General features: G+C 41.3%; 1 protein-coding gene and 1 long non-coding RNA gene across 3 annotated transcripts; both read right to left on the bottom strand.

The window, feature by feature from the left end:
• Positions 1 to 26,759: 26,759 nt before the first annotated feature.
• Positions 26,760 to 32,485, bottom strand: LOC132534636 (uncharacterized). The gene is made up of 2 exons (XR_009546363.1): positions 28,492 to 32,485; positions 26,760 to 28,191 (listed from the first exon to the last, which is right to left on the bottom strand). It is a non-coding gene; the product is annotated as an uncharacterized LOC132534636 (long non-coding RNA).
• A 189-nt stretch (positions 32,486 to 32,674) lies between these two features.
• ENTPD4 (ectonucleoside triphosphate diphosphohydrolase 4) lies at positions 32,675 to 66,276 on the bottom strand. 2 transcript variants are annotated; one of them, XM_060178865.1, is made up of 13 exons: positions 66,088 to 66,276; positions 59,034 to 59,132; positions 57,354 to 57,551; positions 55,849 to 56,054; positions 51,731 to 51,881; positions 51,152 to 51,255; positions 48,753 to 48,812; positions 48,377 to 48,531; positions 46,090 to 46,256; positions 43,578 to 43,902; positions 36,983 to 37,068; positions 35,622 to 35,783; positions 32,675 to 34,301 (listed from the first exon to the last, which is right to left on the bottom strand). In XM_060178865.1, the coding sequence occupies exons 2-13, from the start codon at positions 59,039 to 59,041 to the stop codon at positions 34,073 to 34,075; spliced, it is 1,851 nt and encodes a 616-aa protein (XP_060034848.1). In that variant the 5' UTR covers positions 59,042 to 59,132; positions 66,088 to 66,276; the 3' UTR covers positions 32,675 to 34,072. The 2 variants fall into 2 exon arrangements, with proteins under 2 accessions (XP_060034848.1, XP_060034849.1); XM_060178866.1 differs by having other exon boundaries at positions 48,401 to 48,531.
• Between the last annotated feature and the right edge of the window lie 5,813 nt (positions 66,277 to 72,089).

The raw sequence follows: 72,089 nt of genomic DNA, 5'->3' as shown, positions 1-72,089 counted from the left end.
CCTGGTGACTGAAAAGAGAGTTAACATACAAAGCCAAACAAATTGTTGAGCAATCATGGACCCAAAGCTTGGAAAAGTGGAGAGGAAGTATTAGGGAGGTACTCACTGCAAACTCTAGTGTACTTCTGCTTTCTTACTTTGGTGCCATACTCCAAACTCAGTCAATTTCTGCTTTGCGTTTCTACTTCTTTTTTTTTTTTTTTTTACATGCATAACATTCCCCAGATTCCCATTTAACAAAACAACCCCCACTATTTCATTCATCATTTTTCATGGACCTGTATTCTCCCCACCCACCCACCCACCCCAGAGTCTTTTACTTTGGTGTAATACTCCAATTCCATTTCAGGTTCGACTTGTGTTTTCTTTTCTAATCTTGTTTTTCAACTTCGGCCTGAGAATGAGATCATCCCGTATTCATCCTTCTGTTTCTGACTTATTTCACTCAACATGATTTTTTCAAGGTCCATCCAAGATCGGCTGAAAACGGTGAAGTCACCATTTTTTACAGCTGAGTAGTATTCCATTGTGTATATATACCACAACTTGCTCAGCCACTCATCTGTTGTTGGACACCTGGGTTGCTTCCAGGTTTTGGCTATTACAAATTGTGCTGCCAAGAACATATGTGTACACAGATCTTTTTGGATGGATGTGTTGGGTTCCTTAGGATATATCCCCAGGAGGTGAATTGCAGGGTCATAGGGTAGGTCCATTTCTAGCCTTCTGAGAGTTCTCCAGACTGTTCTCCACAGAGGTTGGACCAATTTACATTCCCACCAGCACTGCAGGAGGGTTCCTTTGACCCCAAACCCTCTCCAGCATTTGCTGCTGTTACCTTTTCTGATGTATGACATTCTCACAGGAGTGAAGTGATATCTCATTGTGTCTTGATTTGCATTTCTCTGACAATCAGAGACTTGGAGCATTTTTTCATGTGTTTCTCAGCCTTTTGGATCTCTTCTGTGGTGAATATTCTGTCCAAGTCCTCTCCCCATTTTTGGATGGGGTTATTTGTTGTCTTGTTGTTGAGTCTGGCAAGCTCTTTATATATGTTGGTAATTAAACTCTTGTCTGATGTATGGCATGTAAAGATCTTCTCCCATTCTGTGAGGGGTCTCTTGATTTGGGTAGTGGTTTCTTTTGCTGTGAAGAAGCTTTTTAATTTGATGTAGTCCCATAGGTTTATACTTGCCTTAGTCTTCCTTGTAATTGGATTCGTTTCATTGAAAATATCTTTAAAATTTATGCGGAAAAAAGTTCTGCCAATATTTTCCTCTAAGTATCTGATAGTTTCTGGTCTAACATCCAAGTCCTTGATCCACTTGGAATTTACTTTTGTATTTGGTGAAATACAGTGATTCAGTTTCATTCTTCTGCATGTTTCAACCCATTGTTTCCAACACCATTTGTTGAAGAGACTCTGCTTTCCCCATGTAATAGTCTGAGCCCCTTTGTCAAAGATTAGATGTCCATACGTGTGGGGCCTCATTTCTGGGCTCTCAATTCTATTCCACTGGTCAGTGTGTCTGTTCATGTTCCAGTACCAAGCAGTTTTGATGACAATGGCCCTATAATACAGTTTGAGATCTGGCAGTGTGATGCCTCCGGTTCTGTTCTTTTTTCTCAAGATTGTTTTGGCAATTCTAGGTCTTTTCTGGTTCCAGATGAACATTTGTAGCATTTGTTCTATTCTCCTAAAAAATGTGCTTGGGATCTTGATGGGGATAGCATTAAATTTGTAGATGGCTCTGGGTAATATATTCATTTTGATGATGTTAATTCTTCCAACCCATGAACATGGAATATCTTTCCACTTCTTTGTGTCTTTTTCAATTTCTTTGAGTAGTGACTCATAATTTTCAGTATACAAGTCTTTCACTTCTTTGGTTAGGTTTACTCCTAGATATTTTATTGTTTTTGTTGCTATAGAAAAAGGAACTGATTTCTGGATTTCAATTTCTTCTAACTTAGTGTTTGCATAGAGGAATGCCACTGACTTTTGAATGTTAATTTTATAGCCTGACACATTACTGTATTGCCTGATGATTTCCAAAAGCTTCTTGCTGGATTCCTTAGGTTTTTCCATGTATACTATCATGTCATCTGCAAATAAGGAGAGTTTGACTTCTTCTCCTCTAATCTGTATGCCTTTAATTCCTTGCTCCTGCCTGATTGCTATGGCAAGAACTTCCAACACTATGTTGAATAGTAATGGTGATAGTGGGCAGCCCTGTCTAGTACCTGATCTGAGGGGAAATGCTTCCAGTTTTTCACCATTGAGTATGATGTTGGCTATAGGTTTGCTATATATAGACTCCACTATCTTCAGGAATTTTCCATCTATTCCTATTTTTTGTAGTGTTTTGATCATAAAGGGATGTTGTATTTTGTCAAAGGCTTTCTCTGCATCTATTGATATGACCATGTGGTTTTTGGTCTTGCTTTTGTTGATGTGGTGGATCACATTGATTGATTTACGTATATTAAACCAACCTTGCATGCCTGGGATAAACCCCACTTGGTCATGATGAACAGTTTTTTTGATATACTGCTGTATCCGGTTGGCTAGAATTTTTTTCAATATTTTCGCATCTATGTTCATCAGAGATATTGGTCTTTAGTTTTCTTTTTTGGTTGTGTCCCTGTCTGCTTTTGGTATCAGGGTGATGTTGGCTTCATAGAAGCTGGCAGGGAGTATTCCAGTGTCTTCAATCTTCTGGAAGACTTTTACAAGTAGAGGTATTAGTTCTTCTTTGAAGGTTTTGTAGAATTCATTTGTAAAACCATCTGGTCCAGGACTTTTATTTTTGGGAAGATTTTTGATGACTGTTTCAATTTCATTAGCTGTGATGGGCCTGTTCATGTTATCCACTTCCTCTTTACTTAGTTTTGGAAGTTGGTAGGTATCTAGGAAATCATTCATTTCTTCCAGGTTCTCTAGCTTGGTGGCATATAGTTGTTCATAGAAGCCTCGTATGATATGTTGAATTTCTGCAGTGTCTGTTGTGATTTCTCCTCTTTCATTTACTATCCGATTTATTTGGGTCTTCTCCCTTTTTTGTTTTGTGAGTCTGGCTAAAGGTTTGTTGATTTTATTTACTCTTTCGAAGAACCAACATTTACTTTCATTGATCTTTTGTATGGTTTTCCTATTCTCAATGTTATTTATTTCTGCCCTAACTTTAGTAATTTCTGTCCTTCTGGTTGCTTTAGGATTCCTTTGTTGTTCTTCTTCTAGGTCTTTAAGATGTGCAATCAGGCTGTTTATTTGTGCCTTTTCTTGTTTCCTAATGTGTGCTTGTATAGCTATGAACTTCCCTCTTAGGACTGCTTTAGTTGTGTCCCAAATATTTTGATAGCTTGTGTCTTCATTTTCATTGAACTCTCGAAACATTTTGATTTCTTCCTTGATTTCCTCTTTGACCCAGAAGTTGTTAAGAAGTGTACTGTTGAGCTTCCACATTTTGGCACTGTTACTAATCTTTTGTTGATTGTTAAGTGTTAGTTTAATTCCACTGTGGTCTGAGAAGATGCTTGGGATGATTTCAGTGCTCTTGAATAGGCTGATGCTGTCTTTGTGGCCTAACATATGATCTATCCTTGAGAATGATCCATGTGGATTTGAGTAAAATGTGTATTCCAGTTTTTTGGGATGAATGACTCTGAAAATGTCCAATAGTTCTAGTTTATCTATCTCTTCATTTAGCTCCCTTATGTCTTTACTGATTTTCTTCCTGGATGATCTGTCAAGTTGAGATAGTGGGGTGCTGAAGTCCCCTACTATGATTGTGTTACTGTTAATATATTGCTGTAGCTCTTTCAGTAGAAGTTTGTTGTATTTAGATGGCTTCTCATTGGGTGCATAGATATTAATAATTGTTAATTCCTCTTGATTGACTGATCCTCTGAGCATTAAGTAGTGTCCATTCCTATCTTTTTTAATCTTATCTATTTTAAAGTCTATCATGTCAGATATGAGAATAGCTGTTCCTGCCCTTTTTTTGTGGGTCATTGGCTTGAAAGTTTTCCATCCTTTCACTTTAAGTCTGTGTTTGTCTTGTTGAGTTAGGTGAGTTTCCTGTAGACAACATATTGTTGGGTTGTGTTTTCTGATCCATCTTCCTACTCTGTGTCTTTTAATAGGTGAATTCAGGCCATTGACATTTATTGATATCAAAGATTGAAGATATTTTAACGCCATTATTGTAGAGTTTTAGAGTGTTTTGATATATGTCCTATTTGTGGTGGTCTGACTATTTATAGGAGACCTTTCAGAACTTCTTTCAGGGCAGGCGTGGTGATGGTTGCTTCCTTCAAGTGTTGCTTGTCTGAGAAGGTTTTGATGCTTCCATCTAATCTGAATGACAATCTAGCAGGATATAATATTCTTGGCTGAAAGCCTTTCTCATTGAGCACTCGATAGATATCTTGCCATTCTCTTCTGGCCTGTAGTGTTTGTATGGAGAAGTCTGCTGCTAATCTTATGGGTTTTCCTTTGTAGGTGACTCTTTGTTTTTCTCTTGCAGCCTTGAGGATCCTTTCGTTATCCTTATTCCTTTCCAATCTAAGTATGACATGTCTTGGTGTCTTTAGGTCTGGGTTAATTCTGTTTGGGAACCTCTGGGCTTCTTGAATCTTTATGTCTTTGGTGTTGTCTAGACTAGAGAAATTTTCAGCTATTATGGCCTGGAGAATGCTTTCTTCCTCCCCTTCTCTTTCTTCCTCTGGTAAGCCAATAATGCGTATATTGTTTCTTTTGAAGTCATCCCATAGGACTCTGTTGTTGTTTTCAGCATCTCTTAATCTCTTTTTGAGATCTCTTACTTCTTTTTTAGTTGTCTCTAATTCATCCTCAATCTTGCTAATTCTGTCTTCAGCCTCATAGATTCTATTCTCTCTGCCCTCTACTGCTTTCTGGAGTTCATCTATTTTGTTGCCCTGCTCTGATACTGTTTTAGCTTGTTCAGCTAGTTGCCTTCTTAGCTCAGCGATTTCAGCTTTCAGCTCTCTAATAACCATGAGATTATTAGAATTTTCTTCCATATTCTCATTTGTTGTTCCTGCATTTCTGATTACAATTTTTTCAAATTCTTTACTCACTCCTGTTATTATTTCCTTGGCTAATGTTTGGATGTTGAACTCGTTGTTTTGTGCTTCACCCTCTGGAGGACTTTTAGCTGGACTCTTGTCCTGGTTCGAGTCTCCAATATTTTTTCTTGTTGTTTTAACCATTTTATATAAGTTAACAGTTTTTTCAATCCCTGAGTTGGAGTTCAGTGGTGTAAAAGCCTTTTTTTCCCCCCCTGTAGGCTATGGGAGCCTGAGGGCTTTTAAACTATCAATAGGCTTCTTAGCTTAATCACTGACTCCTGACCAAGAGATAAAGCTGGGTGTGGCAGAGATAATCCAGTGGTTATGCAAAGAGACTTTCACAGCCCCTCAGCTATGCCACAGAGGTATAGGTCTTCTCCTGAGTTTCCCGGTTAGATCTCTGTCCCCTGGTGTCCCTCCCTGTTGCTGCTCCAGATTCTGAGGGTAGTAGCAATGGCGACTCAGAGTTGCACTTGGTGAGTCTCTGGGGAGTCCTTTCCTCCCTTCAGCTGTCCCCTTGTTGTGGAGCAGACTGGAGGTGGTGTCTCCACTGATAAACTGTTGAACTGTTAGCAGTCACTTAATCTCTCCTTAGGCTCCTCTCTCCTGTCACCAGCCACGCGTGTTTGTACTCACGGGTGATTTACTGGGTTCCTGTGGTCATTCTAATCCTGTCTTGTTTCGGTCTGGGTGGTCTCCTTTGGTATTCCTAGTTGATCCAGGAGAGGAGAGGAGAGGAGAGGAGAGGAGAGGAGAGGAGAGGAAAGGAGAGGAGAGGAGAGAAAGCGATCTGCTGCTCGTAGCTCCGCCTCCGGAGGTCGAATTCCCAAACCCACCCTTCAGCTTCATTACTCGGGTGAGACCTTTCCTTTTATAGTACACTCTAATTTCATCTCAGGTGGTTCACTTTCTAACAAAGTCCCATAACCTAGATATACACCAGTTTCTGTGAGAGAGAGCTTATGTTCACACGTATCCATAAACTACTGCAAAATATATACCTGAAAGCAGAAGTACACTAGAGTTTGCAGTGAGTACCTCCCTAACACTTCCTCTCCACTATTCCAAGCTTTGGGTCCATGATTGCTCAACAATTTGTTTGGCTTCATATGTTAACTCTCTTTTCAATCACCAGGTTCCAGATGCCATCAGGATGCTGGCCAGGCTTCCCTGGATTGAAGACCCCACCAATGTGTCCTGGAGCTCAGCTTCCCAGAGACCCACCCTACTAGGGAAAGAGAGAGGCAGACTGGGAGTATGGACCGACCAGTCAACGCCCATGTTCAGCGGGGAAACAATTACAGAAGCCAGACCTTCTACCTTCTGCAACCCTCAATGACCCTGGGTCCATGCTCCCAGAGGGATAGAGAATGGGAAAGCTATCAGGGGAGGGGTTGGGTTATGGAGATTGGGTGGTGGGAATTGTGTGGAGTTGTACCCCTCCAACCCTATGGTTTTGTTAATTAATCCTTTCTTAAATAAAAAAAAAATTAAAAAAAAAAAAGACAGCACACAGTGGTCTTTGTTCACAGACTTCCCAGTAATAGCTCACTGTTGCCATCATAGCCATCCTGGGAATTGCTCTCTGCTCCCTTGCCTCTTCATACACTGACCTGCTCACTGAGCCCCCACTGACTTCCCAACAGAGGCATCTGCTTCTTAAATTAAGACTTCTTTAGAGATGTGTGAACAGTATTTTGACAATCCTTTTCCTCAGCCATTGCTCTGACTCTCCCCAACCAAGAGACAGTCACCACCACCCCTAAGCTCTAAGTCTTTAAACCAGCAGCACTTCTCAGTGTGTGACTTTAGACCACTGGCATCTATCAAGGCTCTTTCAGGGAGTCCATTTTTCATAGTAAAACTATGATCTTATTTTCCTTTTTTATTCTCATTTTCTGATCTTGTGATCTTCCAGGAGCTGTTATTCCTTCACCCAATGCACAGGTGTGGTGGAATCCTCCAGCAAGGTCAGGCAACTTGGACTCCCGGACCGGGTTTCTTCTCAGAAAATGAGGGTTGAATTAGACAATAAATGTCTCTCTTAACTAGAAAAATGGCCTTTTGTCTTTCATTCTTGATGCTCTTTCTTGCACATTGAGAGATAATTGTGTCTTTCTTATCTACCTCACAGAACTGTTGAAGAAGTGAAAGAGATTTGGAGTGGTTGTGCTCCATAGACGGAAGTTCTCTACAGCTGTGAGTACATTTAAATGTGATTATGAAGGGAGAAAAAAGACCAGGGAGATACCATAATTGTTATGCAAAGAGAAAACTTGATTTTTATAAAAGAGTTTATTGATTATATATGAGAGAGAATTTTACATAAAACAGAAAGGAAAGAGAAGACAGAGCACACTCTAGCACAGGTGGTGTTGGGGTTTGAACCAGGAACCTCATGCATGCAAGCCCAGCACACTGCCAGTTGAGCCATTTCTCCAGTTTTGGCTGGCAGAAAACAAAATAAAACAAAACAACCAAATTGTCTTGCTTGAGGTTTTGAGGTTGCAGTTTCAATCATGAGCACCACCATAAGACAAAGCTGAGCAGTGAGTGCTCTTGTTTAAAATGAGAGATTAGGTAGCTAGAAAGGTAGCTAGATAGATTAGATAGATAGATAGATAGATAGATAGATAGATAGATAGATATGATAAATAGATGAGACATAAACAATGATGCATGAAAAATGAGCTGTAGTTGGAGTGTAGTCAGAGTTTCCCCCTATCCTCCTTGGTTGCTAGGAGACCACAGCAAGTCTGGGCACCTCTAACCTCCAACCCCACAAAGCCTTTGAGTTGGGAATTGAAATCCATTTCCATTAAAGAATTCCTAGAGCTCTTGGACTAAGGCATTAAAAAAATGCAGCTACCTGTGCCTCACTAATAAATATAATCATGCTTGAGAGAGTCTAACACTTTATCCACCACACCACCACAGATCTGAAATCTGTTCTTCCTCCTTCCACAAAATGTTCCCTTTCTCTACAGGGAAATACCCTCCCTACTTGTCCCACCTAGGTCTCTAAAAGCCCTCAGGCTCCTGGTTTCACCTGTGTTTGTCCTCCCTCCTGTACATAGCCAAGATAACTCAGTTGATCCTTTCTCTTCTATATTTACCTTCCCTCACTTCTGCCCTAGGACTCCCCATGGGCCTAGGAATGCCTTTAAAGCAAATCACATCTTATCATTCCTCTCATGTTCCCCAGCAGTGGCTTCCCATCATACCAATGGCCCCACAATAACCATACGTGCAAAAGCCTGAGTTGTCACAACAGCACTCATACACCTTCTGCCCACAACTCTCTGGCCTCTCTCTCCACTTGAAATCTCCACGCCCAGTCCCTATGTCCTCCCTGCTGTTCTCCATGCCTTGGGCCTACTCCTGCCCCAGGGCTTCCCTGTGTAGAAAAATCTTTCTTTGAGCTTCTCCTCTGTCCCCTTCAAGCCTCTGCTCCAATGGGATCCTCTCTGGAATCCCCCCCAGCCTGCCCTAATCCAGACACTATAAGGTCCTCAGGCTCACATGATTTCACATTCCTGGTTTGCTTTTCATTTACATTTTAGACACACAGAGAGATGCCACAACACCTCTCATGGGGTGCCAAGGTTCAAACCTGGGTTGCATGTGTGGTAAAACATGCACATACTACCTACCCAGTGAGCTTTCTCTCTAGCCATGAAAGAACTTTCTTGAAATAACTTTAGCTCTCAACTTTCATCCCTCTGACATTTTATTTATTGCTATTTTATGTTTTAATTTTAACTTAAATATTTACATTTTATTTTTTTATTTATTACTTTATTAGAGCACTGTTCAACCTTGGCTTGTGGTGGTGCTGGGGGTGAAAGCTATCTCCCCAGCCTACCTTCTGGTATTTTAAGCCTTCTAGAGCATGTCTTATTCATTTACTTCCCCACTGAAAAGTTGAGAGTGAAAGGCTTGACATTACTCTCTCCATCACTTTGTACAGTTCACATGAATGTAGACTTTAATGCTTTTCTATCAGGATGAGCTGCAAAGGAAACCTTGCTTCTAAAAGGCAGTTCAGGTTCCAATGCGAGAGTGTGACTGTACATAAACAAGCAGCCTGTAGGTGGTGACATTTCCTTTTATAACTGATAGCAGGCTGACTCCAGCCTTAAATCAGGACAGGCCCAAGAAGAGGGCAGGGGGTCAGCTTCTGAGGGAAAATGACACAGACTGACTGGGGCTGTAATTGAAAATTAATGGGTAAGAAAAATGCAGGCCCTTTTACTTACTTGGAGACTAACTAGACTTCTCAAACTATGGAACTGGGTGATTTGAGAGAAATCATCAAGAATGACCCCCAGCTTCCTGAACTCAGGCATACAGTAGACAGACAAACTGAGAGTAAGTATGGAAAGAGAAGAGTGGGGGGCAGATGGTGGCACACTTGGTTAAGTGCTCAGTTATAATCTGCAAGGATTCAGCTTCAAGTCTGCTGGGAAATTGTGCAGATGCAGTCACATCTGCCATGTTGTCCCCTCAGGCTACTGCTAGTTCCTTGAGATTTTGGACATTCTCGGAGTGCCTGTTTCGCCATGTTGTGTCCTCAGGGCATTGTCTATTCCCCCCACCCCCACCCCGCGATATTTGGAGTGCTTTGGTTACTCCTCCCCCCTCCCATTCTCATGAGAGTTATTATCCTATCCTGGAGTGCTATGGTTACTCCTCCCCCTTCCCATTCTAGCGAAAGCTGCTCCTATAAAAGCCCTTCTTCCGCACCTCGCTCTCTTGCCAGTGCTTTGCTTTGGTGTTCAGACGCAGGAAAGGTTACTGCATGAGGCGGCCATTTTCGCTACCTCCACATGGCCCAACCCGCTTCTCTAGCACCCAACTCTGAGGTGCCAGCGCAAATAAAGATTTGTGTTCCCTCTTCACTCCAGACCTCCTCTCTCTCTTCTCCGCAGCCCGCACAACAACACAAGTCTGTGGTCCTCAGGTGCAGGAGAAAAAGCTTCATTAGTGGTGAAGCAGGGCTGCAGGTCTTTCTGTTTTCTCCTTTGCTATCTCCCTCTGTTCTCAATTTACTTGTTTTTATCCAATAATAAATTTTAAATGTATTTTAAAAAGAAAGAAAAGTTAATATTAGAGATTGAGTGTCAGCATCCTATGAGAGAGGAAACAATAGAACACACCTGGATAGTGACCCTGCTTTGTCCTGTATTCAGGCCAGGTTTGAGCCTGGCCCCCCCTGCACTGGAGGTAACTTAGGTACTTGGATAAGAATGCAGAGTCTGGAACTTTCTAGAAGGAGACAAAGGCAAAGGACAGTGTTTTGGAGGCAGGTTATCCTTCCCTAGTATCTGGTCATTATCATAGGGCTAAGTAGTAGCTGGCAAACTGCAGTCCAGATAGAACTGACTTGCTACTTGCTAGTTTTCTTTCTTTTGGGGGGAGTGGGGTTGGTGCTGGGGGCTTTGCATGTGCACAATTTTATTATTCCCAGGCTGACCTTTTCTTTACTTCCTTTTTCTTTTCTTTTTTCTTTAATTTTATTTATAAAAAGGAAACACTGACAATGATAAGACCATATGATAAGAGGGGTATAACTGCACACAATTCCCACTACCACATGCCCTCCCTTGATAGCTTTCCTATTCCTCAACCCTCTGGGACTATGGACCCAAGGTCATTGAGGGATGCAGAAGATGGGATGTCTGGCTTCTGTAATTGCTTCCCTGTTGAACATGGGCATTGAGGTCAATCCATACTCCCAGCCTGTCTCTTTCTTTCCCTAGTGGGGCAAGGTTCTGGGGAATCGGAGCTCCAGGACACATTGGTGGGGTTGTCTGTCCAGGGAAGTCTGGCATCATGCCAACATCTGGAACCTGGTGGCTGAAAAGAGAGTTAACATACAGAACCAAACAAATTGTTGATCCAACATGAACCTAAAGGCTGGAATAGTGCAGATGAAGAGTTGGGGTGGGTCTTTGTTTTGTAGATAGCTAGTAGGCATATTTTAGTTTTAGTCCAAAGGGCCTGTAGCTATACTAGATTTTTTTTCTTTTTTTCCCCCTGAGCCTGAAATCTGATACACAGGTGTATCCAAGTTATTGTCTGGGGTGATGATGTCATGGCTGTAAAAAGGACCAGAAAGCTGGATCAGGGAAATGAGTAGCTCCCAAATATGGGAAAGGTATATAAATATTGCTAACTGTAAGCCCCATCGATTTGATCTGATCTGAGATCCATATTCAGCATAGGAGCCTATGTGACCTTTGCATCCCTGTAGATCCTAGCTCACATTCTGTGATCATCAGTAGGAACATTCCAAGCTGCCCCAATATCAGGATCCATCTTCCTCAGATGTAGCTTAGAGTATGTTGTCTAGCCTCCATTTGGAAGATGGAACATTCTCTACCGTAGTTGATCTAAGTTGAGGGCAAGGTCCTATGGGGGTCCACAAAGGGGTCTATTTTGTTGTTCCTAATAGAGATGACCGGTAACAATGGAGAAAGGAATTTATTCGAGGTCTAGGCCTGAAGGGGTCCTTCGTGGACCCTCTCCTCGGTCAGACCTGGTTGGCTAACCCACTCTGTTGTGGGGCCAGAGGTGGGGCCAAAGAGGTATAGACCAAGGGCAGCAGGAGAGAGTGCACTGGGGTCTCTTTCTGGAGACTGTAGCAAATGACAGAATCAGAAATCACCTAGGGTACCATTGCTGGAATAATACATTTATTGTGTAGCAGAGCAGAGTTTTTTTAAGGGTGGTAGGGGGGAGCAGCAGAGGGGAGAGGTCAGTTAAGGGATACCGTATATGATTAAGACAGCAGGGGATAGAGAAATGGTGAGGGTCTTTCCAGTAACTGTTGGGTAAGTGGTCAAGCTAGTTTGGGGAATGAGGAAGTGAAACCACAAGCTAGCACAGAGGAGATGTGGGTTCCTGCATGAGAGAGACTCATAGGGGGGGCTTGGACTCATTTGGCAGGTTCCTTCTTGCTCAACCCACAGAGATGAAAAACCCCTGGGGAGACTGACAGAAGGTCTTTACCTCCCAGGCATCCAGGCCCCCCCCACCCCCGGATGGCCCACACCATGCTCGACCTTGGCTTATGCAAGGCCCCATATAGGCCCATCATGTCTGTTTGGGAATCTCAGGACTCCCCGATTAGGGCCCCAGCAGATAGGATGGCCTGATAGTGACCAAAGAGTCATTGTTAAAGTATGCCAGTCTCAACAACCAGTGGCACCGCTATATAAGATACTAGGTACTATGCAGCAAACCCTAAAAAAGACTTTTCAAAGTTAACCCAATTACCAAATAATGTGATGATAACATTAACTATCCATTGTCTTTATGAACCCTAAGACAGCAGGAACCTCACATCTCCACTATAGAGCCTATATTTCCCCCAGTCCTGGAACCTTAGGATAGGGCCCACTTTCCCACATGCCTCTCCCAATCCATATCAAATAATATTGCATCTGCCAATCGCAACCTAATCAACGTAATGATTGCCACCTCAACATGCTTCAGCTCAGACTGTGTCCAGAGACTTCAGGTGTGGAATGACAACCCTTCAGCTTCATTACTTGGGTGAGACTTTTCCTTTCATAGTATTCTCTAATTCCATCCCAGGTGGTTCACTTTCTAACAAAGTCCCAAAACCTAGATATAGACCAGGTTCTGTGAGAGAGAGCATATGTTCATATGTATCCATAAACTACTGCAAAATATATACCTGAAAGCAGAAGTACACTAGAGTTTGCAACACTTCCTCTCCACTATTCCAACCTTTGGGTCCATGATTGCTCAACAATTTGTTTGGCTTTGTATGTTAACTCTCTTTTCAGCCACCAGGTTCCAGATGTCATCAGGACACCGTTCAGGGTTCCCTGGACTGAAGACCCCACCAATGTATCCTGGAGCTCTGCTTCCCCAGTGTTGCCAAAATTAGCAGGACTGATCCAATTTTCTTGGCGAATTTTAACAAGAAATGGCGCCCACGTGGACCTGACCTGCGCATCTCTCAGATAAGTAAAGACAATTTGGCTACCTATGCACTATGGCCTTCTCTTCTGCTTGTGAAGAGATCTCCAAAGGCCTCTGCTCTTTCTTCACGAGACTGTTTTGCTGTTTCTGGAACATTTATCTCTGGACCACTCTGTGGTTTCCACTCGCTCGGGTGAACTCAGAACAGCCAGCGGGAATAGCCAGCGGGTGGGAGGCGAGGTCCGGAGCTGCTGTTTCCACCTGGTTAAACACCCAGCCAGCCAGCTGCACCCAGACAACCCCGCGTACCGTGCCCGCAGCCCCACAGCCCCGCAGCCCGCAGGAGGCCGACGCCAGCACACAAGAGCCCCAAGAGCCCGACGCCAGCATGCAGGAGGCTGACGCCAGCACACAGGAGCCCGATGCCAGCATGCAGGAGCCCGATGCCAGCACGCTGGAGCCCAATGCCAACACGCTGGAGCCCGATGCCAACATGCTGGAGCCCGATTCCACCACGCAGGAGCCTGATGCCAGCACGCAGGCCAGCCCACAGGAGCCAGCTCTCCACCGCGTGGCACAGGGCACTGGACGCGTGATCCCTCCATGCTGCTCGGCCACTGCGAACAGAGCAGCAGACATGGCAGGGCCATGGGGCAGTGCCGCGGTGGCCTATCATGGCCGCCACCCCTGGGCACCTAGGCCCACGCCTTTTACAATGCTGGCCTGCCTGCCCTCTTGCTATGAATTCTGGAATGATCCCAGACCTCCCGGACCCCCGGGCTCCCTGCCGAAACTGGGCACACGAGATCTCCAGCTGCCGGTCCCGTCTGAAGGCAGACAAGCTGGAGTACACAGAGATTTGTGCAGAGATCGCAACCTGCAATTCCTAGAAGTGAAGCTGCCCAAGAGACCACCACTGGACAACGCACCCCACTAACAACTAAGATAGTACATATCTAAATTCGTGTTTAAAATGACATGTCTTCGTAACAAAGGTTTCTCTCCTTGTGTATTAATGACCATGTTTATGTGTATGTTTAAAGTTTGGTAAACAGTAACTTTAAGGCTAAATTCTTACAAGTCAAAGTTAAATGAAAAAGGTTTTCAATGTAATTCTCATAAAGATAAAATTAACTTACATTTAAAGTCTGAGGTAAAAATTAGTTAACAATCAATATATTTTAACTAAGTTGGTCTAAACAAAAGGTTAAATAGACTTGTTGATGTGTAAAACTCTCCATTACCTTCTCTGTTAGAAATGGTAGATCGCACAATCACTATGCTAATTATTCTCATGCCTGAGGTTTCCTTTCCTACACACAACTAGGGTGTGACTCCATCTTGAATGGGTGTAACAAAAGGTTAAAAGACCTTGTTGATATGTAAAAGTCTCAAATTCCTTCTCTATTAGAAATATGCTAATAACAAGTTTTGTTTCATAGTAAGTAAATTGCAGCCAGCTGCCTTTGGGTCTCTAGGCTGTTCCCCGCCCCCATGCAAATGTCTGTCGAGAAAGTACGCCCCCCAGAGGCAAGAAATGTTTTTTTTGTTAAGCTGATAAAGTTTTGCCCACAGAGAAAAAAAATGGCCGGCCCCCTCAGGCCTTCCCTTGGCAACACACTGGTTCTTGTTACTTGCTTACATGTTTCTCCATGTTTGTGCCAGTTTCTTTTTTAAAAAATGCCTGTATGATATATGTTTCTGTTCACCCCACACCCTTGATACTGTAGTCATTTAGTTAAAAAGAAAAGGGGGAATTGTTGTATGCTTTACATTGGGTTGTTCTAGATCTCCCCCGCCAAGAAAATTGGATCAGTCATGCTAATTTCACGGGCCCCGCTTGGCCCCGCCCCTAGGAACCCCGCCAGAGTTCGAGAGTTCGAGAGTTGGAGAGAGTTGCAGAGTATGAGAGAGTGCTCGCGCCACCGCAAAGAGACAGCAGAGTTCTGTTTGGTGATTAGTTTGGTTTAGTTTATGAATCGTTCCTGAATAAAGAAATACAGCTTCCCTGCCCAGCCATTGTCTCCGTGTCTCTGTTACCCACCCGTGAAGCTAGTCTGGCCAGCAAGAGCCTTCTGAAAATTTTTAACAACACCCCAGCGACCCACCCTACTAGGGAAAGAGAGAGGCAGACTGGGAGTATGGATCGACCAGTCAACACCCATGTTCAGCGGGGAAGCAATTACAGAAGCCAGACCTTCCACCTTCTGCAACCCACAACAACCCTGGGTCCATGCTCCCAGAGGGACAGAGAATGGGAAAGCTATCAGGGGATGGGATGGGATATGGAGATTGGGTGGTGGGAATTGTGTGTTGTACCCCTTCTACCCTATGGTTTTGTTAATTTTTCCTTTCTTAAATAAAAAATAAATTTTAAAAAAAGTATGCCAGTCTCTTGCCCTTATTCAACTTTTGCAGTCTGCCAGGCTAGCTACGTGGGAGAGAGAGAGATGATTCAGGAACCAAGCTCATGTCAGTAGCAATACAAATCTTTATTCAGGTGGATGCTCCAGAGTCGGGCATGAGCACAGTGGGTTAAGTCACGTGGCGCCAAACCGCAATGGCAGCCTCCTGCTCTGCACACCAGCCCTTCTCCAGGTCAGGATGTGGGAGAGAAAAGAGAGAGAAACTAGGAACAGAAGTGGGTTTTATGGGATAAAACCAGAAGTGGCAAGTCAGGAACAGAGATGACTAGGAAAGGGGGTAGAGAAAAGAAAAAGGCACTCTGGGAACTTCCTTAGCTACTATTGCTATGGTTTTAGCTGGCGGGAATCAGCAATACCCTGAGGGGATAACGTGGTGGGGAGGTGACCTTTAGTGATTTATAAGACAAAGCAGAAGATTGTTATGTAGATAAAGGGACTGGCCATACTAGCATAGGGTGGTTTGTGGGCCCTGCCTAACTCAACCACATCTGCACAATTTCCCAAAAGCAGTCCTTGCTTTGATAAGGTTAGCTTTGGAGTAAGGGAAGTGTAATAGGAAGTAGGTGAGGAGGATATCCAAGTCTAAGTAGACACTATTTCATTATGAACTTTATACAGACTCACTGCAGACTATTGTGTACTTTTGCTTTCAGGTATATATTTTTACCTAATTTATGAATACATGTGAACCTATGCTCTATCTCAGGGGACCTGGTCTATATCTAGGTTTTGGGACTTTGTTAGGAAGTGAACCACCTGGGATGCAATTAAAGAATCCTATGAAAGGAAAGGTCTTACTGGAGTAATGAGGGTTAAGAGTTGACATTCCACATTCTCTAGACACAGTCTGAAATAAAGCATGCTGAGGTGGTACTTGTTGCATTGATTAGGTTGGGACCAGTGGATGCAATAACATTTTGTATGGATTGAGAGAATGCAAACATGCAGGAACTTGAGTCCCACCATAGAGGTTCCAGGACTGGGGGAAATATAGGCTCTATAGAGGAAATGGGAGGTTCCTGCTGTCTTGAGGTTTAATAAGACAATAAATAGTCATTGCTATAATAACATTATTTGGCAATTGGGCTAACTTTGAAAAATCCTTTTGTTAGGATTTGCTGTACCATACACAACATCATCATAATGTATGTCCTTTGATATTATTTGTATGTAGTTGTGCCACCAGTTGCTTCTGTTCTCCATGGTCTAAGCTTTTAAGAGAGTCAACATATCAAAAACTCAGCCTATGGTCTGAACATTAAAAAGTTTGAGACATTCAATCAATTTTTCCCCTTTCACATTAATTAGTAATTTATATGACTACAATAAATAGAAGTGTGCATAAACACCATTCCCACCACCAAAAGACTGCATTCCACCCCATCCTCCTCCAGCCAGAGCCTCTGCTTCATGAAGCAAAACATCCACCCTCACCCTCAAACCAGGGTTTTTACTTTGGTGCCCAACTCCAAATTCAGTCAAATCCTACTTTGAGTTTCCCTTTCTGTTCTTCTTCTCAGCTTCTGTTTATGAGTGCGATCATCCCATACTCATCTTTATCTTTCTGACATAGGTCACATATCATAATTCCTTCTAGCTCCATCCAAGATGGGTCAGAGAAGGTGGGTTCATTGGTTTTTTAAAATATTTATTTATTCCCTTTTGTTGCTCTTCTTTTATTGTTGTAGTTATTATTGATGTCATTGTTGTTGGATGGACAGAGAGAAATGGAGAGAGGAGGGGAAGATAGAAAGGGGGAGAGAAAGATAGACACCTGAAGACCTGCTTCACCGCCTGTGAAGAGATGCCCCTGCAGATGGGGAGCCAGGAGCTTGAACCGGGATCTATACACTGGTCCTTCCACTTTGCACCACCTGTGCTTAACCTGCTGCACTACCGCCCAAATCCTGGGTTCATTGTTCTTAATAGCTGCATAGTATTCTGTTGTATATATATACCACAGCTTTCTCAGTCATTCATCTGTTGCTGGGCACTTGGTTTGCTTCCAGGTGTTAGCTATTATGAATTGTACTGCTATGAACATAGGTGTATACATATCTTTTTGGTTGGGTGCTATGGAGTCCTTGGAGTATATCCCTAGGAGAGGAATTTCTGAGTCATATAGAAGGTCCATGTCTAGCCTTGCGAGAGTTCTCCAGACTGCTCTCCATAGAGGCTGGACCAATTTACATTCACACCAGTAATGCAGAAGGGTTCTTCTGTCCCCACAGCCTCTCCAGTGTTTGTTGCTGCTGTCCTTTTTGATGTATGCCATTCTCACAGGGGTGAGGTGTTATCTCAAATTTGTCTTTATTTGCATTTCTGTGAAAATCAGAGACCTGGAGCAGTTTTTCATGTGTTTGTTAGCTATTTGAATCTCCGTAGTGAATGTTCTGTTCATATCCTCTGCCCTTTTTTGGATGGGGCCTTTTTTTTTTTTTTCTAAGTTTGCTGAGCTCTTTATTTTGGTCATTAGTCTCTTGTCTGATGAATGGCATGTGAAGATCTTCTCCCATTCTGTGAGGGGTCTCTTTGTTTGTGTGTGTTTTCCTCTAAGTATTTGATAGTTTCCGGTCTAACATCTAAGTCCTTGATCCATTTGGAGTTGACTTTTTTTTCTGGTGACATAAAGTGATTCAGTTTCATTATACTGCATGTTTCAGCCCAGTTTTCCCAGCACCATTTATTGAGAAAAAAGAACAGAACCGGAGGCACCACACTCCCAGATCTCAAATTGTATGTATTATAGAGCCATTGTCATCAAAACTGCTTGATACTGGAACATGAATAGACACACTGACCAATGGAATATAACTGAGAACCCAGAAGTGAGCTCCCACACCTATGGACATCTATTATTTGACAAAGGGGCCCAGACTATTAAATGGGGAAAGCAGTCTCTTCAGCAAATGGTGTTGGAAACAATGGGTTGAAACATGCAGAAGAATGAAACTGAATCACTGTATTTCACCAAATACAAAAGTAAATTCCAAGTGGATCAAGGACTTGGATGTTAGACCACAAACTATCAAATACTTAGAGGAAAATATTGTCAGAACTCTTTTCCACATAAATTTTAAAGACATCTTCAATGAAATGAGTCCAATTACAAAGAAGACTAATGCAAATATAAACCTATGGGACTACATCAAATTAAAAAGCTTCTTCACAGCAAAAGAAACTACTACCCAAACCAAGAGACCCCTCCCAGAACGGGAGAAGATCTTTAAATGCCATACATCAGACAAGAGTTTAATAACCAACATATATAAAGAGCTTGCCAAACTCAACAACAAGAAACAAATAACATCATCCAAAAATGTAGGGAGGACATGGAGAGAATATTTACCACAGAAGAGATCCAAAAGGCTGAGAAACACATGAAAAAATGCTCCAAGTCTCTGATTGTCAGAGAAATGCAAATAAAGACAACAATGATCTAGATACCACTTCATTCCTGTGAGAATGTCATACATCAGAAAAGGTAACAGCAGCAAATGCTGGAGAGGGTGTGGGGTCAAAGGAGCCCTCCTACACTGCTGGTGGGAATGTCAATTGGCCCAACCTCTGTGGAGAACAGTCTGGAGAACTCTCAGAAGGCTAGAAATGGACCTACCCTATGATCCTGCAATTCCTCTCCTGGGGATATATCCTAAGGAACCCAACACATCTATCCAAAAAGATTTGTGTACACATATGTTCTTGGCAGCACAATTTGTATGCCAAAACCTAGAAGCAATCCAGGTGTCCAACAACAGATGAGTGGCTGAGCAATCTGTGGTATATATATAGAATGGAATACTACTCAGCTATAAAAAATGATGACTTCACCATTTTCAGCCGATCTTGGATGGACCTTGAAAAATTCATGTTAAGTGAAATAAGTCAGAAACAGAAGGATAAATATGGGATGATCTCACTCTCAGGCAGAAGTTGAAAAACAAGATCAGAAAAAAAAAAAAAAAAAAACACAAGTAGAACCTGAACTGGAATTGACATATTGCATCAAAGTAAAAGACTCTGGGGTAGGGAAGGGTGGGTGGGAAGAGTACAGGTCCAAGAAGGATGACAGAGGACCTAGTGGGGGTTGTATTGTTATATGGGAAACTGGGGGACATTATGCATGTACAAACTATTGTATTTACTGTTGAATGTAAAACATTAATTCCCCAATAAAGAAATTAAAAATAAAGAAATTACAACAATAGTGACTGAAGCAAGGATTGATGCAGTTCAGCCAATAGCAGTTAACCAAACCACACCTCCAGTCCAAGAAAAAATAGTAACCAAAAAACAAAAGAAAAAGGAAAAGGAAAAAAGGGAAAGAAAAACTAGACAGATATGCAAATCTACTGTCCACTATAAATTCTAAGGATAGCAAGAGAAGAAAGGGAAGTAGAAAAGAGAGAGACACACACACACAGAGTCCACTCTGAGTCATATTTCTTCTCCAGAATAATTTACAAAGGAGTATCAGTGAATTCAGAAAGCAACAGAAGCAAGAAGGAAGAAAAGAAGAATAAGAATAAGAATAAGAATAAGAATAAGAATAAGGAGAAGGAGAAGAAGGAGGAGGAGGAGGAGGGGAGGAGGAGGAGGAAGGGGAAGAGGGAGAGGAAGGAGAAGAAGAAGAAAAAGGGCAATGAAAGGAAGGAGTTTTTTGGGTTTTTTTCACTTAGCTAGGAGGAGGGGAAAAGGAGAGTGGAGGGATGCGGGAGAGAGAAACAAGTTCCTCTCACAATAGGTAGGGTTCCCAGTCACCTATCAATGGAAAAAACAACAGCTAATTTTGGTCAACCTGACGAAGGAGGAAGTAAAAGGGACACCCATATACAATAATAGTAATAATAAAGTAAAAAACCCTAACAGTCAGTCAGTCTGCTTGGACTGCTCCGGATTGGCTGCAGGCAGCCAGAGCAAAGACAGCCAATTGTAAGAAGTACCCAAAAAAGAAAAAGAAAGAAAACCCTCCAGGTAGTCTTTCCCAAGCAAGGCTGTGGCTCTGATTAGTCAGGTATTTTGTCACTCAAATAGAGCTCCAGCCACCTAAAAAAAAGGAGGAAAACAAACAAAAAGGCTTGGAATGACACCCCTGGTGAGCCAGGAATCTTGGTAAAGAAAATAGCTCAGTGGGAAGCCTGCTAGCAATGGCTGTCCAGCCCTCGGGGGCTGGTTCTGGGGTTGGGAGGGTGAGTTCAGAAATAATCAAAAGATTTTCCTTTCTTTGTCCCCCTGGCCTCCTTTTGGCAGCCCAAGAGTGGGTTATAGGACTCCTCCTTGGTGTCACCCTGACCACCCCTTGTTCACCTTCCTACTGATGACCCAGTATCCTATCCTATCCAGAGAATCCCATGTCACAAGTTGCTTCCTTTTTGGAGCTCTTGCCAGCTGCTGCTTCTTTTTACTTCCTTACAAAAAATTTCTTTTTAAATTTTTTCTTATCATTTTTTTATTTATTGGATAGAGTCTGTCAGAAATCCAGAGGGAAGGGGGAGATAGAGAGGAAGAGAGACAGAGAGATACCTGCAGACCTGCATCACCACTTGAAAAGCTTTCCCTCTGCAAGTGGGGTCTAGGGACTTGAACCTGAGTCCTTGTGCATTGTAATATGTGTGCTCAACCAGGTGCTTCACAATCTGGCCTCTCCTTTCTTTTTCAGGTAGGTAGAAAGAGGCAGAGAGAGACCAGCCCTGCAATTCAGCACATATGTTGGGTTTTAGTGATACCAATGCTGCTGGTCCAGTACCATACTCTGAGAAGCTAGACTCCAGCACAGCCCTGTTCCGTAGAAATAGTGTCTGAACACACACAGCATTTAGAGTTTACTGGCATCCACACTAAAAAATATAAAAAGAGGACCACGAGATAGCCCATCTTTAGAACACAAATCTTCAGCATGTGTGAGGCCCTGAGTTTGAGCCCTGGCACCAAGTGGGAACACTGTGGACAACACTGGGGGAGCTTCATGGACGGTGAAGTAGTTCTGAAGTCTCTCTCCTCCTGTGTGTGTGTGTGTGTGTGTGTGTGTGTGTGTGTGTGTGTGTGTGTAATGGAACATTGAACCCAGTAAGTCACTTAGCAATGTCACACATATTTAAAATGATGATTTCATTCCCTGGTTCTTCAGGAAAATAATTTAATTTAAAAATTAAAAGTGTGACATTAAGCTAATCTTAGATTTTAAGTCAACAGAGACAAAACAATATTTTTTTTATGTCACCACTATGAACAAATTGAGACATTTCACTTACTTGTCTTTTTGTATTAAGTCTTTGAAATCTGGAGTGTGTTTTTCTCTGTTAGACTGTTTCAGTTGGAACTGGGCTGCCACACTGGATTGCACAGCGCTAGGGCCTTGCTCTGGCCTGGCTACCAGATTCCAAATCCCAGCCTCACTTTCCTGTAGTGGCTGCAGACAAATTATATAACATCCCCAGGCCTGTCAGGCCTGTCCTTTCCACCTTTACAAGGGGAATAATAAAACATCTCCTCGTGATGCAGTCTTCCAGGGTTGTGTGAATCAGTAAACTACTTGGAACTGTCCCCTCTGGAAATTCTTAGGTTATTATTGTTTCAGTAGGAGGATTCTGCAGGGGAAGCACTTTTGTTCTCTTCACTAAAGGAAAGCCTTTGAACCCTGCTTCTTTCCCTCATGTTCCAGAGACTGAAAGTGGGGAGAAGCATATTTTTCATCAGCATCCCTTCTGCAAAAGCACTTTGGTTTTTTGATCATTATAAATTTTATTCAGTAAAATGAAAACACATGTATAGAGGTGAGAGGGCCATTTGGGCAAAATGGCAAATCATTGATGAAGCTAGAACCCTTTTATTCTGACCTGTCTACCTGGAATTGACTTCTCATTGGTCTATTTAAATGATCTGACTCTTCTCTTGGTCCTGTCCTCCAGGTGAGACTTTCCTTAAAAGTTCTTTCCTTAAAAGTTCTTTTCTTATGAGCCCTAAGTATTATGAAGCCTTTATTGTGTACGATGCCCAGGGACAAGACACTGTAGACAACACAAATGCACAGGAATTCCTGTCCTTGTGGATTGTGTTCCAGTAGAGAGCCTCCTGAGGAATCTGGTTACTACAGAGGGCACAGTAAATCACAAAAGGCCACAAGGCCAGCCATAAGGCCTAGCCAGAGCAGAGTGAGTCAGGGAGAGAAATTAGAAGGTGTGAGTAGAGATTGTGGAGTAGGGGAGAGATTCTGTGCAGGGCTCCTGAGGTCCTTTCAAATGCCTTGGTTCTTTAAGCAAAGCACAGGGCTAGTTTCATCAGCTCTGCAAAACAAGTGTCCTGACTTGAAGCTTCAAGCCTCCAGTCCCTACCTGTGGGGGAAATCTTCACAAATGGTGAAAGAGTGCTATAGGTGTCTTTTTCTCTTCCTTGCCTATCTCCCTCTCCCACCTCTGTTTCTTTGTTAAATGAGTAAATAAAATTAAATTTAAAAGTAAAGTATTCCAGAATACCCACTGTCAGCACCCCAAAAAGAATTTTTCTCCATATTCCCAAAGGGGGAGAAATGATAGGAGAAGATGACCAGAGGGCTCAGAACCCCATTTCCATCAGGACTCAAAGAGAGAAGAGGAAAAAAGGGAAGACACTTGGAAGTAGTAATAGGTATAGATGTGACTTAGAAAGGAAGAGAAGGCAAAACCACAGAAAAGAATGGGGAAAATATAGATAGATCGATATAGAAATAACAGTCAACCCATAGCTCCCTACTCCCTCTTGATTCTGTCTTTATCAGTAAGATATATATGTATATCTATCTCAAAAATTATATCAATCCCAAATTGATATAATTGCAGCAAAATATTGGGTGTGGCAAGGATTCAAGAGGACTTCTGGTACAGTACCTTGAGTTTAGCTTAGCTTGGTATAGATTGCGCTGCGTCCTGCATGAATAAAGAGATACTGCCTACAACCCAGCCATGAGTCCCTGGTCGTCTGTTTCCCGCCCGTGAAGCCAGCCCGGCGAAAACAACATAACCCGCACAAAACAACACACACCGAGGTGAAAAAAAAAACTTTAAATTTTTTCTAGTTGTAATTTCTCAAAAAAAAAAAAAAAAAAAAGAGGACTTCTATCGATTAAGGTGCAAAAATATTTAATGGGAATCCCACAGTGATATTTTCAGTGGCCTTAGCCAAACGGGCAATGGCAGCCATGACTCTAAAGGGGTGTATCCACTTACATAGCACCCTATGGGGGCGACAGTGATTCCTGTTTTTGAGTGTGGGTTCTAAAAGCAGTCCCTGTTTGTGGACATAAAGTTAAATAGGCGTATACACACATACACACACACACATACACACACACACACACACACACACACACGCACATATATTTAAAGGTTTCTTGAAATTTTAAAGAAAAACAAAAAAAGAAAATTCAAACTGAAAAATGGGCTGTGAATATTTAGTAGGTGATTTGAAGGGCAAATCTGAAAGTTTAAAAAGAAAGGGCCAGAAGATTGGTGTACCTGGTTGAGTGCAAAGACTCAGGTTCAAGACCCTGGTCCCTTCCTATGGGGGGAAACTTCACAAGTGGTGCAGCAGTGCTGCAGGTATGTCTTTCTTTCCCAGTTCCCTCTTGATGTCTCTCTCTCTCCCTATATATACATATATATAATTTAAGTAAATAAAATTTTTTATTAGTGAGTATGCTTAGTGAAGTAAGGAAGTGAAGAAACAACTATCAGATGGTTTCATTCATATGTGGAATAAAGAAAAATAAAATTCATGAACTTGAAAAAAAATAGCTAAACAAATCGTCTCTAAGACTTTGTGAGAATTACAGTATTTATTGGGGTGTAGAGGGTGAGATGGGGTGGGGTCCGAAGGAACTGGTGTGACATAGAACTTGGTGGTGGGTGAGAAACTATGTCTTTATAAGTTTATAATCTTATAAGCCACTATTAAGTCACTAACAAAAAAATTTAAGTCACAAAAATAAGTGATACAGAAACTACCAACCACAAACCTATGAGAACAGTAGTGAAAAAGAACACCCCACACTAGGAATTTTATCTTTTTTTTTTAAGGAAAAAAAATAAAGCCTTTTCTCTCCATTTTGTTGTGTATTTAAATAACAAACCTGCCTTTTGTGCTGACAGCATTATGTTCTGTGAGGCGCTTTTAATCTTTTTCTTAGGGTAGAAATCTTGCTTGAACCTTGTTTTTCTTGCTTGGGTCTTGGACCCACAACAGACTGTTGATTTAAGTGGCTGTGAAATCTGAAGCCCAGATGTAGTTCACCTGCCAAGCAGGATCAAGGCTAAAGGACACAGACAGAAAGAGCTTCCCCTCTGGCAGGTCTCAGTCAGCCTTAATAGACACATTAATAGAAAGAGACCACTTTACTGCCCCCTCTCCAGGGGGAACTAAACTTGCAGGAAAACAAAATGAAAAAGCACCAACAGCTGAAGTTTTTTGAAAGGTGGAGTCACAGGCTGAGGCCATCAGGCTCACAGACAAGAGTGTGCTGGGGAGGAATCTTCTACAGGCTTCCTGTGTCAGCCTGATGTTTCCAGGCAAATCACCCAATCTGCAATTTGGGTTTGGGAGCTGAAAGGGCCTCCTTTGACTTATGGTGAACTTTCCAGGAAAACAGAAGAAGGTGGTGTGACATCTACTTCTCTGTTCCCAGACCCGTGTGAATACCACAAATCATTAGCACTTCTGGATTAAAAATAACCATCACTGGAGCTTAATAGAGCAAATGGGAATACAGGAAAAACAAAAGGACCCAGACCACCGCCATTCAGCTCTGTCTACAAGGTGTTAGCCATTGGATATGGCACTCACTTCTCTTCAAGCAAATGGAGTGTAATTTACACATTTTTTCGATGTCTTAGGCTGTTTTAGGTATCTTAATGGCACAAAGTCCTGTATTTGTCACACTACCCCAACAATCACTTGAGTAACCTCTATTTTAATGTTGTTATCCCATCCCCCTACTGCCAGTATGGTAGGTCCTTTCCTTACTTTGCTCTCTTGTTCTGCCTTTCTCTCATCCTCTCTTTCCTCCTTTTTAATTTTTTTTTTTTATTGCCACCAGTGTTATCATTGGGGCTGTGGCTTGTTTCATGATGCATCCACTCCTCCTGATGGTCATTTTTTTTTTCTTCTGATACGACAGAGAGAAATTGAGGGAGGAGGGGAAGACAGACACCTGCAGCACTGCTTCACCACTCGTGAAGATCCCTCCACAGGTAGAGACTGGGGGCTTGAACCCAGGTCGTTGCACATGGTAATGTGTGCATTTAACCTGGTGCACCACCGCCCCATTCATTACCTACTTCTTACTTTTTAAATCTCTGTTCTTCACACCTGGACCACTACCCTTTCTACCTACCTTTAGCGTCAGTCTTTTGTGAAGCTCAGCCCCATGTCCTCTGGCATGAAAGTCCACATTTATGCACTCTGCAAAAGGTGAGAAAGAGGCATAGCTCTCCAGAAGCTATGAGTGACACTAGTAAAAGAGTCGTACTTCTCTAGAAATAGGCCAAGTTTAGTTCTAAATGGTGTAACATAAAGCCAGCATTTTATGTTTTTATAATAATGAACATGCATAAACACTGGTTAATTGTTTAGACAGGTCATAAAGAGGCACTTTGAAAGGATGACAGGGGCCTGGCTGTACCGCAGTGGGTTAAGCACACATGGCACAAAGTACAAGGACCCACACAAGGATCCTGGTTCAAGACCCCCACCTGCAGGAGAGGTAAATTCACAAGCGGTGAAGCAGGTCTGCAGGTGTTTTTCTCTCCCCCTCTCTGTCCTATCCAGCAACAATGACAGCAATAATAACAATAACAACAATAAACAACTAGGGCAACAAATGGGAAAAAATAGCCTCCAGGAGCAGTGGCTTGGTAGTGCAATGCAGGCACCAAGGCCCAGCAACAAGCCTAGAGACACAAAAAAAAAAAAAAAAGAAAAGAAAAGAAAAGGAAAGAAAGAAAGAAAGAAAGAAAGAACGACAGTTGTTCTGTAACAGCCTGCCTTTATTGAGGGATGGCTTTACGTTACACTTTGGTAACTACTTCCCCTTATCTAACTGTATGGCACAGGCTCTTCTCCCCAAAGTGTACACAGTAGGGCTTCATACATGAACATCAAGTACAGCAAATGTGGTGTAAGGAATCAGACTCAGACAACTTATTTTTACTTAATCTATACTGTTCAATCAAGCATTCTGATAACAAGACTCAAATGTTGGTGCAGAACTCATTTCAATCATAAGAAAGCAAGCTCACAGAGTGGGGGGGTGGATCAGCTAGTAAATTAATTTTATTGATTCTCAACCCGTGTCCAACTGTGACAACTTGGGGTGGCCAAGCATAGGAAGTGAAATGACAGCACATCAACTCCCCCAAAGGTAATGGGTTTTATCTCAGAGAGAAAACATAATATAAATAAATTAAAAAAAAAATTTACATGTGCTCCCACAGTTTGTCATTTCTAACTGTAAAATATAATCTTAGCTACAGAACACTCTCCTTGGTTAGTCACACCACTTATAACCGAAAGGAAAAAATCAACACTGCAAAACAGAAAACACTAAAAGAGAAATAGGTAGCAAAATAATTTATAGGCAGGTTTTACTTCATTACACATCATCACATCTAAAGCTGAATTTTGAAGTTTGGAAAACACATTTTCCTTTTATAAAGTTTCTAAGTGAAGCGTTCTTCTTACCAGAAAAACAGCTCTGTGTAGGCCTGAGTTTAAATATCCATTAATCAAGAGCATGGCGGTCTGAGTGCACATGTGTGAACAATAGGTAGTGGTCAGTTTCCTTAGTTTACCCACAAGTTGGAAAGTGTTGCCTAAAGCAATTTAGGGATGAAGATGTGTAGAAGCGAAACAACCAAACACTGGTAGAAATCAGTTATTTGCAATTTATATTAACGTGTCCTTAAATGGATCGTAAAGTCAGGGAATGTCCCTTGGCGAGGGAGCAGCAGCATTACCGTAGCAGAGCATCTACCAAGATTTAATAAAGTCTTTGTCCTGGATGGCTTTTAGCTGGCTCCCAACAGTCCAATTTCTCTTGTTTTGTATTACCAGTATTCAGAGATGACTGCCTTTTTGGCCAGTGCTTATCTGATACAGGTTCTTTTCCTGAATCATCACTACTACTCAGAAGACTGCTTACCCCTTGCTGCTTCTCAGCCAGCCTGCCTTCATCCCAGAGAGGGGGGACACCTGAGCAGAGCTGTGAGCCCCTAACCAAGACCTCATGACTATAGCCTGACAACAGTGAAACTCCTGCACAGCACTGGTGGGTGCGGGGAGGGGAGTGGGAGGGGACCAATAGAGATAGCTTAATGGTTATTCAGAAAGACTCATTCCTGAGGCTCTAAATCCCAGGTTCAATTCCCCAGCATTCCCCAGCATTCTCAGTTCAGGCAGAACTGAGAAATATTCTGCTGTCTCTCCCTTTCTCTCTCTCTGTATATCTTTCTTCCTCTTACCTTTCTCATTAAAGTAAAACAAAAAATATTTTAAAGGGGGTAATTTTTTCCATATTTATTAGAAAGCTGATCTTGAAAAGATAAAAAGTGAAATTCTGCTACATAAATATCACATATTTTTTTAAGTTTGAAGTCATTTTCCTTACCTATTTTGTATCTATCAATAACAACTCCTTCAATTCAGAAGATGATACTTCCTCTACACAGGCATATCTTGTATTTTTGCACTTTGAAAAAATATTTCATTTTCTTTTTTTTTAATTTTATTTATTTATTCCCTTTTGTTGCCCTTGTTGTTTTATTGTTGTAGTTATTATTGTTGTTGTCGTTGTTGGATAGGACAGAGAGAAATGGAGAGAGGAGGGGAAGACAGAGAGGAGGAGAGAAAGATAGACACCTGCAGACCTGCTTCACCGCCTGTGAAGCGACTCCCCTGCAGGTGGGCAGCCGGGGTTCGAACCGGGATCCTTATGCCAGTCCTTGTGCTTTGCGCCACCTGCACTTAGCCCGCTGCACTACAGCCCGACTCCCGAAAATATTTCATTTTCTACATAGGGAAGGCTTGTGGCAACTCTGCTTTGAACAAGTTTATTGCTCTTTTCTCAAAAGCATGTGGTCACTTCCTGTTATCTGTAATAATCTTTTTTTTTAAAGATACACTGTAATTGCACTTAAAAGACTATAGTAGTTACAGTATAATGCAAACATAACTTTTATGTGCAGTGGGAAACAACTAATGGTGTGATTCATTTTACTGTGCCAGTATCTTTATCTTGGTCTGAAACTAAACCTCATTATACATCTCCGAGGTACCCCTACATCCTTTCTAGAATAAAACTGCTCCCACAGGAGTTAGTAAACATCTTTGGAAAGGTGCTTTTAGGTAAAATATTCTAGTTTTTTAAATTTTACTTCTTTTAAATTTTTATTTATAAAATGGAAATACTGACAAGACTATAGGATAAGAGAGGTACAATTCCACACAATTCCTACCACCAGAACTCCATATCCAATGCAGTTCCTTAATAACTTCCCTATACTTTATCCCTCTAGGAGCATGGACCCAGGATCATTATGGGGTGCAGAAGGTGGAAGGTTCTGTAATTGCTTCCCCACTGAATATGGGCATTGGCAGGTCGATCCATATTCCCAGCTTGTCTCTCTCTTTCCCTAGTGAGGCAGGGATCTGGGGAGGTGGGGCTCCAGGACACATGGTGGGGTCATCTGCCCAGGGAAGTCAGGTTGGCATCATGGGATCATCTAGAACCTGGTGGCTGAAAAAGAGTTAAGATATAAAGCAGAGCAAATTGTTGACTAATTATGAACCTAAAGGCAACAATATTGCAGATAAAGCTTTGGGGTCTCCATTTTAGAAAAAGCTAGTAGGTCTATTTTAGGTATATTCTAAGGAGCCCATGACTTTACTAGTTTTTGTCTGAGCCAGAAGGCTAATATGCTAGTGGATCCCAGGTTATTGTCTGGGGAAATGGTGTCATAGTTGGAAAAAGGACTAGAAAGCTGGATCAGGGAAGAGAGTAGGAAAGTATATAAATATTGTTAACTGTAAACCCCATTGATCTGACCTGCACAGGAGCCTATGTAACCTCTGCATCTCTGTAGGTCTGAGCTTGTATTCTGTGGTCATGGCTAGGAAAATACCAGGCTGCACTAATTTCCAGACCCATCTTCCTCGGGTAGTAGGTAGAGTATGTTGTCCAGCCTCCCTTCGGAGAATGGAACATTCCCTACCATTGTTGACCCACACAGAAGGCAAGGTACTATAGGGGCCCACAAAGGGGCCCATTATGTTGTTCCTGATGAAGATGACTAGTGACAGTGGCGAGAGGGATCTGTTAGAGATCTAGGCCCATCATGTCTGTGTGAGAATCTCGGGACTCCCTGACTAGGGCCCCAGGTGATAGGGTGCCGATAGTGACTAAAGAGTCATCTTTAAAGTATGATGGTCTCTTGCCCTTATTCAGCTTTTGTAGTCCTTACTTTGTTTAACAAGGTTAGCTTTGGAGTGATTGAGGGATCTCTAATAGGAGGTAGGTGAGAAGGGTATCTAGGTCTAAGGAGAAACTGTTTCATTAGGAACTTTAAGGTGTCATTTTAAGTCTTTCTACTTGTTTGCTGTATTTTTTGACTCACGGCAAACTACTGTGCACTTAAAAAATTTTTTTAAAAATATTTGTTTATTCCTTTGTTGCTCTTGTTGCTTTACTGTTGTAGTTATTATTGTTGTTGTTGGATAGGACAGAGAGAAATGGAGAGAGGAGGGGAAGACAGAGAGGGGGAGAGAAAGACAGACACCTACAGACCTGCTTCACCGCTTGTGAAGTGACTCCCCTGCGGGGGTGGGGAGCCGGGGGCTCGAACCAGGATCCTTCCTTAGGTCCTTGCACTTTGTGCCACGTGCACTTAACCCACTGTGCTACTGCCCAACTCTCACTATTGTGCACTTTTGCTTTATAAGGTATATATTTTTCCCCAGCTTACAGATACATGTACATATGCCCTATCTCATGGGCCCTGGCCTATAGCTAGGTTTTGAGGTTTTGTTAAGAAGTGCACCACCTGAAATGAAATTAAGGAGTCCTATTAGATAGGAAAGGTCTCACCAGAGTAATGAAGCTGAAGGGCTGACATTTCACTCCTGATGTCATACTGAAGTCGTGCTGGTTGCATTGATTAGGTTGGGATCAGCAGATGCAGTATCAGTTGGTATGAATTGAGAGAAGCATGCAGAAAAGTGAGCCCCACCCTAGGTCCAGGCCTGGGAGAAATATGGGCTTTATAAGAAAGGGGAAGGTTCCTGCTGTCTAATGGTTTAAGAATGCAGTAGATAGTTATTGCTATAACCACATTATCTAGCAATTGGGTTAACTTTGAAAATCCCTTAGTTAGCATTTGCTGTATCATACAAGACCTCACCATAATTTATGTCCTTTTATGCTATTTACATATAGCTGCATTTTATAAAGTGACATCATCAGTTGTTTCTGTTCGCCCTTGTCTAAGCCTTTAGAAGATGTAATATTTCAAAGAACATGTCATTAGAAATGTATTAGCAATTTGAGCCCGCTGTTAAAATTCAATCTGATTATCAATTTGAAGTTTTAAGTGCTTAGACTGAAGGAACATATACTTAAGAGCTATGATCTGGGGGCCGGGTGGTGGTGCACCTGGTTAAGCACACGTATTACAATGCGCAAGGTTCGAGCCCCCGATCCGCAGAGGGAAAGCTTCATGAGTGGTGAAGCAGGGTTGCAGGTGTCTCTCTGTCTCTCTTCCTCTCTATCACCCCCTTCCCTCTTGATTTCTGGCTGTCTCTATCCAATATATAAAGATAATAAAAAAAGTTTTAAAAAGAGCTATGGTCTGTGCATCAAAAGGTTTGAGACATTTGAACCATTTCACCCCTCTAATATTAATTAAAGTGATTTGTGAGACTATAAGGTAATAGGAGTGTGTATTAACACCATCCTTACTACCAAAGGTCTGTGCTGTTGTCGTTATCCTCCCCCCAACCCCACCAGTGAAGCTGAACATCTATCCTCACCCTCCACCCAGAGATTTTTACTTTGGTGCCCTGCTCAAATATTCTAGTTTCTTAAGGCCATATAGTTTCTGTTGCATATCATTCACTTAAAAAAAAAAAAAACCAAATAATTTAGAAATCAAAAATTATTCTCAGCTCAAAGGTACTCTAGATTCTACAAGGGGAACAGGATCACTCAACTGCATGAAGTATGAGGTTGTTTGTACCTTGGAATTCTAATCTGGGTTTCTTTTAGAGTGAGGTAGGTCCTTGCCAAGGGATCCTGGTGTCTCTACTCCTACAACAATGCAGACCTGAACCAAATAGGCATTCTTTATTTAAAAAGTGGCTATTTACAGTAGGAAGTCTTAATGAGGGCCCACTTAGATAAATCTATGACTATGCTAGTCTACCTTTGCCTTGATTTTAAGAGCTAAATCACATACTCTAGGCATTTTAAAGTTTTCTTTTACATGGTAGGGCCTCACTCTCCTAACTGATTGTTGGTGGTAGGAAAGCTGAAGCATAAACTTCCTTTACCACTAATGCCAAACGTAATCTACAGGGATCTTAGATCCCATCTAAGAATTCAAGGAGAATCACACTGCATCTACAAGTCTGTTTGTAGCTCAGTCTTGATAAGGAACCATGTTTACTAGGAAACAAGGATTTAAATAGCAGGAGACAAGCATTTCAGAAGCTGGAACCTTTATCCCTGATTCTCTCTGAGATGCTCCACACATCAGATGTTCTAACACTCTCAACTCCTCTAGCCTCCTGGACATCTGAGAGAGACCAACATTTCCCCCAATAATTTTTCCATTACTAGATTACTCATTCTGAAGAGCAGGGTAACACAACATGCATTTCTTTTTTGAAATCATTTCAGCTGCCAACATATATAGTATGCCATGTTTTTTAAGTAATTAATGAGATAAAGCCCAACAGTCTCTAAGGTATATAAAAAGTTGCACAATCTAAATTCTCAATATATCTGCAACCAACCAGATGAACTTAACTATTCTGGGCTAAGAGATAGTGCACATGTTCACATGCACATAGAATTTCACCTACGAACTATGTATGAGAACTTCTAAAGCTTCTGAATTAGATGAATAGGTGCGCCAACCCAACTGTACTTTTCGAAATTCTTGTTTAAAATGCTGATCTTGACATTTTCAAAATGTGAGTTTATTTCTTCGAATCAAATTCACACTCTTCTCTTCATCTGGATCTACAGTGGCTATGCCAACACAACTTCTACTACAACAGTGATAGAGAAACTGGCAGGCTGAGTACGGGGTCTCTAACATCAGACCATTTCGGCAATTTTTAATCACAGGAGGGAATACTGATGACTTGGAAGAAACTGGAACACAACTAAACAAGTAAAAATAAGGCATACTGTAGTGCCAGCATTAATTTCTAGTTCAAATAGCATCAAAAGCCAATGAATTCTTATGAATTTCCCAACTTTTTCAAAAACAAGACACTCTAATGCCACTAAAAGAACAAAGAAAGTAAATCACCTATAGTCAAGAAAAGGTCGGGAGCCAGGCGGTGGTGCAGTGGGTTAAGTGCAGGTGGCACAAAGCGCAAAGACTGGCGTAAGGATCCCGGTTCGAGCCCCCGGCTCCCTACCTGCAGGGGATCCCTTTACAGGTGGTGAAGCAGGTCTGCAGGTGTCTATCTTTCTCTTCCCCTCTCTGTCTTCCCTGCCTCTCTCCATTTCTCTCTGTTCTACCCAACAACAACGACGATAAACAACAAGGGCAACAAAAGGAAAATTACTTAATAAAAATTTTTTTTAAAAAAAGAAAAGGTAATGGTAATAAAAAAATACGAAATGAAATCAAACAATAGATTCTGAAGTGGTGTTTTTTTAAAAGGACACTATGTTCCTTCATTCTTTCATTAACACTTGCCATACATACACATAGCTCAAGTTAATATTTCACATTTTTCAGGTCTCTTTCTTATCAATTTAAAAAAATAGTTGCTTCCTGGTGCCTATATTCCTCTATTTTGTATATAAACTGCCCTTTTATTCACTTGCAAAGAAAATAGAAATATACCTGAACAGTAAATTAGGATAAAATAAAAACCTCTCTTCAGGTTAGAGATTTCAAAATAGAGGGAAAAGAGGGTTATAAATTTTAACCATTTTTTTATTCTACGAAAAGTATCAGTTTTATTCTCCACTGATAAAAAAAACAACCTTTGCATTTCTCTATGATATCAAAGTGCAATCTGTTTAAAACTTTAACATAACTGGAAGAAAATCCAAACAAAATCTTAGTCATTTGGAGTAGATAACCCTACACAACAAAAATCAAGTAGTTTTTCCCTTTCCCCTACCCAAGTTAAAGCTGTAGACAAAGTAACTAGATACAGTACTTCTAGGGCAGCACAGGTCACAAACAATGAATTCTGTAATTGCTTCAAAGACATAGGGAAAACAAAAACAAAACCAAAAGAGAATGGAGAGGAGAAACCCTGAGGCAAAAATAAAAAAAAAAAAAATGGCTTTTCCTTTAGAAAGTCTCCCTGGAGCTCTGGGATGAGGTTCATAAGGTGCCAGCCATCTTCTGGGGTGGGAGGCCCTCCTCCAGCCAGAGGGCAGCGGATGAGCCATTGCGGAGCATCCGCCTGTGAATGCGGCGCAGCCGCAGAAGGTAGAGGAGGATGGAGAGCAGGACCACCAGGACGCAGCCCCAGAACAGGTAGTGATTGTAGACGAAGGAGAAGCGGCGCCAGTGGGCGTGACTGGTCCGGAAGGTCTCCTGCTGGATGTCCCTGCCATGTGGAAATAAAAGCCCAACACAAACTCTTGAGAGAAAGGACCAGAGACTTGACCAGACTAGGAACATGGCAGAACAGTGCATAACAGGGGTCAGAGGACTTGGTTAAGAACAACTTTGAAGACAATAGCTCTAACACTGGTCTTCGGACTCAGTTTCCTTATCTTGAGGAAGTGGTAATACACAACCTGACAGGGCAGTTCCACGTACAATGAAAATAACACATGAAAGTGTACCTGTTAAGTGTTTGCAGTTACAATCATCACAATCTAAGTGACACAAATGAGAGACATTTAGGTTTCGCCAATTCATGGAGGCCAATATAGAATCAAAGCTTATTTGTGATCAGTGATACTCATGGCTCACAATTTTTGCTTTTCAACTTCTAAAACAGTATGCTGGGAAGATGCTCAATCAAATAAATTTTTAAAAAGCCCCCAAGGCCAACACTTCATTTATCAGTAAGCGAGGACTCTTACATGGGGGCAACTGATTATGGACATGAACGGGGAAATGCACATCTTCATTTTGTCTCTGAAATGTAAAATTGCCTTTGAACATGAATATGGCCAACAAACTACTGTGGTAGAATAGGACCTCTGACTTTGTTCCTAGGGAAATGTACCATCGTTTATATAACATGGTGTTTTACAGATATCTCAAAATAACGTCAATATGAAATATTACACTGGGATTACAGAAATCCCTAGTTCTGTTCCCAGATCCTGTTAATGTGCTTTAATACTACACCACAATTTTGTTCTAATCTTAGGGCAAGCCTACTTCAATACAACGGCTTCCTCTATAATTCTATGTATCCATATTATGCACTGAGAACAAATTTTTTGAAAAGTAGAATAAGGTCATATATAGGTTAAGATTACGGCAATTAACAGGGGTGAGAAAAATAAAATTCATGGCTGCATGTGATGGGATGGAAAGGCAGAAATGGGAGGCTGTGTCATGTAGTACATATGTGATTGAGCCCACATTATACAATGTATAAGGACCTGTGTTTGAGCCCCTGGTCCCCACCTGCAGGGGAAAAGCTTCACAGGGCTACAGGTGTCTCTTTCTTTTTCCCTCTCTATCTCCCCCTACCCTCTCAATTTCTGGCTCAATCCAATAAATAAAAATTTTTAAAAAAAGAGATAAATCATTGTAAGTAGTGAGGGAGGTGGGATGACAAAGTCAAACTTAGTAAGATTCTGCCCATAGCTAGCACTTATAGCAGCCAAACACCCAGTCCTCATAATGCTTCCTAAGTGCAAAAGAGCACCTTTTGTTTGATTCTTTTACAAGTTCACAGCCATACCTTAAGGGCAAAAAGCGGGTCCTGTAAAGGATTGCTCCAAGTGTCCACTGAACCTCCTTGTCATACACTTGCAAGGCTGTCTTCAAATTTTTATAGTTGGCAGGAAATGAAAAGCCCTTGTGAAACACTTCATACATCCAAGCAGACTTGAAGCACTGATACCTACAAATATAAGTAGCAGTGATTTTCAAAATTATAGACACAGATAGCCTTTCCCACAAAGGCTTCATTATATAGCACTCTGAGCAGTTAAACCAATGTGTCCATTTCAAGTTGATCCCTTGGAATATTGCTGGGCACTGAGACCACAGCAAGCTGCTCTTATTTATACCTCAGAAAAGAGCATCGGGACACTCTGCAGTAAGACCAGATGTTTACTAGACAGTATAGGAGGGGGAGGGAGAGGGGTATTAGTGACGGCAGCCTCCAGCACATTTCTGAATAGTTTAGAGAGGGCAGGCCTGGGGAGAGAAAGAGTCTGTTCCAAAGTGTGGAGACTCTTGGGTTTTGAACTCTCTAATTTGACTGGACTCAGCTCAGGTGATGTTGAACAAGCTGCTTGCAACAGGCCCCGGGTTTCCCAGGTAACTGTCACTCCAATTGCGTGCCCTGCTCTCAGCTCCACTGCTGTTTCTCCATCTTGGGACTGCTTTTACTACTACCTACTATTCCCTACTGTAGCAGGTTTATGTCCCTTGACCCACAATACAAAACAGTTTACTTGAAAAACAAAACAAAAACAATTAGCTCATAAAGCTTGATCTTAGTATAGTTTAATATGTTGCTGTGGTATTTTTTTCTTTTTGCAGGCATCCCATACTTTAGTGACTGAATAAATACTGAGGAAGCTCAAACTTCTTTGAACGTAAGGCAGGAGAGGTTGTTTTCATGAACTCTGATATCCTAAGATTAAAACTATCTGTCAGAGGCCTACCTTCTGCAAAGCAGTGGTAAGCAAATAAGATAGTCACTGGATTTCACTGACTTGAGGAAATAAAAAAATTAAAGCAATAGGATATGACAGAACAGAATACAGATGTCACTGAAGAAGAAGAATGAGAGAGAGACAGATAGACAGACAGACAGACAGATATGGATGGACCCTAGTTCAGTGGACAGAGAAAGACTGAAGAAAACAACATCTACCTGAATGTAGTTTCTGGGCAGGACCTTAATAAGCAACACATGAATATGGGAATTCCAGGTAGAAGGAAGAGCAAAACAAACAAAGCTAGAGAGTATGCTCGGACACAAGCATTTGTTGATTTGGAAGGTGCCTAGGTACATGAAAGAACAGCAGATGAGAAGGGACAGCGGCGGATGGGACAGAAAGGCAGGTTGGAGTCTGGATACAGACTTACTTTAGTCTATGAAGGTCAGCATGTGAGGTGTAAAGTCCTCGGTCAAATCGTTCCCGCAGGATTGACCACTTTGTAGCACAGTAATCCTGAAGGAAATTGCATCCCAAAAATCATTAGTACGGGATTAAAAAGTTTGTTTAATTTTAAAAAGTTTGCCAAACTCATAACAGACATATCCAACCTACTAGAAACACCAGCTAGTAACTTATTTGTCCTTTTAAGACAAGACACACAGAGACAAATTTAATGCAATACCCATCAAAGTTCCACCAAGCTTCTTTAAGAGAATAGAACAAACACTACAATCATTTATCTGGAACCTGAAAACACCTAGAATTGCCAACACCATCTTGAGGAAAAGAAACAGAAATGGAGGCATCACACGCCCAGACCTTAAACTATATTATAAAGCCATCATCATCAAAACAGCATGGTACTGGAACAAAAATAGGCACTCAGACCAGTGGAACAGAATTGAAAGCCCAGAAATAAATCCCAACACCTATGGGCATCTAATCTTTGATAAGGGAGGCCAAAGGATTAAGTGGGAAAAGGAGGCTCTCTTCAATAAATGGTGCTGGGAAAACTGGGTAGTAACATGCAGAAGAATGAAATTGAACCACTTTATCTCACCAGAAACAAAAATCAACTCCAAATGGATCAAAGACCTAGATGTCAGACCAGAAACAATCAAATATTTAGAGGAAAACATTGGTAAAACACTTTCCCACCTACACCTCAAGGACATCTTTGATGAATCAAACCCAATTGCAAGGAAGACTAAAGCAGAAACAAACCAATGGGACTACATCAAATTGCTGCACATCCAAAGAAACTATTAAACAAACAGAGAGACCCCTCACAGAATGGGAGAAGATCTTCACATGCCAGACATCAGACAAGAAACTAATCACCAAAATATATAAAGAGCTCAGCAAACTTAGCACCAAAAAAGCAAATGACCCCATCCAAAAAAGCAAATGACCCCATCCAAAAATGACCCCATCCAAAAAAGCAAATGACCCCATCCAGAGGATATGAACAGAACATTCACTACAGAGGAGATCCAAAAGGCTAACAAACATATGAAAAACTGCTCTAGGTCACTGATTGTCAGAGAAATACAAATTAAGACAACACTAAGATACCACCTCACTCCTGTAAGAATGGCATACATCAAAAAGGACAGCAGCAACAAATGCTGGAGAGGATGTAGGGACAGAGGAACCCTTTTACATTGCTGGTGGGAATGTAAATTGGTACAGCCTCTGTGGAGAGCAGTCTGGAAAACTCTCAGAAGGCTAGACATGGACCTTCCATATGATCCAGTAATTCCACTCCTGGGCTTATACGCCAAGGACTCCATAACACCCAACCAAAAAGAGGTGTGTACCTCTATCTTCATAGCAGCACAATTCATAATAGCTAAAACCTGGAAGCAACCCAGGTGCCCAACAACAGATGAGTGGCTGAGAAAGCTGTGGTATATATACACAATGGAATACTATGCAGCTATCAAGAACAATGAACCCACCTTCTCTGACCCATCTTGGACAGAGCTAGAAGGAATTATGTTATGTGAGCTAAGTCAGAAAGATAAAGATGAGTATGGGATGATCCCACTCATCAACAGAAGTTGAGTAAGAAGATCTGAAAGGGAAACTAAAAGCAGGACCTGATCAAATTGTAAGTAGGGCACCAAAGTAAAAACCCTGTGGTGAGGGGTAGACATGCAGCTTCCTGGGCCAGTGGGGGGTGGGAGTGGGTGGGAGGGATGGGTCACAGTCTTTTGGTGGTGGGAATGGTGTTTATGTACACTCCTAGCAAAATGTAGACATATAAATCAGTAGTTGATTAATATGAGAGGGGGAAAATCAATTGTATGTCTCAAAGTTTTTCAAAACACAAACTGAATCTTTTTAATATATAAACTGTGTATTTGATATGCGGACTCTCTCAAAAGCCTAGACCAAGTAGATTAGAAGCATCCAATAGCACAGCTATATACAAGATACTGGATACTGTACAGCAAACCATAACAAAAGGACTTTTCAAAGTTAACCCAATTACCAAATAATGTGATGATAACATTAACTATCGATTGTCTTTTTGAACCCTAAGACAGCAGGAACCTCACATCTCCACTATAGAGCCCCTACTTCCCCCAGTCCTGGAACCCTTGGATAGGGCCCACTTTCCCGTATGCCTCTCCCATTCCATACCAAATAATATTGCATCCACCGATCACAACCTAACCAACGCAACGATTGCCACCTCAACATGCTTCACCTCAGACTGTGTCCAGAGACTTCACGTGTGGAATGACAACCCTTCAGCTTCATTACTCAGGTGAGACCTTTCCTTTTATAGTACACTCTAATTTCATCTCAGGTGATTCACTTTCTAACAAAGTCCCATAACCTAGATATACACCAGTTTCTGTGAGAGAGAGCTTATGTTCACACGTATCCATAAACTACTGCAAAATATATACCTGAAAGCAGAAGTACACTAGAGTTTGCAGTGAGTACCTCCCTGACACTTCCTCTCCACTATTCCAAGCTTTGGGTCCATGATTGCTCAACAATTTGTTTGGCTTCATATGTTAACTCTCTTTTCAATCACCAGGTTCCAGATGCCATCAGGATGCTGGCCAGGCTTCCCTGGATTGAAGACCCCACCAATGTGTCCTGGAGCTTAGCTTCCCTAGAGACACACCCTACTAGGGAAAGAGAGAGGCAGACTGGGAGTATGGACCAACCAGTCAACGCCCATGTTCAGCGGGGAAGCAATTACAGAAGCCAGACCTTCCACCTTCTACAACCCACAATGACCCTGAGTCTATATGCTCCCAGAGGGATAGAGAGTGGGAAAGCTATCAGGGGAAGGGGTGGCATATGGAGATTGGGTGGTGGGAATTGTGTGGAGTTGTACCCCTCCTACCTTATGGTTTTGTTAATTAATCCTTTCTTAAATTAAAAAAAAAAAAAGACACACAGAGAATAGCTAACAGCAAAAATGATGCTTGTTCTTGATTTTCAAGTCTGTCAAAGTCTATAGCCATACCACCCTGACTGTGCCTGCTCTTGTATAAATTCCGTCAGTTTAAAAGCTGGCTCAGTGGGCAGAGTGCTGTTCTCCCACACTGAGCACCGAGATTTGATATTCAGCATTGCATAAGCCAAAGTTCTTTTCTGACTCTCCAAAATGACTAAATAGACCTTTAAAAAATATGACATAGGTATTAATAGCAATAATTTCACTCTCTTCCCTGATGCTGCTTCCTAGTCCTATTCCCAACTCTGACACCATATTCCCAGACCATACTTTTAGCTCACCTGCATATTAGCTATCAGGCTCAGGCAAAATTAGTAAAGTCACAGGCTCCTTGGAATATACCTAAAATAAATTTCTTAGCTCCTTCCAACATGAAACTCCAAATCTTACTTTCTATAATCTTGCCTTTAGGCTCCTTATTATTAAACATTTTGTTCTGCTTTATATCTTAATGCTTTTCAGCCACCAGGCTGCAGATGCTGCCATGATGCCAACCTAACTTCCCTGGGCAGATGACCTCACGAATGTGTTTTGGAACCCCACTTCCCCAGAGCCCTGCCCCACCAGGGAAAGATAGAAATAGGCTGTGGGAATGGACTGGCCTGTCAATGCCCATGTTCAGTAGAGAAGCAATTACAGATGCCAGACCTTCCACCTGGGTCCATGCTCTCAGAGTGATAAAGAATAGGGAACCTTCCAATGGAGGGGATGGGATACGGAACTCTGGTGGTGGGAACTGTATGGAATTGTACCCCTCCTATCCCACAATCTTATTGATCAATATTAAATCATTAATAATAATAATTTTAAAAAATTTCACGGTCTATAGCCAGTTTCTCAAAACTTCTTTGTGTCCTCTTCCATGATTGTATATGTCAGATACACTTTCCAGATGTGGCCACACAGTGGGATAGAAAGATACTCACAAAAGGTTTTTGTCTTTATGAAGAGGGGAAGGTATACACCTTTTCTTGAAGTTATTTGTAATATTAACTTTAATAGCTTACATTAATTCAGTTCTATGTGAGTGCTTTTTCTGAATGTAATCCTTAAACAACTGTTTAACAAGGCTACAACTCTAGGTTCTGAAGTATGAAGATACAAGGGTACAGAGATGTGGGGAAATTTCCCCAGGAAACCCAGGGAGCAGCATTCAGCTGGGGCGAGAGGACAAGGGCTGCATTTCAGGGAGAGAAATACCAAAGACAGAAACCCAGGATGGAAGCAGTGAAGACAGAAGAGGAAACTAATAGGTTTTGGACATAATTCGAGAGTGCTGGGTGGGAAGAGGAGCTGTAGGATGGGGAGGGCATACTATGGTATTTGGAGATTATCCTGGAAGCAAAAGGGAGATGCTGTAGATTTTAAACATGAGAGCGGGTGGTTGCACTTGTGTTTCTGACAGAACACTGTGGAGAGGGCTGGGTGGTAGTGCAGCAGGTTGAATGCGAAGCACAAGGACCAGCTCAAGAATCCCAGTTTGAGCCTCAGGCTCCCCACCTACAGGGGGACTGCTTCACAAGTGGTGAAGCAGATCTGAAGGTGTCTATCTCCTCTCCCCCTCTCTGTCTTGCCCCCTCCCCTCTCAATTTTTCTCTGTCCTATCCAACAACAGCAGCAATAACAACAAAGGCAACAAAAATGGGGGGATGGCCTCCAGGGGCAGTGGATTTGTAGTGCAGGCACTAAATCCCAGCCATAACCCTGGATGCAAAACACACACACACACACACACACATACACACACACACACGGCAGAACACTCTGGAGTGTGTGACAAAAGAATCATGGAGGCTCCTGCAATAGTAGAGGTGGCAGACAGGCATGGACCAGAGCAGTGAGAACAGACAGAAAACAAGGAAAAGTCTAAAACACAATTGTGAGATTATAAGCCCTATGAATGACTACAGGGTACACTATACGGGGCGGAATAAGTGAACTACTCCTGCAATCTAGGAAGAGGACTGGATGGATAGTGAAACTAGGAAGTGAAACAACATGACAAATGATGGAAGAGAAAAATGGAGGTTGTTTGGATTATGAAATGTATTGGGCACTGGCCAGAGGGCAGGATTACAGCCTCTACTTGAGAGGGAGCAGCATCTCTGGAGGCAGGGAAACCAAGTATTCAAAGGTCAGAGGATAAAGAAAGGGATAGGGTCACCATGTACAGGCATTAAGGGTGGACTTTTGAAAGAGCCTAAAAAAGGCACTGAAAGGGGAGTCGGGTGGTAGTGCAGCGGGCTAAGCACGTGTGGCGCAAAGTACAAGGACCAGCGTTAAGGATCTCGGTTCAAGCCCCCAGCTCCCCACCTGTAGGGAAGTCGCTTCACAGGTGGTGAAGCAGGTCTGCAGGTGTCTATCTTTCTCTCTCCCTCTCTGTCTTCCCCTCCTCTCTCCATTTCTCTCTGTCCTATCCAACAACAGCAACAACATTAACAACAATAACTACAACAACAGTAAAGACAAGGGCAACAAAAAGGAAATAAATATTTAAAAACCGTTTGGAAAAAAAGGCACTGAAAAAGGCAGGGGAGAAGGACCTGTGTAAATATCCTGGTTTGAGCCCCGGCTCCCCACCTGCAGGGGAGTCCCTTCATAGGTGGTGAAGCAAGTCTGTAGGTGTCTTTCTCTCCCCCATCTTCCTTTCCCCTCTCCATTTCTCTCTGTCCTATCCAACAACAACAATAACTGCAACAATAAAACAAGGGCAACAAAAGGGAATAAATAAGAGAAAGGCTAGATAAATAAGTCAAGAGGAAGATAAAAGATGTAGATGCCGGGGGTCAGGCAGTAGCGCAGCAGGTTAAGCGCACGTGGCGCCAAGCACACATGGTGCCAAGTGCAAGGACCAGTGTAAAGATCCCAGTTCAAGCCCCTGATCCGAACCTACAGGGGCGTCGCTTCACAGGCCATGAAGCAGGTCTTCAGGTGTCTTTCTCTCCCCCTCTGTCTTCCTCTCCTCTTCCATTTCTCTGTCCTATCCAACAACAATGACAGCAAAAGAAAACAACAATAATAATAACTAAAACAACAATAAAGAACAAGGGCAACAAAAGGGAAAATAAATAAATTTTAAAAAAAGGCAGGGGAGAACAGAGGAAGGGCTTCCTGGCAGCTGCGAGGATGGGAAGGCCACATGAAATGCTGTCAGGTAATGACTACGTTACACAGTGATGTGAAACTAGTCGGAAGATCATTCAGAAATCAGAGCCATTGTCTACGGCCATACCACCCAGAGCATGCCCAATCTTGTCTGATTTCAGAAGCTAAGCAGGGTCGGGCCTGGTTAGCACCTGAATGGGAGAAATCACAGCTGTTCACGGCATAGAGACAGAAAGCTCACAGTGGATTTTTTTTTTTTTTTTTTTTTGCTACTGCTGTGTGGAATGCTCTCTTCCAACCAAGGGGCTTCCTAACATGCTGCACAGTCCCTCCACCTCCCCTCAGTGGCCCAGGCCTCCAAATGAGAAAGGACAAAGAAGCCACTGCCCTCGCCTTCTCTCCCCAGCATACAGATGGTGTCTCTGAAGGTTACCTTTGCAGCTTTAGTGAATGTAGCAGCATTGTAGTCTCCCCCCATTCGCAACACATCCTCAGTACAGTAGTAGAACTCAGAAAAGCCATAGAATTCACTGTTCTGGAAATGAATTGGGGGCTGGTAGATGCCATTGAGAGAAGTCTGTGTCTCATTTGTTTTATTCATGAATGGAAGGAGAGACTCTCGACACAGGTCAAAATCTCCCGTTCCCCGAAGGTACATGGTCTGCCCATTTTGCCGGATTTCATCTTTAATGTCCAGGGGCAAGCAAGGGTCCAGGTAGGGAGCATCAGCAGTCAGGCCCATCTGTTTCCCCAGGAGCCTACAGGACAGAGAGAAGTTTTATCATGAGGGCAACAGAGAAGCATGTCCAGAGAAGTGGCTGCATATCAGAGTTTCTCAAACTATCTGAGAGTCCTGTGGGATCACAAAAGGGTCCTAAAGATAATTAAGTTAGGAAAACACCAACTCCTGCCCTTCTTTGGAGATTCATGGCACTCACTGACACACAGCAGACAGGAAAAGACTGGGAAATGAATGTGTAAGCTCAAACAAAACACTGCAGATAAATGCATCTAGTTTTGTAATTATCTTTTTTTAAAAAAAATTGTATTGTCTTTATTTATTTATTGGATAGAGACAGCCACAAATTGAGAGGGAAGGAGGTGATAGAGAAGGGATAGAGACAAGGAGACACCTGCCAAACTGCTTCACCACTTGCAAAGTCCCCTCCCCTCTCTGTCCTAATAAAAAAATAAATAAAATAAAAATAGAAAAGGAAAGAAATTAGCCATGGCTACAAATTAAGAGATTAAAAATGCATTTTTAGACTCAACTCATGATATGTGTAAAGCATGAGTAACATTTATTATATTACAGAAGCTGGAAGATAGCTCCTTCATTAGGGCATCACAGTGTGCGGAGGACACCATCCAAGCTCACGCCCTAGACCTACATGGCAGTGCCATAGCACTGCAGGAAGCTCTTGGATTGTGGAATCTCTCCTCTAGTCCTCTCTGTCTGAAAATAAAATATAATGAAAAAGTCAGCCCAGAAGTGGTGAAAATGAGTATGTATAAGGCCTGCCCCAATGTGGCAAAAAAAGGGGAATAAAAGTCCAATATTAGTCAAATGTATATACAGATCAAGGTATTATTTTCTAGATGCTCTGGGTCTAAATTAGGAAGCACCATGGAACTGAACTGTCCAGTCTACAAGTTTCTGGACATGAAAATCAGTAAAAGTTAGGATTCCAGAAGATGTTTCTATGGAACTCTGATTCAAAGGTCATTAAGAACATATTTCTATTTTTAAATAATTTTTATCAAAATGAATTAACATTTTTAAAAAAGAAATAAAGGACTATCAATCTCTTAGCTAACACCATTCAATGAGTGCCTAGAACAGGCAGAGAAAAAGGGTATTTATTGGTTTTTCTATTCATCTCCGTGGACATCTGGAAAATGTGGTACTGAATGAAATATTTTCAAATAAATAATTGCTATATACTTAAACTTAAAATGTAAACTTAAAACTGATAAGTTATTTTGGCTTTTGGTAGTGCATGGGGATTTAACCTGGGACTTTGGAGCCTCAGGCATGAGAGTCTCTGCATAACCATTATGCAATTTTACCACCACCCCCAGCCACTCCCATTCTATACTTTCTCTACCAGAATTTTCACAAACTTATTTAGAAAAGATTCAATATTAAAAATGTTTAAAACCGGGAAGTTGGGCAGTAGTGCAGCGGGTTAAGCACAGATGGTGCAAAGCGCAACGACTGGCGTAAGGATCCTGGTTCCAGCCACCAGCTTCCCACCTGCAGGGGAGTCCCTTCACAGGCGGTAAAGCAGGTCTGCAGGTGTCTATCTATCTCTCCCCCCTCTCTGTCTTCCTCTCCTCTCTCCATTTCTCTCTGTCCTATCCAACAACAATAACTACAACAATAAAACAAGGACAACAAAAGGAAATAAATATTTTTTAAAAATGTTTAAAACCATTTACCTTGAAAGGATACTACTAGATTATTTCTTTTGAGTAACTTCTATGGCTCTTATCCACTAAGTAACTATACTGATTGGGTTTTTTCCATATCAACAGGATATCCCATAACTCAAATTTTCAATCAATGATTGGAGTGTACACTTACTACAGGCTTCCCAAACATCTGCAGGGCCCAGATGCTGACTTTCTTGAGGACTCTACAATCTGGAATATACACTGTCCAGGGCTCAAGACTTTACTATTCTGACAGTGAGAGCTCTAATTCATCAGGCAAGGTATAGGTTTTAGAGAGAGAGATCTTCCCATGGAGGCTCGGTAGAACATAGGAATGCCTTTGAGATCTGATATGCTTTCTCTCCTCCCAGATAAGCTGAAGGGGAAATGACATGCTAACAGTGCTGGTGTGTTCTGGCTGATTGAGGCCTCCTAATTTCCCTGAATATTTTTTTCTCTATGGAAAAATCTAGTTTGAAAGCAACCAATGAATAGCAGAGGTGCCTTACCTGTTCTTTTGAACTGTGTTGGCAAATAATCTGTCTTCATACCTCTGTCGAGCAGCATTGCCACCAAACCCAAGAAAAGTGGCCACATAGACTCGGTACACATGCTCAGTTTGATGGACATCACATCCCAAGTTAAATTCAGCTAACAAGTTTTTAGCTATCTCTTCCTGTAAACATTAATAATAACAAGCTTTAATATTTTTAGCAATGTAAAACCAATTAGCTCTGTTTTAAAAAATGAAGAACTAAAAGGATTCTCTTTTAAGTTGAGCAAAAATTCTGTTTCTGTATTTCTCAAGGAGTCCTAAGCAGTCGTTCTAATTCAGTATGATAGTTCTGATTTAAGAAATTTCAGATGTGCTTAATAATTTTTGATGTTACAACTTTTTGGAAAAGGAAGTTAATGATAAAGCTCATATCTTCTGATGCAGTAAGTGTAATTAATGAAATTCTATGTCTTTGAAATAATCCTAGACAAAGAAAAGCCTCTCCACATGAAGATGTCTTTTGAAATTCAGCTAGGTATCCCAGTACAGAACACAAGAGGGGTGCTCGTTTATAAATATTTATTAATGAAAAAGAAATAGCCAGATTATTGCTGCGGTATACGCAATGCCAGGCATCAAACTTGAGTCTCTATGTTTTAAGTCCAACATTTTCTCTTTCTTTTCTTTCTTTTACTTCTTTCTTTCACTCTTTCTCCCTTCCTTCTTCTTTTTCTTTCTTTTTTTAATTTACCAGAGCACTATTCAGCTCTGTCTTATGGTGGTGCAGGGGGATTGGGATTTAACCTGGGACCTCAGAGCCTCAGGCTTAAGAGTCTCTGCATAACCATTATGCTATCTACCCTGCCCTCCTGGGCCACAGTAGTGGGGGATGGGGGTGGTACTTAGATAATTATGACTATCAAAGTTTGCTGAAGAATATATTTATGTATCATTAAATGAGGACATAAAAACAAACAGCAAGGTTATAGCAAGTGTATTTTGAAAAATCATATGCCTAGCGAGAAATAAAGAATAGGAAAGTTTCCAATGGAGGGGATGGGACACAGAACTCTGGTGGTAGGAACTGTATAGAATTATACCCTGTAATCTTACAATCTTGTAAACCATTATTAAATCACTAATACAAAATTAAATATACATATACAAGAAAATAAAAATGAAAAGAAATATAACAAAATACCAACAAATTTTAGAATGATACATCATAGGAAATACTTTTTTTTCTTAATCCTGACATTTCCAAACTATTTTATATGTATCTTATTTTATTTTCAGGAGGGAATCATGACTTTTTAGAAAGAATGAAATAGCTTCCAGAGGCATGTCTGGAATGGAAAGCAGAAAACACAACTATGATACTTGAATTTACAGAACATTTTTTCTAAGGAATTCAATAAATATATCAAGAACATTTACTAGGAACACAGGTACTTTGCAATACATTAGAGATACTTTACACATTATCTTTTATAAACCTTTTAAGAACCCTAAGTTAGTGATATTTATAATCGTGTTTGTGGATGAAGGAACCAGCTCAAAGAACATAAGTGACTTGTATATGTCAGAACCAGTGAGAACAGGATTACGGTGCAGCCTAGCCATGCCCTGATCCAGTCTTTTGGAACACTGCACTATGCTGCACTCCACCTTTTAAGAAAAAGTGTAGGAAACCAGGTTTAGGTACTAATTCACAGCTGAGTAGAAACACAGCGATAAAAGACATGTAGCAATTCAAAAATACACCTGGAAACCCTTCTGGTGGTTTTCATATAAGGACACCAAACTCACTGAGAAAAAATACAGGCAGAGACAGAGCACACTGTGACAGGGATGGAGAGAAAAGATAGAGTAGAACATAAGTTCAGAAATGTGAACAAAGTAATTATTACAAACCTTGGCCCAGTCCAGAAAACTCAAAAGCTTTATAGGAGAAAGCATTTTCCCAACTGTAACTTAAGAAATCTGGTGCTATTATAGTTTTACAATACTTGCTGAGAAAAGAAATGAAAATATAAACAAATTTAAGCACGTGACTGACACATATACTAAAGGAAAACTTTTTAAGTTCAAACAACAAACCAGCTGACTTCAATGAACAAACACAAACAGGTTAGCAGGGGTTTTGCCTTGGTTTCTTCCTGTCTCTTTTCTCCTGGGTTGAGAAGGTGGTACCTCAGCAAGCACAGTAAAGATGAGCTCAGACTCAGAAAACAAAACAAAAATGGATGGAGACATATTAAATAAAACCAAATCAAACAGGAATTTGTACAGATAATAACCTGCTGTGAAGAGGCAAAGCTTACAGTTTTGGGGACTTCATATGCTATCTGAGTTGACACGCCTCCCATGTCGAGAATACCAGCTGTTCTTTTGCGGAGAATGGCTTTGCTACTTTCACTACCAGGAATGTTAACTTCCACAACTGCCTCATCATCTGGAAGGAGTAAGAAACAGCCATCAGAACAGAATAAATCCAGGGAACTTGGATCTTCTGAAGAGACATTTTGTTTTCACATGTTTTAAACAAACAGACGTATGCAAACCCAGTCTGTTCCTCCTAACTAAAATCAAATTCACTGTGTGGATTTGCTCTACTCTTACACACTTAGCTCCTTTTTTTCTAGTGAAGCTCAATGTTGAAAGCATGCTACTTACCATCTTCAATATGTTCAAATCGTCCAAGGACAAAATTAATGCCAATCCAAGCATACACACCTAAAGACATTTCACACGGTGAAGATAAGAAGAATACGGTTTTTATGTATTTCATTTAATTCTTATTAGAGCAATCTGTGCAAATATAGCATTTACTTTTACTGTTGTTAACTATGAAGACATCATCTAGAATAACACATATCTACTAATATAGTATTCCCAGAGGCTTTCCATAATACTTCACTTTAAAGTACTATGTGCAAGAGCCAGGTGGTGGCACACTTGGCTGAGTGACATATTACAATGCGTGAAGACCCAGGTTCAAGCTGCTGGTCCCCACCTGCAGAGGGAAAGCTTTCAGAGTGAAGCAGTGCTGCAGATGTCTCTCTGTCTCTCTCCCTCTCTATCTCCTCCCTTCCTCTTGATTTCTGGCTGTCTCTACCCAATAAATAAAGATAATAAAAAAAGTTTTTTAAATACTATATGCCATTTACATAGGTTCAAAGTATCATTCTCCTTGATACAAATTTTCCTTTGAAAGTCATGGATAATTTTTAAATACTGGAGTTATTACTTTTATGAAGTAAAACCTTTCTACATTTTAAAAACAAGGTAACTTTGTCTTCTTTTTGATCTCTCACTTTCAGTTATAAAATCTGGTTTTCTTTTTACAATAGTACCTAGTCTCAATCCTCTCATTAACTCATTAACTTTAATTTAGAGGGTGATAAGAGACTGAACCTGGGTGTCATACATCCACACCCAACCTCTACTCCCAAACGTTACTATTTTCATTTCCACCTTAATTAAAGTTATAACATACAGGTCTTAATAGCCCATCTGATAAGAAATGCTGTCAGTCTCCTCCACCATAATCTTACTTTATCTTCTGCTATTGGACTTGTCTACAGAATGAAATCTAAACACCAGAAGACCTGCCCAAATTTTAATATTTCCATCTCCTTTCACAAAGACCATAAAACAATCAAACAAAAGTTATTTGCTTGGGTGGGAGGTAGGAAGTGGTTTGGGGTACTGATGCATGATGATGGAAAAGGACCTAAATTGAGGGTAAAAGTGTTTTGCAGGCATGTATCTTGGGGAGATGAGAACTTATACGCATGGGTCAATAACTGTGTAAATTATTTAAAGAAAAAAAAAAACCTTAAAATGAGAAAAGAAAAAAAATTTTTTTTTCCTCTATCAAAGTGCATTTTTTTCTGATGTGTGTTGACTCAGATCATTTCTTTGGACCAATACAGTTTCTAATCCCTCGCTCTGAACTCCCCCCCCCCCCCCGATATGCTCTGTCATGTTGTATCTATAGTACTGAAGTACAATTCAAATGTCACTTTATCAGGATCCTTCTTTTTAATTTCCATGATTTTTCATTTTTTATATTTTATTTATTAATTTTGGATAGAGACAGAAATAAATTGAGAAGGAAGGGGAGAGATGAAACGAAAAGAGAAAGGGAGACACCTGCAACATTGCTCCACAACTCGTAAGGCTTCTCTGCTCCAGGTGGGGACCAGAAGCTTGAACCCAGGTCCATGCAATTTTAATGTGTACACTCTGAGGTGCAGCACCACCTGGCCCCTCCATTTTTTTTTTCTTTTTACTTTGGTATGAGATCTAAAACTTTACCTTATATAGTAGCTGTATAATTCATAAGTTATAAGTACCTTAATTAGTTATAAAGTTATAAATTATAAGCTATAAATACCCTTATATCTGAGTTTTAAACCAATTTTGTATTCTCTATAGTTCCATTCACAGAGGAAGTACTTAATGACATGATTTTGAAATAAATGCTTTTAGGTCTCCATTTCTAGAAAGCTATTCCCCCAATATTTTTATTGGCATGTTATTTTGTTCTCGGGTAGAACCTTTCCTCAGAAAACAGGACAAATAAATTCTCCGTGTTTAAAGTTCAAGGATTGTCTCTTTCTAGCAAGTAATTAGTACTAAGCTCTCACAGTTCATATTATCATAATTCCAAGAAGCTGCAAAATAACTTGGACAAAAAAACACAGTTTCTATCAGAATGAATCCAAAATGTATTTTCTAAATATTAATGAGGATAAAGTAATCACAGCAAAGACTGTCATCTAGGGTATAAATTTTAACATTTAAAAAGTTCTATATTATGGTTTCCCAAATAAGCATATACTAGAGAAAACAGTGGAGATGTAAAGGAATAGCTTTTCTCTCTTATTTTTATATTTTATTTTAATGAGAGAAAGAGAGATGCCAGAGCACTGCTCAGTTCTGATTAGGTGGGGCTGGGGAGTGAACCTGGGTCCTCAGAGCCTCAGACATGAGTCTTTTTACATAACCATTATACTGTATCTCCAGCCCTGAGGAACAGCTTCTCTAGTTCCAAGCTGTATACCAACCTTCTTGTTTGCCTGATATTACTTCTGCGTGAGAATCAGAAAACAGAAAGTCAAAGTGCACGGGGATATCAGTCAGAAGGTCTTCCAGAATGGCTTTCTGCTGACTGCAAGATAATCAAGAATTTCATATCAAACTACATTCTGAAATTTCTTGTTTTGAAAAAGGAAAAAAAAAATCTGTCTCCAGCATGTTCCACATAAGACTGTTACTTTTAATACTAAAGCAATGCATTGAAAAGAGCTTTCTCTCTCTCTTTTTTTTTTTTGGGGGGGGAGAGGGGATGTTTAGGGGCTGCATGAATCATATGATTCCTAGATTCAAACTACTACTGCGAACTTTCCTTAAAGGGATAAAATAGAAGCTTAGGGTTTTGTTTGTTTAATGACAACTTTATAGTTTAGTATTTCATGAATAAGGGAATAATTCCCATACTATTCCAGATCTGAAAAAAGGATTTTTAACATATTTATTTTGATGATGATAGTGGAAGAGAGTGAGGTAAAGGGGGGAAAGAAGAAGAATAAACCATGCTTACCACCCTCACAGGCCCAGCCTACCCCACCTGTGTGCACGATTACCTTTCAGGAAGGATTCTCATGCCAGCTGTGCAGAGAATGTAGAGAGGGGTTTCTTTGTGTTTTGCCCGGGGCACATGTTCTGCAGCAAAGTTCAAGAGTGGAGAAATGTAATCACTGACTTTCTCTGGAGAGGTAGCAAATTCTGAAATGCCTAGAGAAACAGAGTGCTTTCCATGAATAAGTGAATATTATACAAACAAATAATACTGCTTCAACCTGGCTAATCCGAGGAGAATTCAAGCTACATGCCACATTCTCTTAGTTATTCCCTTTCTCTCTGACAACTTTTGCCAGAGTCCCTCTTTTCTTCAAATAGTGCTTCTTCTGCTAAGTCATCAAGAAACCAAAGACCAGACTAAGCATCTACTGTGTAGACACTTCAGGTCAATAGCATCTGAGCTTTTCTCTGCCTTGGAGAAACAGGTTCCCATTCCATAGGCAAAGTAACTAATTTCATATGTTCTGAATCTCCAGATCTTACTACCCAGCCAGTCTACTCCAACCTCTAGCACACTGAGCTATAACTGTCCCTCATTCTGGCCATGTTCTGGCTCTCACAGCAGCTGAACTCAACATATGCAAATCTAAAACAACCTTCACTGCACACTGCCCTTACAGTTTGTTAACTCCCTCAGCATTACCATCTCTAGCCCACAGCTCTGACGTGGATAAAATCCCTCTCTCACCCCCAAATGCATTCTGGGTCTCAAGGGCCTCTTCCTTCAAAGCACTTCATTTCTCTTCATCTCTTCTGGACACCACTAGCCTTTGCCAACCTGTTGCTCTGCCACTGCCTATACTCTTGGGTGTTTTCTTCCTTTTGTAACTCCTCGCTGCCCTCGAGATAGTCTGACTGTAGAACAACCCTAACCTCTTATATCCTTTCCATTCAGCTTCAGCTATATTAAAACATTTTTTTTTTCTATATCCTGGTCCTAGGGTATTCGCACCTCCAACAAAAATAGGTTTCTCCCATCCAAGTACTAACCAGGCCCAACCCTGCTTAGCTTCTGAGATCAGACTAGATCGGGTATGTTTAGGGTGGTATGGCCGTAGACACAAAAATAGGTTTCTCTATGTCTACCTCCCAAACCACTCCCCATCCTTTTCACTCAGCTACCTCACTGACCCACTAACTGCTCCCTCCGTAGCAGTCTACCCTAACAGAAGCCTGAAAATGAATAATTATGTCCCAAGGCTACTTCCACTTGTTTTTACTGTGCCTACTGACACAGTATCAGACTAACCTATTTACTTGCTTGTCTCATTACAATGCAAAGTTTCTTAATGGTACAAATTGTGTCTTATTCAAATTACACAGTGCCTGGCAAATAACAGATACTAAGTAAATAGTGTTGAATGAGTATTTTATCAAATAAATATTTTCTGCTGTCATTTGTCTTGCAACATTACAGGTGAGGGGAACTTGGGAAGTTTGAAAATTCCTTATTTCAGATTAGGAAATTATGGAAACAAAGATAATAAGGGACATCAAAGGAATAAATGGGGAAAAAGCGAAATTTGAGATGCATCTTTTGATTCTTTAAATAATGCAGTTTCAATTGACACAAATTCCCAAACTATCCAGAACTTATTAAGTAATTTCTAGAGTTTTGTTGCAATATGATATACAGAATACTATGAAAAGATATGCGGAGTTCTATTTCAAACACTCAGTGGAGCATCGGAGCATTTTTGCCTGGCTTTAATGAGATTTAGTGTATACTCAGGGATGGATAATATAGCTGTCCCTTTGTTCTCAAAGGACAGCTCCAAGGCACAAAGCTTTTCATCATCTTCTATGATAGCAGTTTAATCACTGAAAAAATCTGGTGATGTTAGATGAAATGCAAAGTGTTTCTTTTTGAAAGTCTCCTGGTGCATTTTTTATTTGATCAATATTATGTTAATCCTGAAATGTGTCTAGGTTAGGGATACATAATGATTTAGGGCTGGAGGGTGATGCACCTTACTGAGAGCACGGTACCATTTGTCAAGGAGCAAGTTTGAGCCCTGGTCCCCACCTGCAGTGGGGGATCTTAACAGATGGTAAAGCAGATCTGAAGGTGTTTCTCTCCCTCTTTATCTTCCTACCCCCCAACCCCTCTAAATTTTTTCTGTCCTATCTAAAAAAACAGGGGTGGGGGAGGATGGTCAGGAATAGTAGATTCATCATGCAGGAGGCACAGAGCCCCAGCATTAAAAAAAAAAAAAAAAAAAGAAAAAGAAAGATGAAAAGTTAAGCACTGAAAAAATTAGGAAACAAAAAAAAAAATGTGTAAACACTTTTATGGGCAAAAAAAAAAGATGTCATTCACTAATAATAAAAAACATAAGCATATAAAAAGTCTTCATTGATAGAAATATATTCTCATATCAAAATAATGCTTGTATAAGAGACTCAGACTAAGTTTCTTCTCTTTAAAAATGAGCAGATATTGAATTTTTTTTTTTTTTAGTATTGTGCTGGTGGACAGCTGCCCAACTATCAAAGAACAAGTTGTTTATTGAAGACAGACAGGAGAAAGGGGAGTCTGAAGGGGAGAAGATGGAAATCTTGTCCAAACTACCTGGAGCCACCTCTTGAACTAGCCGTGCTGCTATGCACAGGTGCCTACACATAGAGAAATGCTTCTCCACTTTGCTTAAAAACTGTTATTTGAAGTTTCAGGGTTCAGGTCCTGGAACATGATGGCAGAGGACCTAGTAGGGGTTGTATTATTAAGTGGAAAACTGGGAAATGTTATGCATGTACAAACTATTGTAATTATTGTCAACTGTAAAACATTAATCCCCCAATAGAAAAAACTTATTTGAAAAAAAAAAAAAGAAGGGGGAGTCTGAATTATTCAAACAAGAGCAAACAGAACCTAAGAGGCATTCACTCTAAATGGCTAGAAGCCATGCTAAAACTCAAAATTCTTCTAACACATTTTTACCAGAACACTGCTCACCTGAGCACACATCTTACCACATAGAAGGAGCATGTTCAAGCCTCCAATCCCTAGAAGCAGTGAAGCACTGCTGCAGGTGTCTTTCTATTTCTCCCTTTCCTCTCAATTTTTCTGTCTGATGAGATAAAAAAGGGAAAACTGGCCACCAGGAGTCATGAATTTGTTGTGTGGGCACCAAGCCCCAGAAACAGTCCTGGTGGCAAAAGTAAATTAATTAAATTAAAAAAAGATGCACACTGCCTTCTAGGGAGTCGGGCTGTAGCGCAGCGGGTTAAGCGCAGGTGGCGCAAAGCACAAGGACTGGCATAAGGATCCCGGTTCCAACCCCGGCTCCCCACCTGTAGGGGAGTCGCTTAACAGGTGGTGAAGCAGGTCTGCAGGTGTCTACCTTTCTCTCCTCCTCTCTGTCTTCCCCTCCTCTCTCCATTTCTCTCTGTCCTATCCAACAACGACAACAACAATAATAACTACAACAATAAAACAACAAGGGCAACAAAAGGGAATAAATAAAATAAATATTTTTTTAAAAATTAAATAAAAAAAAAAGATGCACACTGCCTTCTCAAGGTACTCCTGACACCTTGCATTCCTAATGTTCCTGACAGAAGGGAGCTGCCTGCAGAAATGATATAAACACAGAAAAAGAAGAAAATTGCTGATTTAAATTTAACGTAACACAGTGACTTAGAAGTTCTAAAATCTTTATAAAATCAGGCATAAATATACCAGTTATTTTAAGTTTTATGATCATCCTTATTAAATAATCTAGATCATTAGAGATCAATTTGGGACTTTTTTTCCCCAGATATACTAATCTATCAGAACAGATATTCCCGTGAAGAGAGACCAATGGCACTAGACAGGAAAAGATGGTTCTACAATTAATGTCAACTAGCAAACATAAGGGTAGGTATCATGAATAAATATGACATTATCATCAATGTTGCAGCAAACAAAAATAAAGACATTGGTCTTGGATAGCTGCTGACAGTTGTTAGTCACTTATGCAGGAGGATGGATAGAAAAGAGAATAGAAAGTGGAACAAGAAGGCCACTGGGGCCTGGTGTGAGCTTGAATTAGTGATGCCTGTGGAGAAAGGTGTCACAGAAAATAAAAAAACAGAGTCTGGTTACCAACCAGATGACTGACTACCATTTACATACCAGGCTTTATCTTCATAACTACTGGTTTCCGGTTTTTATCTCTCATTTGTCTGATATCCAACAGATCATGAGGATTGCCATTATGCCTTGGCCAGCAATAGACAAATATACGAGATCCACTGCTACCACAGTCCACCACAATGCCATAGTTCACATTGGGATTATTGGTGTCTGTAGCTTCAATATCAGTAACTCGTGCCAAGTACCTTGTTTAGAAAAATTGACATAAGCTTTGGTTTAGACAGAGAATGCTACCCTACACCATACAGAGACAATACAAAAGGTAAATACCAAATCAGTGCTTTCTAAGCCGTCTAGTAATACCTCTGAAATGTTTTATGGGGACCAGGTATCGGTGCACCCAGTTGAGTGCACATATTATCAAAAGCAAAGACTAGAGTTTGAGTCCCAAACTCAAACCTGAAGGGGGGGCAATACTTAAACAATACACATGAGCAAAACAGCAGGTCTGCAAGTATCTCTCTATCTCCCCTCCCACCTCTCAATTTCTCTCTGTCCTATCAAATAAAACAGAAAGGAAAGAAAAAAAAAAAAGAGGAAAAAAATGGCTGCTGAGAGCAATGGATTTAGTGTTGGCACCAAACCTCATCAATAACTCTGGTGGCAATAAAAAAAATTTACAACTATTATTTTAAAGATTTTATTTATTTATGAGAAATATAGGAGAGAGAAAGAACCAGACATCACTCTGGCACATGTGCTGCCAGGGATCAAACTTATGCTTGAGAGTCCAAGGCTTTACCACTGTGCCACCTCCCGGACCACAAAAATTTACAATTATTAAATGATTCGAATTAAAAGGAAACAAGTGTGCATGATAAAAGGTCATCTAAAGGTGATACAGTATTCCTTTAAAGGATTTCAAACAAAATTATAAACATTAAATGAAGAATTACATTAATAAAAGTTATAATGAGAGACATTTATGTTTAAATAATTATCTGAATGATAATCAATAATTTAAATAATTATTCCAGGCTATCTTATAACATAGATGTGGTAGTGAGTTTCTAGCATGTTACTTTCTCATGCCAGGATTCATCCAGTACAGAACCTGCCTCCTATAGCCATGTGCTTTTTTTTTTTTTTATTTCTTTATTGGGGAATTAATGTTTTACATTCAACAGTAAATACAATAGTTTGTACATGCATAACATTCCCCAGTTTCCCATTTAACAATACAACCCCCACTATGTCATTTATCGTCCTTCATGGACCTGTATTCTCCCCACCCACCCACCCCAGAGTCTTTTACTTGGGGGCAATATGCCAATTCCATTTCAGGTTCTACTTGTGTTTTCGTTTCTGACCTTGTTTTTCAACTTCTGCCTGAGAGCGAGATCATCCCATATTCATCCTTCTGTTTCTGACTTATTTCACTCAACACCATGTGCTTTTAAAATCTAATTTAAGCTCAAAAGTGTAAAAGCCAGAAAAGGAAGGAATAGCATTCCACACAAGAAATAAGTGTTTTTATCTCTTACCTTTGAAACTTCTTGTCCCTGGATAGTCGCCCATACTTATTACGAATTAGGACAACAGAAAAATATAAAAGTGAAGCAGCAGCAGCCAGAACACTAATAACAATGATTTGGCGTAAGTTGGTATTCAGAATCCGGGGACACCCCACTGGAGAGATGCTAAAATGCCAGGAAGCAGGAAAGAGGCAGGAGATGCCAATCCTAAAATTCCATTTAACAACAACAAAAAAAAAAGCAGACTTTAAAGTAATCTTCTCCAAACAGGCCTTCCCTCATCCTTGCTGATTCAACAGTTAAGATATCTGGCTCTAGTCACTTCTATTTCTCTGTATCCCAGCAGTATCATCCATGATTATATATATATTTCACTTTTCTAAAATTAACTGATTGATAATCAAGATCTGATAGTTAAGACACTTCTGTGTTTTCCCTTTTCATGAGAAAATTAGTAGATTTCTATTTGAACCTGACTTTGTTTCAAAAACAGAATTAGAGCATCTTCCAAGAGTAAATTCAATAAAATACACAGATAATGAAAAGAGGATTAAGGACGACAAAGCTAAAACTAAAAGAAAATCTAATGTACAGAAATGTATGTTCTAAGGTAAGGTCTACAAAGGTGTCTGGAGGTCCCACAGACTGACCATACCCTTGTCCATTAGATCAGAAACACAGAAAGAGATGAGGAGTAGGATTTTCTTAACTTTGAATTCCAAGACTGAATGAGAAAATTTGTATTATCTTTCACAATATACCTATAACAAAAATTAATGAGTTTCATATGTTTTTAAAATATTCAGGAAACAATGTAAATAAATCTAGATTAAATCAGGAATAAGAGATTATTAGGCTCAAGAAAAGAATCCTGGGGGGTCGGGCGGCAGCGCAGTGGGTTAAGCGCACTTGGCACAAAGCGCAAGGACCAGTGTAAGGATCCCAGTTCAAGCCCCCGGCTCCCCACCTGCAGGGGAGTCGCTTCACAGGCGGTGAAGCAGGTCTGCAGGTAGTCTATCTTCCTCTCCCCATCTTCCCCTCCTCTCTCCATTTCTCTCTGTCCTATCCAACAACAACGGCATCAATAACAACAATAATAACCACAACAGCTATAAAAAAAAGACAACCAGGGCAACAAAAGGGTAAAAATGGGCCTCCAGGAGCAGTGGAGTCATGGTACAGGCACCGAGCCCCAGCAATAACCCTGGAGGCAAAAAAAAAAAAAAAAAAAGAATCCCATTAGGATGAATTTTATAGTCTTGAAGTGAATTTCTCCATTCTTCTCTTTAAAGTTCCATGCACTAAATTCTCTTAATAGAAGGTACAGGCATACTGCTTGTAGTCATTTCTTATTTCCACACGGGATCTTGGGCTAATAATCTATAGAGTTTATCACCCTTCCCCTACACCTCCAAGGAGTTATGCTGTTCTCAGTTCTGTTCCTCCCCTCAAAGATCCCATTCAACCACTTGAATTCTTAAGAGAATCCACTTAGCATCAGCACTTTTATTCTAGGGCAGGAGCTGCATAGGGCTCGGCAAGAGAACAAAGGTGTTAAATAAAAGTAGAGTCCAACTTCCCACTCTGTTCACTTGTGGTTTAAGGCTTTTTTTTTCCCCCACTCAAGACCTGTTTCTGTGATACCAAAACCTTAGGTTTTACAGTACTACTGATCAGGCACTTACTCACCTCCCCATATTGCCAGGTCAGAGGTCAGGCAATGTTCTGGGAGTCAGTTCTGGCACACCATTATAACAATAATGGTGTCCTCTTGCAGTTAGAGCTCTCCTATTTAGAAAATGAGAGAAGTCACACAGATGGCACCATCCAAGAAAACATCTGTATTCTTTAGCATGTGCCAGCTTCAATCCAACCATACAGAATCTAGTGCATGACCCTTAGTTTATTTCAAGCAACACACTTCTAGGTTAAGTTCACGACATAGGCCTGGTTTAATGTGTCCTGGAGCTCAGCTTCCCCAGAGACACACCTTACTAGGGAAAGAGAGAGGCAGACTAGGAGTATGGACCGACAAGTCAACGCCCATGTTCAGCGGGGAAGCAATTACAGAAGCCAGACCTTCTACCTTCTGCAACCCTCAATGACCCTGGGTCCATGCTCCCAGAGGGATAGAGAATGGGAAAGCTATCAGGGGAGGGGGTGGGATATGGAGATTGGGTGGTGGGAATTGTGTGGAGTTGTACCCCTCCTACCCTATGGTTTTGTTAATTAATCCTTTCTTAAATAAAAAAAATTAAAAAAGAGATCATAGTCTGATACTACTATTTAGTTGGTGCTCACTATCTAATAACCTCAGCAGTGCCAAAATATCAGGTCACCAAATAGATCTTAACTATCTGACCTTATGGAAAGTAGTTACTATATCATTTTCTTGCTACCCACTGTAGAACCAATGGTTTGTTTCTGCTGTGTATTCCTTGCTGTTAGACTTGAGTTTCCAAAGACGGTTTCGTGAAGTGTTCAGCTCGTGCTTTCTCCTATGTAATATATTCACTTCCGGTCTCATATCCATGAGATCAATTCTGAGTTGACTTTTGTGCAGAGACATGTGGTGGTCCTGTAAATCGGAACTTCTAAGCTAAAGTCCCACCTTCTCTTCTCCCACACTACACTCTCAATCTCAGTTCCATTCAGCTGCTTAAGCCAGATACTGAGACACTGAATCTCCCCTTCTCTCTCCATCTTTCATACCCAATTTCAAAGCAATTGCTTCCACTCCTTTAATTCCAGTTTATCTAAACCTTGTGCCTTTCCTTTTTCCAGCAATCAGTTACTTACCTCCTGGGTGTTTCCACCTGGAACCTAACATCAGCAACTAGTTTCCAATCTGTTTTCTTAACCTAAGGAGCCCCAAATAATCACCTAGCACACTCAGGCACAGATTCTTCGCCTGAAGTCCATGGTGTTCACCCTGCCTGGTTACAGTCCAGATCCTGCCACCCTGATGCTCTGAGCCCTTCAATGGCTCCCATCTTCTTAGGGTAACCACTAAAGTTTTAATCTGACTTAGCATCCTGTAGGGTCACCTGTTACTGCCCTTACCTCATGGTCTGCTCTGCCCTTCCCACTCCGCCCAGCAGACTGGAGCCCTGGCAGTCTACAAACATGCCAGGTATGGCTCTGCTCAGGACCTTTGAAATGATGTGCTCCTTCTGTGTGAAAATGACCAGTAGGGATTGATTTTCTCACTCCCTCTGGTTTCTACTCACTGTCACCTTCTCTGGGGGCCTTTCCTGGTCTCCTCATGCACAACTGCTAGCTCTTGATACCACTCATTACCTGCCCAGCTTACTTTCCCTCTTTAGTATCTATTTATTACTTATATAGTATATAATACATGCCAGGTTCTGCTCAAGTGCTTTGCAAAAAATTAGTATATTCCTTAGAACCTAAAAGGTTATTTATTTATACAGCAACTTTTTTTGCATAACATTTTACAAAGGAGGCACAGAAGCTAAGTAACTTCCCTAAAGGTAGTAAGAAATGATTATAAACAAACAAGAATGAGTTCAGATGTTAGACTCCACACTGCTATTTTTATCCTTGTCCTTTTAGCTACCATGTCCGCACGCGTGCGCGTCTTTGCATTTCTCTTGGTCCTGTGACTTTTCCTTCAATAGGGGAAGTTTTCTGCCTGAATGGTTACTGCATTCTCAGTATCACAGACCCAGGACATTACCTGCAAGAAGTCATTTCAGAATTCTGAAGTCCAAAAAAGTTAAGGACATGCATCTTATGGTTCTCTTACAGTAAAATTATGCATCACACCTTCTGTTAAGAATTTCAAAGGCTAAGATTAGGTAAAGTAAGGATATAATCCTGGAATGAGTAAGGCTTTTCTACAAATGATATCAGTCTCAAATCATAAAGAAAATAAGTTTATATATGTCCACACAAGAGTTTTAAATTTTTGTATTAAAAAAAAAATTACTTCTAAGTACATAAGACATCGTGGAAAACTGGTGTAACATGCATGATAGAATATAACTAGCCTTTGAATAAAAAAAAAAAAAAGTTCTTATAAATAACAGAAACACTGGAACAGAAAAGTGTCCAAGGATAACTGGGAATTAGAACAGCCATAGCATACTTAGGAAACTTAATTTGATCTGGGTTTTATTTTATGACTTTTAAAAAAATTACATGGATTTCAATAAATAAAGCTTTTCTGTAAATCACAAAATGTCCATTTAAAGACAGATGAAATGGAACTGTATAAATTTCTAAAATAGCCTCTTTTATTTAGGACCAAAGTATGACTAAATACTGTGCCCCAAAAAGTGCTTTAATCTTTAATAAGGTAACATTTAATACTGTAATTTGACCTTGAAATGTAAACTCCAGTTTTGCTTGCCAGAAAGTTGAGACCAGAGTTTGGGAAGGCAAACTGCTAGTGGCAGGTGCATTAATGTCACAACTTCCGTCAGTGGGGCCCTTCTTAAGCGAGCATTCTTTGGTCTATGGCTTATTCAGTCTCTAACAGACAGAAATGAGTGAAAACAACACCAACTGATGGCAAAATGAAATTGCTGCTCTAGAGAAAAAGGAATGACACAAGGAAACGGTGATTTCTTGAGTCCTGAACAAAATCAGACAAATGAGACTCTGGAAACGCTAGACTTTGGAGTAAGAAAAGGTCAAATGGCAGGAAGGTTGGTTGGTTGCCGCTGTCCCGCCCCAAGAGAAGAAAAAAAAAGAGAGAATGCTACGAATATCAAAAGATTACAAAAGGTCTTTGAAAAACCAAAGGGGCCCACAAGCTCTTAGGGAGAATTTTGTACAATCTACAAGCATACCTCCTAGTTTGGCTGTGTTTTGCTTTAGTGAGCTTCTCACTTTTTTTTCTTTAGAAAGTAGGGAGTCGGGCGGTAGCGCAGTGAGTTAAGCGCATGTGGCGCAAGGCGCAATGATTGGCATAAGGATCCTGGTTTGAGCCCCAGACTCCCCACCTGCAAAGCAGTCACTTCACAAGCAACAATCTTTCTCTCCCCCTCTCTGTCCTATCCAACAAAGATGACATCAATAACAACAATAAAACACGGGCAACAACAGGAAATAAGTATTTTTAAAAATTATTTAAAAAAAAAAGTAAAGGTTTGTGGCAACCTTACACTGAGTGTTTTTCCAATAGCCAGTGCCCATTTTGTGTCTCTATCCCAGCAAATTCAAATATGTACATTGCAGTTTTACATATGCACTACTGCACACCCAACATTTGAGTTATATAAACATAACTTTTATATGTACTGGGAAACCTAAAAGTTTGTATATGAAACTTAAAAGCTTCTTACTTAGTTATTTTATTTATTTTTAGATAGTGACAGAGGTAGAGAGGCAGAGAGAAGAGTGAAAAAGACCACAGCATTGAAGCTTCCTTCAATGCAACCATGGCCAGACTTGAACCTGGGCAAAGCACAGGGCAAAGCAGCACATTTTCAAATGAGTTCTTTTGCTGGCCCCTGACTCATTTAATCTGTGCTATTGGCTTTTCTCTGGTGATCTGGGCTAGAATCCACAATATTTAGAGGTGTGCTGATGTCTTTCTATTGGCAAAAGGTCAAAGATAAATTAAGGATGCTGTGTGGCAATTAGTTATGACAGAAAAAAACAAATCAGAACGACACTGTTCATTCCCTGTTCAAAGAAGGCAGATAAATGCAGACCTATGTTTTCTTTAATCTTTATTTTATTTTAACTAAGACTTTACGAATTGATCATTGGTTCATATACTATATAAATCCCTTTTTAAAAATGTATTTATTTATAAAATGCAAACACTGACAAAACCATAGGATAAGAGTGGTACAATCTTGGGAAGACAAGCTACACTTAAAGATACCTCACTGTAACCACCACCCAAGTCAGGCTGAGTCCATCTCTCCCACACACCTTCTTCTCCCCTTCACTATACATGTAATTTATAAACCTTAATTAACCAATTACTCTTATGTCAGTATAATTAGTTATTCATGATAAAATACAAGTATGTGATTTAATATAAATGCTTGTTTTACTTTTCTCTTTTTTGTTGTTTTGCTCTTATTTTTCTTTTTTTTTTTTATTATGCTATCTACCCTCTGCTTCCTTCCTCCCTCCCTCCCTCCCTCCCTTTCTTTCTCCTTTATTAGGGGATTCATGTTTTACAGTAAATACAATAGTTTATACATGCATGACATTTCCCAGTTTTCCATTTAACAGTACAACCCCCACTGGGTCTTCTGCATCATATTACAGGACCTGAAATCCCCCTGTCCGCCAGTCTTTTACTTTGATTCAATACACCAACTTCATTCTAAGTTCTGCTCCGTGTTTTCTCTTCTGATCTTCTTTTTCAACTTCTGCCTACAGACACCTTCTTAGAGAATGCCCCCAGATGCTCTTTTCCCTTGCTGTGTGCATATGGAGAGAGACTTACAAGGTTACCCTGCTTTTATTTTTCAATATCAAGTCCTAATCAACTTTCTTCCTACCACTTACTATTCATTTGCAAAACTCCGCTCTCTCATTTTTTTTATGTCCTTGTTTATTTAATTTTAATGAGAGAGACACAAAAAGAGGGATAGAGAGATCAGAGCACTGCTCACCCTCTGGTTTATGATAGTACTGGAGACTGAACGTAGGACCTCAGAACCTCAAGAATGAAAATCTTTTGCATAATCATCATACTGTTTCTCCTTTCTCCTCTTTCTGTTCCCAATTTTAAATTATCTTTTTCTGGTCATACTTTTCCTGCATCAAGTGTTAGTTTCACAGCTCTGCAGCACAGACTTCCAAGTTCAGGACTGCACCTTGAGCTCACAGACACACTGTCAAAACTAACACTTTTAATCTCAATCTTTTGACACCAACTAATAGTTCCTTCAACGTTCTGCAGGTCTAAGAAGATACCACCGAGTGAGGTCTCCAGGCTCTAAACTTTCTCATTTCTCCTCCAGATACTGTATCTATCATATCAAATTCTGTCAATTCCTGGAATATTCCATACATCTAAAATGGCCACACAGACATTACTATTTCAAGACAGGGCTCTTGGTGACTCACCTTCCTCCCCTCTTTGCTCTGAACACCACTTCTTTGGAAAGCACTGCTTCAAAGCAATGACACCTCAAGAACCTTCTGGAACTCACAGGGTTCACACTAATTTTCCTGCATGACATCTGAAGCCTTCTGCTCCTTCACTGGCTCCATCTATCTCCTCAGCTGGTTCTCATCTCAGCTCCAGATAACATCTTTCCAGTGAGGTGAGTGCCCTTCTCTCCCTGACTTCCATTTCCATTCCTGCCTCCTGCATTTATTAATGTCATTTCCTCTTAGCTAATATGTCCTGCTCTGGATATTACACTTCTTTCAAGGTGCAGGGCCTTTTCTGTTTGTTTTGTTTCAAGATATAATTTGTTGTACTTTTTTCATGTTTCCCTACACTCTGAATCACCTCCATATTCAGGAGTGAATCTTCTGGAAATAAACATGCTGAGTAATAAATGTGTAGAATGTGATGATTCTTAGATCATTTTGGTTTCTTCTTTCTAAGTTCTATCCGCAGGAGTTGGAAGGATGCCTTCTCACTAATGATACAGCAATGTAAATCACAATTTTCATATTCAGCAAACAAAGTTGACAAATCAACACAGACATAAGGATTCAAACTTTGGGGGCCAGGCGGTAATGCACCTTGAGGGGCCGCACCTGCCACTTCGGCCAAGGACCCAGGTTCTAGGGGAGGGGGAGCTTGCTGAGCGGTGAAACTATGCTGCAGGTGGCTCTGTCTCCACCTTTCACTCCGCTCGCAATTTCTGTCCGATCAAAATAATAAAAAATAAATCGAGGCATTAATAAAAAGGAAATAAAATTATCTACAAATTACTATTCTATTTCATAATCATGCTAATACATGAGGCAGAATTAACAAACCTGATACAAGAACCAAGCACATGTAACACACCAACTATGCCTCTCAGGCCTTTCCAAGGCTGCCCATTAGGTATTTGCACTGTATGAAGCAGGAGACAGTAAAGACTGAAATGTGAAATTAAACTAAGGATGAGTCTCTAATCTGGAATTCTGTACAGACCTCTCCTTTATCAGCTGGCATAGAGGTCAGCCCCTAATGATGAAGGATCTCTCTTCTTGCCTATATGGTACTACACATGTTCTCTGCAAAGGCTCCCGGGTACCTGTAACTGGGGTCCGACGTGGATTCTGGAACAAGCTCTAGAGAATCAAAACAAAACTAACCCTTTAAACGGTGTCCACGCACCTGTCAGGCGAATGAATCCCTGCCCTTGCCATCACTGTATCGTCCAGTTACCGCCGATGTATTTGCCCCCCCCCCCAAAAGAAAGCCACTGCATCACACCGAAATGCGTGCAGATGGCGCCGAGCTCGCAGGTCCCAGCAGGCAGGACCCAGGGCCCCGCGGCGGCGGCCTTTCCCAGGCCGGGTCCTCGCCCCACCTCGCGGGCGGGGAGACAGAGCGCGGTGGCCGGCGCGGGCGACTGACGGCGCCACGGCACCTGCTGCCCGCGTGGCTGCGGCGGCCGCGGGTCCGGACGTGACTGCGCGGCTCGGACACCGAGGGGGTCCCGGGGAAGGCGTGGGGGGGACGCCCGGGCTCAGGGCGGGTTCCTAGTCGGCCCCCAAGCCCGGGCGCAACCGCCCCCACTCCGGCCGGCCGCTCCGGCAGCCAGACCTTCCTTCGTCCGCACCGGGAAGGCCGCCTCACCTGGTCGGCAGCACCCGATTCGGCGGCCGGGGCTCCCGGGAGCGAGAACCCGTGAGCTGAGCTCATCACGACCACCGCAACCAGGAGGCAGCCGCACAGGATTCGGACCCGCTTCCGGGAAATTCCGTTCTTCCCCCAGAGGCTGACCGCCGCCGGTACCCGGACGGCGCCGCGTCACCACCTGCGCCGGGTGCGCGCACGCAGAGGCGGAGCCTATGGGGGGTGGAGTCCTGCTGGGGGCGGGGCTTGGTCGGGAGGCGGAACCTTCCCCGAGTTGAGTGGCATCCTGGAGTCGAGCGGTCCGCCAAGGCCAAAGTGAAGTGATGTGGTTTGGTTACAGTTCATCCTCGCCCAGCTGGTTGCAGTGTCATATGGAAATGCGTGTGACACTGCAGTACAGCTTTCCTTTGTACAGTTTAGAATTATAAAAACCACCTTGAACATTTTTAAAAACATTTTATTTACCTATTTAATATTTTAGATAGAGCCAGAGAGAATTTGAGAAGGGAAAGGGAAATGAAAGGGAGAGAGGAAAGATACCTGCAGCACTGTTTCAACACTCCTGAAGGGGGCCTTGAAGTCGGGTCCTTGCGCATGGTAACGTGTATTCTGTCAGGTATGCCAACACCCAGGTATTGTTACTTGACTCTTGACACTTTTACAAAGGGAGGAAATAAGGCTTAAATTTATGTACTGGCTAAATTTTTGCCATCTGAGTTAGGTAACAGGATTTGGGAAAGTCCCCACCCACATCCCCAAAGAGACCTCCACTAGAATTCTAGCTAGACTCGGCTCGCAGCATTAATTTTTCCCGAGAAATTGTAGATAATAATTATCTGATAAGAACTGGGGGAAAATACTAAAAAAGGGGGGAAGAAGGCAGTCCATGACACTCCCTGTCAAGTGCTCGTGCTACCATGACTAGGACTAGGACGGGTTCAAGGTCCTGGTTCCCACTTGGGGGGGGTGGTTCATGAATGGTGTAATAATCCTGCAGTTATCTCTCTCCCTCTCAAAATATCTTTCTCCCTCTCAAATTCGCCTTCTCTTCTCAATTTCATCATATATATGGATATATATATATATGAAATAAAATATGTCTGCCAGAATTGATGGATTCATGGTACAGTCATTAAGCCCCAGTGATACACCTGGTGACAGTTTTTAAAAAAGAAAGTCCAGGAGCTTGCCCTCATTATAAAATAGCAATTTTTGCCCCACTTTCTGAACGGGAGGCTGGGTCATCCTGTTCTGCCACTCCACTCGAAGACGACTGGTCCTGAAATGAGAGGAGTCTAGAATGTTCCTAGCTGTGACCATGGACTGCAAGCTTGGACTGGCAGGGACTCAGAGGTTCTACAGGTTCCTGCCCTAAATAAGAATGTACATACACCCTGGGTCAGATTGGTGTGGTAAACAGTTATTTCTGTTTACCACAATTCTGACTACATCTTCCCAGAGAATATTTTTAACCCACCTTCATGTTAACTATCAAGCTCAAGCAAAAATCAATAATCATTATCATGGCCCCCTAGGGATATACCTAAAATAGACTTTCTAGCTTCTTACAACCCTAAAATCCCTATACTCACCTACTTTCTGGTTCCTACATATTAAACTTTTTTTTTTGCTGGAATCCTTTTTTTTAAACTGGAGAATTAATGTTTTACATTCGACAGTAAATACAATAGTTTGTACATGCATAACATTTCTCAGTTTTACATTCTTCTTCTTCTAGCGTTTGCCCTTCTTCCATAGCCAGTCAACAGCATCAGGTTGAGCCTGATGTAAAGTTTCGAGACCTCCTTTGAATCTGGAGAGGTGGCAGTCGTTGACTATGTGGGTCATTGTCTGGAGCCGCAGGGGCAGTTCGGGTCGTCTCTGGCTCCCCAGCGATGGAACATAGCAGCGCACTGGCCATGGCCTGTTCGATAGCGATTGAGGAGAGCCCAATCATAACGTGCTAGGTCAAAGTTTTCCATATAACAATATAACCCCCTTTAGGTCCTCTGTCATCCTTCTTGGACCTATATTCGCCCTCACACCCATCCACCCCAGAGTCTTTTACTTTGGTTCAATATGCCAATTCCAGTTCAGGTTCCTTTGAGACCACAACCTCTCCAGCATTTGCTGCTGTTACTTTTCTGATGTATGACATTCTCACAGGAGTGAAGTGATATCTCATTGTTGTCTTGATTTGCATTTCTCTGATAGTCAAAGACTTGGAGCATTTTTTCATGTGTTTCTCAGTCTTTTGGATCTCTCCCGTGGTGAATATTCTGTCCATGTCCTCTCCCCATTTTTGGATGGGGTTATTTGTTTTCTTGTTGTTGAGTTTGGCAGGCTCTTTATATATTCTGTTTATTAGCCTCTTGTCTGATGTATGACATGTAAAAATCTTCTCCCATTCTGTGAGGGGTCTCTTGGTTTGGGTAGTGGTTTCTTTTGCTGTGAAGAAGCTTTTTAATTTGATGTATTCCCATAGGTTTATGCTTGCCTTAGTCTTCTTTGTAATTGGATTAGTTTCATTGAAGATGTCTTTAAAACTTATGCAGAAAAGAGTTCTGCCAATATTTTCCTCTAAGTATCTGATAGTTTCTGGTGTAACATCCAAGTCCTTGATCCACTTGGAATTTACTTTTGTATTTGGTGAAATATAGTGGTGTACTTTCATTCTTCTGCACATATTAAACATTTTGTCCTGCCTCATAACTTACTGCCTTTCAGCCACCAAATTGCAAATGCTATTGTGATTCCATCCTGAACTCCATTGGTGAGGGCAGACAAACTCACCAATGTGCCCGGGAACCTCACTTTTCCAGAGCCCTACCCCATTAGGGAAAGACAGAAAAAGGCTGGGGAGAGGGTGGTATGGATTGACCTACCAATCCTCATGTCTAGCAGAGACGCCAGACTTCCTACTTTCTGCAGCCCAAAAAGAATTTTGGTCCATACTCCCAGCAAGGGAGAAATGTTAGGGGAAGATGACCAGAGGACTCTGAAACCAAATTCCATCAGGACCTAGAAGGAGAAGAGGAAGAAAGGAAAGACATCTGGAAGTAGTAATAGATATAGATATGACTTAAAATGGAATAGAAGACAGGACCATAGAAAAAATTGGGAAAATATAGGTAGATAGACAGACAGATAGTTATAGAAATAATAGACAATGCAGTTCCAATGGAGAGAATAGGGACACAAAACTGGTAGTGGGAACAGTGTGGAATTGTATCGCTGTGATTTTGTAATTTTGTAAATCACTAATAAAAAAATAAATGAAAATATGAGCGAGAGGTGGAGGAGGGTAGATAGCATAATGGTTATGCAAACAGACTCTCATGCGTAAGGCTCCAAAGTCCCAAATTCAATCCCTTGCACCACCATATTATTCCAGAGCTGAACAAAAAGTAAATAATTTTAAAAAAAATAAGAGAGAGAAGTACAGAGGAAGAGGAAAAAGGGGAAAAAAAAGAAAACATGTAAATGTGTAGTATGGTAGGGCCATTTCCTACAGTGACTGTACCAAATCGCCTCCAAATGGCCATTCTTTGGGTTGATTTAGAAGGATGGAAGTAACCCCTCATGGTTCTGATAGTGGTTGGCAGCTCCATGCTCTCAAAAGTCTATAAAGGAGCAGTGTTCCTTGCACGGTCTTCGCCTTCAGTAAGTGACTGAGTGCAGTCTTCGGTCTTTCTCAGACTATAAACGTCTAGTCTCTGCTTCTGTTATCACAAGTGCCCTCCTTCTGAGTCTCTATGTCCAAATTTTCCTCTTCTTATAAGGTAATTTGTCATACTTGATTTGGAATCCCTTTGATGTCAAAAAATAAAAAGTTCATCATCTCGGGTTCTGGGTGAACATGAGCTTTTGGAAGACACCATGTCACTCAGAACATGGGAGGATTCCTATTCTGGTTACCAAGGGAAAGTTTCTTTGAAAAGTGATGTTTGAGTTCACACCCAAGAGGTGAATAGGAATTAACTAGAAGGGAGGTGTAGTCTGTTTCTTTCTTTTTAAAAATGTTTTTATTTTATTTATTATTGGATAAAGACAGAGAGAAATTGAGAGGGGAGGGGGAGATAGAGAGAAAGAGAGACACCTGCAGTACTGCTTCATCACTCATAAAGCTTTCCCCCTGCAGATGGGGACCAAGGGCTTGAACCTAGGTACTTGTGCACTGTAATGTGTGCACTTAACCAGGTGTGCCACCACCTGGCCCTATGGAGTCTGTTTCTATCAGGAAAAGCAGAGAATGTCAGTAGGTGGTTGACCTGGTAGAGCACAGAGGTTACCATGTGCAAGGACTTGAATTCAAGCCCCAGGCCACCATATAGGAGCTCCTGAAGGGGTTTGGGGCGGTGGATATTTCAAAAGCAGAGGAGCAGTGCCTATGCTTCTCTCTTCTCTCATTGTCTGCAAAGAAAAAAATAAACAAATGGCCTCTGGGATTGCTAGAGTCCTGCAGCTGCTGAGCCTCAGCATAACCTTGGAAGCAAAAGTAAATTATTAAATTTAATTTTAAAAATAAATTAAAAATTAAAAAGGAGCAGAGCTCCAAGGAAACAGCAAAAGACCCTAAAAGAGGAGGATCAAGAGGTCCAGTCCCCCAGAGCTGAGCAGTGCTCCAGTTTAAAAAAAAAATTAATTTAAAGAGAGAGAGACCAGAACTGTCAGTCTCTCCTGTCATCTTGTGATCCTTTATTAACAAGAGGGATGAAAATCTGAGTTAAACAGAATTATGATGCTCTTTGAGTTCCTCATGCCAGATGCAGTTTTAAGAGCATTAAAAAGATATTCAAATAGAGTATTTATAAAAACACAATTCATGGAAATTCCTGAAATGCAGCTAAAGCCGTACTTAACTAGAAATGTATAGTTAACCTGGGTTAACATTTATTTATTTATGATTGAAAGAGCAGAACACTGTTTTTCTTTGGTGCTAGGGATCAAACCTGGACCTCAGACATCTAAGTCCTGCAGTCTCATACTGAACTATCCCCCCCAGCTATTATTTCTATTTTTTATTTTTAATCAGAGAGCCAGTGAGGAAGAGGGAGAGGAAAAGAGTGAGGGAGAGAAACCAAAACACTGCTCCACTGTCCATGGAGTTCCAATTGTATTATTCTTGTGGCTTTCTCACGTGGTACTGGAAATCAAACCAGGAGCCTTATACCTGTTAAGGCATGTGCTTTACCCTTGAGTTACCTTTCTGGGGCTCTTCATTTGTGAATTAAATTAATAAATTCAGGATCCTGGCTTACAGATCCTGGTTTGACCCCTGGCTCCCCACCTGCAAGGGAGTCGATTCACAAGTGGTGAAGCAGGTCTGCAGGTGTCTATCTTTCTCTCTCCCTCTCTGTCTTCCCCTCCTCTCTCCATTTCTCTTTGTCCTATCCAACAACAACGGCATCAATAATAACTACAATAAAAGAACAAGGGCAACAAAAGGGAATAAATAAATAAATATTTTTAAAAAGAAAGCGCAGATTCACTGGAATTTAAAATTATATTTTAAAAATATATATTTTTAAAGGGAAAGAAGAATGTTTGCTTTGCCTCTAAGGTCCTTTCTAGATCTAAAATTCAAGATTTTTAAGAGACAAAAGAAATACAAGAAACACGGGGGTCGGGCGGAGAGTCGCTTCACAAATGATGAAGCAGGTCTGCAGGTGTCTATCTTTCCTCCTCTCTGTCTTCCCCTCCTCTCTCCATTTCTCTCTGTCCTATCCAACAATGAACAACATCAACAGCAATAATGACCACAACAAGGACAACAAAAGGGGGGGGGGGAATGGCCTCCAGGAGCAGTGGATTCATGGTGCAGGCACTTCTTCTAGGCACTGAGCTCCAGCAATAACTATGGAGGCAAAAAAAAAAAAAAGGAGGAGGAGGAGGAGGAGGGGGGGGAGGGGGAGGGGGAGGGGGGAGGGGGAGGAGGAAGAGGAGGAGGAGGAGGAGGAGGAGGAGGAGGAGGAGGAGGAGAAGAAGAAGGAGAAGGAGAA

The sequence above is a fragment of the Erinaceus europaeus genome, chromosome 19 (assembly GCF_950295315.1).
Source record: "Erinaceus europaeus chromosome 19, mEriEur2.1, whole genome shotgun sequence".
NCBI lineage: Eukaryota > Metazoa > Chordata > Mammalia > Eulipotyphla > Erinaceidae > Erinaceus > Erinaceus europaeus.
The sequence above is the reverse complement of the archived record's forward strand: the minus strand, read 5'-3'. Positions and strand labels throughout refer to the sequence as shown.

Bases quoted from the DNA above. Each gene is read 5' to 3' on its own strand.
- ENTPD4 (XM_060178865.1), bottom strand. The intron at 51,256-51,730 runs GTAATCGTGCAC...ATTATCTTGCAG, and splicing joins ATGAGAATCCTTCCTGAAAG to TCAGCAGAAAGCCATTCTGG. The intron at 46,257-48,376 runs GTTATTATCTGT...TAATGTTTACAG, and splicing joins GCTTTGCCTCTTCACAGCAG to GAAGAGATAGCTAAAAACTT.